The following is a 72,089-nucleotide window of genomic DNA, read 5'->3' as shown; positions in this document are numbered from 1 at the left end:
ATGTCTCACCTCTAGTTGAGAAACAGAAGAACCAGAAAACTGCCTACAGTGTGTTCTAATTAAAGGTCCATTTCTCTGCTGTAGGCCAAAGCGGTACAGAGAGTTTGAGTAAGATAAACAGTGTCTATGAAAATGGAAGTTCTAAAACAAGCTCAGCTGTACTGTTGAAAACAGCCATGCTCCAGCACAGTATTCACTAAAAGTACTGTACTGAATCAGTTCCTATGCTGGCCAGTTACAATAAAAAAATGGCACCACCACAATTTTAAAATGATAGTGCTATGGCAAACCAATCATAATATGCTTGAGTTACTACCATAAGCCATGGATTTAGAGTGTTATGGACATATATGCTTTCTTAAATGCTGTGAATTATACCAAATAATTCTGAGCATCTCTTTTACTACACTAATGAGTCAAAGCTGAGCTTACCTCATTATCTGCAATCACCATGGAAAAATGCATTTAAAATACATAGTTTCTGTATAAATAGTGTATCCCCCCAGCACATTCTTTAATTAAGCAGTGTCTGATTCCATAATAACAATGATGATAAAAAAGCGATGTCCAGCTTTCATAATGCAAAACCTACACAGGGCTATTACAGTACTGAGAAAATGGGGCCAAAGGATGGCTGGAAAGTGTATAGAAGGGTCTGGTGAATTAGAATTGATATTCATCTTGCTGAATTTTCCTTGAATGACCACCCCTTCTGATGGGAAGATTGTGGAGTACTGTGGATTTTGGAGGCCATACTTCCTTTCCAATCCTGTAAATGTCAGGGATCAACAGAGGGTAGTGGGAATGGGAGAGGCAGAAAACGCCCTTCAATGTAAAGAGAGGAGACATCTGGAAGGGATGACTACTACTCCACTGCACGCTCTGCCATTGACCAGAACCTACAGGAGCTACACTTGCAATGGCTGAGAGAGTACCTCTGTAGCCCCTCAGTAGGAGCCTCAGAAGGGGATAATATAGCTTCAAGATGTATTGCCTCCTCAGTGGATTTTGGTGGGGAGGGGCGGGGGAAACAAGCTTTCCAAGTCACAGTGCCACAGGGAGGATCTGCTTTCCCATGTCCATCCACACCTTCTCTACTCCATTTCTCTTACTCCAGCTCCACCCCTGCACTCTGTGGCTCTCCAGCAGAGAGTTTGACGGGTGTGTTACCCATGCTTAATTCAGGTTAAAAGGAAGAAGCAATTAAGCTCTTTTATAGAATAAGATAGCTGAATAATAGATGCCACCACCGTGTCACTGGGCCAATGGGAAGTCCTGAGCAATAACTAACTTGGGGAAAATATGAGGGGTTACCCTGGAAACTGATTGCAAACACAGGGGTTGGGGCACTGATTTATTACAGTTGTGTGTTTGTGTGGGTATCAGAACCAGAAAGTCACCAGCTAGCCAACAGACAGAAGAGAAGCAGTGTTGAGCATGGTCCTGAGTGGAAGCAGTCTGCTCCTTGGGGCACAGGACTTTGGAAAAGCAGGCTTGGATGCTGTGAGAAACTGCCTGATGTTGTTTGTGCCTACAGTGTTCAATGAAACAGGACTTTGTGAACATTCTTTGTACATAAATAGGATTGCACCAGAGAAATATCTGACTCTTATCATCCTGTTTTCCTACTAATGGAAAAACCTGCTAAGGCCCTGAATATTGACTAATTGCTCCGGCCAAAAAGGGGCAACAATCATAAATAATACTTAGCATATATATAAGCAAATATTGGTGCACACACATTCCAAGCACTTAATAAATATTAACTAATCAACCCTTATGACAACCCTATGAGAATGGCAAGAAAGCAAGTAATATTAGCCCCATTTAATAGATGAGCAAACTGGAAGATGGTAAGCAATTTGCTCAGGGTGACATTGGGAGGGTGCCTGTAGCCTGGCATGAAAATAGGATAAGTTTTCACTGATTGGAGCTCAATTATTGTGTATTTTAATTTAATCAGAATGTACTAATACAACAGTTCTCAATCATTTTCGTAGTCTGACCCACATTACAGAGCTAACCAGTTCCATGATGCCTTTTCTCACACCTATGATTTCTTTCCAAAAATTTTCTGAACTGTTCAAATGGGGATGCCTAAAGTTAGGGACTTAGACATATTTAGGCATCTAACAAAAGCCTCAGTTCAACACAGGCTCTTAAATACATGCCTAGCCCTGCTGGAGTCAATGAGTTGGCGCACATGCTTGAAGTGAAGCATGTGCTTAACTACCTTGATGAATTGGGGCCAGGGCCGGCTCCAGGGTTTTTGCCGCCCCAAGCGGCGAAAAAACCAAAAAAGAAAAGCCGCGATCGCGATCGGCAGCAGCTCCACCATGCCACTTTCTTCTTCAGCAGCAATTCGGCGGCGAGTCCTTCCCTCCGAGAGGGACTGAGGGATCAGCCGCCATAGAGCCCGACATGCCGCCCTTTTCCCCTTGGCCGCCCCAAGCACCTGCTTGCTGAGCTGGTGCCTGGAGCCGGCCCTGATTGGGGCTTAAGTCACCTGGTTTCCAGAGATGCTAAACTCCCACAGCTCTGCTGAAACAATAGGCCACTTATTTTAGCTGCCTAAAACTGGATCTGGATGTCTAACTTTAGCCAGTGTAGCTTGAAATGTTTGCCCACCACTACAGAGACTTCATAAACTAGAAATTAATTATTATTCAGATAATAATAATTAATTGTTTTAGATCCAATTACTGAATCCCTGAGTAACTTTTCATTACATTTGCTGTAAGCAGGGGCGGCTCTAGACATTTCGCCGCACCAAGCACGGCAGCATGCCGCGGGGGGCGCTCTGCCGGTGGCCGGTCCCGCGGCTCCGGTGGACCTCCTGCAGGCGTGCCTGTGGAGGGTCCGCTGGTCCCGCGGCTTCGGTGGACCTCCTGCAGGCATGCTTCGGTGCTTCGGTGGAGCCGCGGGACCAGCGGACCCTCCGCAGGCACGCCTGCAGGAGGTCCACCGGAGCCGCGGGACCAGCGGACCCTCCGCAGGCATGCCGCCGAAGGCTGCCTACCGGCCGCCCTCCCAGTGACCGGCAGAGTGCCCCCTGCGGCTTGCCACCCCAAGCACATGCTTGGCGTGCTGGGGCCTGGAGCCGCCCCTGGCTGTAAGACACCCCCCACTCTCTTTTAAATTAATGAAATATTTTAAAAGGAAAATTACAGTAATATATACATCTCTCATGCCCTGGATATAGTTGTATTTATCTTGGATAATTTCCAAGGGCCCTGATCCATCAAGGTGCCTAAAGAGCTGCATAATTTACACACATATTTAATCACTTTCCTGAACCATTGTCAAAGGGAAAAATAAATTAGAGTTCTTTCAAATCTGTAGTTTTTTAGATGCAGCTCTTAAAAGTTCTCCTTTCCTATGTACAACTAAAATGTTAAGTGAGATATTGTAATACTCCCCCATATTAAATGCACCATGACTGAAGATTTGAAGGAGGCTTTAATTTGCACATTAAAAATGTAAGCAGGATTTCAGGTTTGACAGGGTAAGCTTTTGCCTTGTTAATAAGAGCAATTCATACTAAATTGTGAACACATTCCCTAAATACTGACAACTTAGTTTCATAGAAAACATATTTTATTGGCCTATGAAAGAAACATCATGATCCAAGAAAGTTATTAAAAGAAGCTTATATTTATAAAAACAAAAACATGAGAGAGTGAAGCTTCCATATTAGGACAGCCATAACAAAATGAAGAAAATTCTCAAATATATAAATTCATGCGATATTTTTAATTTCATTCATTTTGTATCATTGACACCATATGGGGGCGGGGGGGGGTAAGAATGTGGGGGGAGAAGAGGGCAGGAGTTTGTGAAATTTCCAGAGAATGAAAATAATTGCGCATGTGAAAATTCAAAAAATTATACATTTTGGGTGAAAATTCACAAGGTCTTTTACAAAACATCAAGAGAATGAGGATATGAGAACTCCATGGTATCCAGCCATAATTTTCAGATCATTTCTGACATTATTCTCAATAATGAATTGTACCATCATAGAAGTGTTTCTAAACAGCCACAGAAAGGAGTGGACCAAGCTTTCAAATGAACGTCTCTGTGATCATGTGACTGTTCACATTCTGTCCAAGGAGAACAGCTAGGAAGAAAAGCAAGTGTGGATCTACAAAGTATTCAGACAAGGCCAAAGCCAGGCTTAGCAAGAAAAAGAAAATTATCTGTATTTCTGATCTCAGATAAAAAAAAATTATTCAAAACTTTCCCCCATGTGACAGCCAAAAAAACTCCAGGGTGGAAGAGATGCTGCTGGTATCCAACATTCATTTCAACATATATAAGGGCAGAGAAGTATGCATTTGAGGGCCAGACAAGTTCTCAACTTTTACAACATCAGCAAGTCTTTTCCTCTGGCATAAGAAGTCAGCTAAAGCTTCCTAGTGGTCTAACCAATGAGTGCAAATGGCATGAGGTGCAAAATAGCCTGGGTTGTTATTACAAGACCACTGCTTTTAACTCTCAGTTTGGATATCAAATCTGCAAGTCCTCAGATGGATTCCCAGACATTACTCTTTAAGGAGCTGGGTAGCAGAATACATCAAACAGTAGTCTCGTGTAGTTGAGTCAAGAAGTACTGTATCTCTTGAACTTCACTAGAAATCTCTTCCTGGACACCAGCAACCCTGGCATAAATCTTTTGCCTGTCTATGTCATTGGAGAGAGACATTACTTTGATTTGATTGGCGGTAGCATATCCTACTACAATGCTAAGTAAGCCTGGGACACAATGTGCTATCAATATTTCACCCTATCATGTGTAGCTCTGGCTCTTCAGTTTTCACTCTGCAATGACACCAGATAAAATGCTCCAAGGTTCACAGCACTTCCATTTAATAACAGTCTTCCGATTTTGTCAACCTGTAAGCTTTTGCTGAAAGAAGTCAAGTGGTTTGTTATTGAAAGATATATGTTTGTACTCCAAATAGCATCATCTCATGTATTCCCATGCTAGCACATCACCAGTTTTCTTCTGATCCAGTCTATGTGAAGCAAAGCTGAAGATATTTTTGGTCACATTTTCATTCTCCTTTTCTTCCAGTTTCAGCTATAACAGTTTCAGCTATAACAGTATTATGCTTTACAAACTGAGCCATCCTACATAACCTCCAAATGTTTGTACTAACACCTGAGGAATCAGTCTGGTTTATTTGTTTTGTTTTGTTTTAAATAAAGATGCTATTTGACACTTCAAAGCTTACAAATTTATAAATAGCAAAAGAACATGGAGGGAAGCAATAGAAATGAAGAGTCACTGGTAATTGCATGTTCCTCACAGTATATAGCATCAAACACCTTGTAAGGGACATATTAAAAAAAAAAAAGAACAGAACTGCTGCTCCTCAAAAGCACCTCCTCTATGGTTCTTCAAAGCAGGCACTGCTGGAATCAAGGCAGTGGATTCAGGATACTTCTGTGAGCCAAGAAAATTGTTTGCAGTGAGCTCAACAAACATCCATGGATAGAAGACCACAGCCAGGCCTGGCTGTTGAGGTGGAAGATTCTAGGTGGCTGTGAATCTACAGGTGTCCATCCCACCATCCAACCTTGCCAAATGGCAGCAGCCACAAGGCTCAGAATCAATGCATTCATATGTAGGATATTAAGCAATCATTGCATATCTTGAAATAATTATACAGTATTTCTAGTGTGAGGTCCATGTTATATTGTTACTCTCTGCAGTGCACCATGTATGTCTAAATGCTAAAAAAAAAAAAGTATATTTGCTCAATGTCAATTTGCAAAGTGCAAGCTACAGTGTGCCAATATGGTGTGATAATGTTTTGCAGAGAGAGAGAGAGAGATGCCGTGAAAATTACGGGCTGTGTAAAAGTTTCATTGCAAATAACTGTTTAACATCTCTAAGAAGTTACGTTAAAACTGTTTCAAAGTCTAAAATTAGTTACATTTTAAACTAACTGCATATGCTTTTATTGTCTCTGATCTAAAATATAATCCCAGGAGAATGTGAAAAGGATGCAAATTACAGAAAGCTAATTTTCTCCAACAGCGACACCTCCCATGTAGTTGGGAGGTCTATTAGAACTAGTGTATTCTCCATTATTTGCATATTAATAGCACCTGCTGAAATACTTTGGGATTTACTTTCCCTGCCAGCAGAGGGACAAAACAAAAAATATATACAGAATTCCTGTCATACAGCTATGATGGGTAATAAACTATCTAGGAGGTGCTAAGAATACTGAATTAATAGTGAGAGGCAGTGGATTAGCACTGCAGATGGCATCTGTGGTTTTTAGATAAACTGGACTGCAAGCAAGTTAGGATTTCCCTTGCTTGAAAAAATAATCCCCTTTTTGGAAAGTATTGTGTAATTTGAAATCAGTCACTTGGCTCAAAGCTGAGGAATTGAAAAATATAACTAAAGAGATCCAGACCCTGAAACAAGACAAAACAAACAAGCACAAACCCAGAGTCACCAAAAACAGAACCCCCCAAATGTGGACTCTGAGGCCTGGTCTACACTAAGAATGGGGGTCGAACTAGGGTACGCAAATTCAGCTACGTGAATAGCGTAGCTGAATTCGAACTACCCTAGTTCGAACTACGTACCCGTCCAGACGCCGCGGAACCGAACTCCGCGGCTCCAAGGTTGACTCTGCTAACTCCAGCTGCCGAGGTGGAGTACCGGAGTTCGAACTAGCGCTTCCGGAGTTCGAACTATCGCGGCGAGATCAGACGCGATAGTTCGAACTCCGGAAAGTCGAACTCACCGCGTCGATCCGCGCGGTAAGTGTAGACTAGCCCTGATTTAAAATCTACAAAAATCCAGGCCTCTGATATTAGCCAGGCCGGCAAGGCCCAGTTCCTTTGCACATAAAACAAAAATAAATTAAAAACAGCTTGTGATAAATGAAGGGGTGGAGGCAGGTAGCTCCCTTTTATGGACACCCAGCCAGCCAGTTAGCTATAAAATCCCTCTTAGTAGCTGTTCTCTACTTGCTTTACCTGTAAAGTGTTAAAAAAGCCCATAGGTAAAAGGAAGGGAGTGGGTACCTGACCAAAAGAGCCAATGGGAGGGCTAGAACTTTCTAAAATTGGGACGGGGGGCATCCCTTTGTATGTTTGTTGTTGTTTTCCGGAGAGAGGAGGTGCAGAGCAGGAACAGGGCTGAACTATGCTGTAGGAAGCTTTAAGCCAGGTGTGAAAAACCATCAGATCTTACCTAGAGACTACTTATTTGAAACCCCCAGATATGTAAGTAGATCAAGGAATGTCTAGGAAGACACAGTTAGGTTAATCTCTTTTTTTTTGTTGTTTGTTTTTTTTTCTTGTAACCTTTAAGCTGGACCTCAAGAAGGTTATTCTTGATGTTTAATTTCTGTAAGTGGGTTTTTAAAATCTAGCAAAAGCCTAAATTCCAGATGTATTTTCTTTCTTTTTGTTTTTAACAAAAATTAACTTTTTTAAAAAAACAGGATTGGATTTTTGGTGTCCTAAGAGATCTATGTTGTTTAATTAGCTGGTGGCAACAGATTATTTCCTTTATTTTTCTTTCTCAGTTCTTCCCCGAGGGGTGGGGGTGGCGGGGTGGAAGGGCTTGAGGGTACCCCCCCACAGGGAGGAATTCCTAACTGTGCCTTTCTGGGTCCAGAGGGGTTTTTTGCACTTGGGTGGTGGCAGCATCTACCCATCCAAGGTCAGAGAGAAGCTGTGACCTTGGGAGTGCCTGCAGTGGCCAGTATTAAGTTTTAGAATTCTTGCGGGCCCCCACCTTCTGCACTCAAAGTGCCAGAGTGGGGAATCAGCCTTGACACAACCATAGCCTGAGAGTTAACTTATCAATCCAACTTCCAATCTCTACTTATGAGCAGTGCTCCCCTTCTGCCTCCTTACCTCTTTCATATAAGGGCCCCTCTACATTTTTACAGCTCATCCTCTTTGCAAAAATGTCAATTCCTGCTCCTAAAGGAACATAATCTAGCTATTGATAACCTTTCAAGAGCCATAAGAGTCCTATATTTTCCCATTAATGTTAAAATGGACAAAAGTAATATTAAAAAACAAACACAAAAACATGGCTTTATACAAATTATACACTGATGTTAAACAAGCAATGAGCTGCTGTGGCAGTTAATTACTGCTACCATGCTGAACATGGTAGCATTTTAAATATCTCTGTATTCCAACACAAAACAAATAAGCTACTAACTTTAAGTTGCTAAATTTTCCTCTGCTTTTGAAAAAGATTATGAAATTGATCCACTGAGAGGTGAAGGGCAAATATGCTATCAAATTCACTAAGTGGGTCTCTATAGCCTGTAACTTTAGCATCTGCCCCAAGTAAGGGGCAGTAAGTGGCTGTAGCACCCCAGAGAGTCACAGTTCCTCTCCTACTCCCACCTTGCTCTGTGGGAGGATATGCTACTTCATCCTTCTTCTGTGCCGAGCTAGTGAGTGGGGGACAAGGGCAAAGCCAGAGCTCCTCTCACTCCCCCCATTCCACTTCCCCACTTGTTCACAGGGAGGAACATTAGACAAGTAGCCTTTGTTCTCCTCACCACAGATAAGCACAATGTTTGCAGGGCAAAACTGGGGAATAACAGGTGGTGGGCAGAGAGGGCTACCTTCCTGCACAGCCAAGTAAGGCCTGTGAAAATTTAGCCCCGTGTGAGTTATAATTACTCAATATGGCCCTCAAGACAGTACAGTGATGGAACCCCTGAAATTTCATGGACAGAAATTCCCTGCTAAGGCTACTAATGAACATTAATTCTCATTAATGTACACGTAATTATTAAGCAGAGCACTATGTAATGAGGCTAGTCACCAACTAATAACAGTAGCGTTAGAGGGAGGATGGACTGAGGAATCAGAAAGGAGGACTGGTCGTAAATATAATTCTAAGCCTATAATCATTGCCCAGTGATATTTTTCTTGGCCTTACCCAATGATGCCATGGTCAGGAATCTCCATCTAAAACCCAGAGGAAAGGTGTGCTGTAATATTTCTCAGAAGCACTGAATGACTCAGGGGATTGTTAGCGGGAAAGATATCTCTTCATGTTGAGGGCACTGGTTCAAATCTGGCCAAGGAGTAGGCAGTAACTGAACATTACCACCATCTGACACATGCTCAGTGCCCCATGTAAAATGTTTTTTGGGGGCAGCCTCCCTACGGTTCCTAGTGGGAAAGTGTCCAGCTCACAAAAGCCACCATTGTTAAAGCCACTGTCACTGGCAGTCTGTGTCTCAGAGAAGCCAAGGATTGAAGAAACATTTTGAATGAACTCTTATAGTCAGAAACACTTCGCTCCCTCTAGAATAGGGCTAAGGCCTATTGGCAGGAAGCTAGGGATAGCTTTGCATTGATACTATCTTCTTTGAACTTTTTCAGTGGATAAAAACTTCCTGTCTCCATTGCTGTCAATCCAGCCTCCAATGCATTTTAAAGTATTTTTCCGAACTTGAAGAGCTATGCATTTTTAATGACAATAATAATTAAAAAAACCAACAACACTACCACCCAGGACATTACCCATTATAACAAATTGAATTGGATGTTCCTTACCTGAAATTTCATGAGCAATTAGCAAACAAAAGTATCCACAAAAGCATATATGTCCTATTATCCTTGCAGTGATTACAGCAGTAGCGACGTTACGAGCTGGCAGTTTTCTATCAAGCAGCCCCCAAAAGTGGGTATTTTTTATTTCTTACATGAAGTTCATGGCAGCCAGTATTTTACCACCTGCATTAAAAAAAAAAGCAAGGGGAAAGGAAGAAGGAAACAATATTCACAATGTGTTTATATTCAAGAAGTGCATGTTTCAGAGAGGGAGGCTGTGATGTGTATATTTGCACTGTCTGTGAAAGAATCCTCAGTGGCAATGCAGCTGGAAAAATAATGGATGATCAGAGGACTGTCTTCAGTGGCAAACTTTCATCTGGTAAGTTACAATTATATTGTAGAAAATGATACCTTAGACTACTACTAATTTGTGAATCCCAGGAAAGGCAGATCACTGATTCCTCATCAGGGCTGCAGAACCTGATCTGTAAAAATTTGGGCCCCAGCAGGAGGTTGTATGTGAGAGTGATTTGCATTTCAATTCTTAGTCCACCACAACCTTTAAATCTTACTGCAGCACTATCACAATGGAAATTCCTGTTCTCGGTGTGCTCAAAATCTACATTCTTTAAAAAAAATAAAAAATCCTGGCACAATGAAAGTCACTCATTAATGGGAAAGAATGTGGTATTTATGCTCAAATTGTCTCACAATGCACCATTACATCAGATTCTTTCATAATTTTATGGGGGAGCGTGTCCCCTGACACCACCTTCAGGGATTTCACATGGCGCTTGTCGCTATCATTCCACTTCCACAAGCACCAAAGCCTTTTCAATTTTTATCTGCCCAGAACCTGGACTATGTTACATTATTTAGTTTCTGTAAGAAGCTTTTCTGTATCAGGAATTCACTACAAATGAAGGCTATTTCCTTGAAAAATGAGCCTGTGAGTGACGGATGGTTAAGGGAATTTCAGGCAGGCCCCCTTTACAAGAGGCAGCAGAAGCTCTGTTATTCTCTGCCGTTCTTCCTGCTAATGGATGGCACAGCCCCAACTGGTTCTGGGTAAAGCATCTCCCAGGACTAACATCAGTGATGAGACAGTCAAAGACGCCCCAAAAGATTCGAAGGTCCACACTGTGAACCTTATACTCATATCTTTCTAACTTCAGTGGGGTAACTTGTGTGAGTGCCTGCTCCCCAATATGAATAAAGGGAGATTCACAATCTGTCCCTAGGAAATAAAAGTCACCAAGTATTCATTGTTCATTTTAGAGTCTGAGCTAGACAAAAGCTTTGGATGTGATTTCAATGTTCTGTTATTTTAAACTGGGTTGCCAATGATTATTTATTCTTCTTCTTATCATTTGTATTACAATGGTGCCTAGATGCCCCAGTCAAGGTCGAGGCTCCTGCGTGGTGCAAGGCAATGTACGAATATATAGAAAGAGACAGTTGTTCTCCTGAACATGTTACAATCAAAATGAATTCTGATTCTGGTTATTTTGGTAGTTTATATATAATGCTCAAACTCTGCAGTCCGTTCCACACAAGGGCAAAACGTCAGCTGACTTCCAGGGGAACTCCATGTTTAGCACCTCACGGGATCACAACCTGAGTCATGAGTGCAGGATTTGGCCTACAGAGAACAGAAACTAGCTCTAAAACTTCCTTCAAATTTAAGAGTTGGCTTCTCCCATTGAGCTTGATGGGAGTCTTCCACTGACTTCAACAGGAACAGACTTTCCTAAATGAAGCACATTGTTTCTATGACATAGAGGATTTTCCATTCTCCCTCTCTATGATACTATGTTGGTGTCCAGCAAGTTGTTTTGTTGCTGGTGTTTTCCAGGCTGCAGTACTAACTGAAGTTTTGAGAGACCTGAAGAAGAGCTCTGTCTCTTGTCTCTCTCACCAACAGAAGTTGGTCCAATAAAAGCTATTACCTCACCCACCTCTCTCTAACTTTCCTATAAGTAGCTCTCTTATAAGAAATGGCAAACAAACATCCATGTTGAAGGGGGATTCTTTCCTTCAGGCACATTTACTGAAAATGGGAATGATGCACAAGGTGACCAGGGGAGCCAAAATGTTCAAAGGTTCAAAGGTGACTAGTGATTTTGAGTGCCTGAATTTTGGGTGCTCAACCTGATGCATCTTAAAAGGGGCTTGGTTTACAAAAAGTGCTGAGCACCCACCCTCTGAAAAGCAGGATCTTTAAAGGTGTCTTAAGTAGGACACATAAAATCACTAGTCACTTTTAAAAATCTTGGCTTAAACTCCTTAGTATTTGTTAGGGCTTGTCTACACTGTGTGTTAGTGCACTCCAGATTAAGAGTAAATTCTAGTGCGTGATGCCACGTCACACAGAACTGGCCTGTGTGGACCCCTCTGGTGCACACTAAAAATTTCCAAGTAAGTACTGATGTAATCCTGTTTCAAAGAGTACTATGTCAATGCACCATGTAGACAACCCCTAAAACTCTGCCAGTCCCACACTCATTGCTCAGGAAAAACTGCCATGCAAATCAACTGGGACTTTGGCTGAGTGAGGTGTGCAGGATTTGGACCCAGACTGGTGAAGCCAAAATGGACCCTTTCATATTAATGGCACTTGAAGCACTCAGAGGTATAGATCTTAACAACTGCCCTTCAACTTACAGCTCTGGCATTCAAAACATACACCTCTCTGTTTGTACTACATTTCCCTAACAGCTTACATAGCGGCCATGCAGCCAGCAGTTTGCAAAGGTCTCCTAAAATAAGCTTATTTAAAAGAACAAGGTCAGTGCCCAACATATGTCAGATTTTATGAGTCGAAATCAAAGAGCTAGTAACAAGTGGAGTATGTCAGAACTCTGTGGGTTTTCCTTGCCAGGTTCTTTCATCAAGCTTGGATTTTAGATGCCAAAAGCAGTAATAACCACATCCTATTGACTTCATTTCTGTATAAGGGTCTATACATCGGCTAGTTAGCCCAATAAATAAGGCTAACACATAGATAAATGTGTTTGTCTGGACATGCTATTTAGTGTCTATATAAGTGTATTTTTCTTTTAATGGGACACATGCTGATTCCCTGCTTCAGCCTTAGGCTCTAGTAAAATCAGATTAAAAGCATTAGTAATGTAGTTAATTCCATGCCCACCAAGAAGAAGAAAACATTACAAGGGGGAAAATGGGGACTTAAGGATTTTTTTAATGTAACGCGCCAGTTAGATCTTTGTTAAAAAGGGTACCTTTTTAAAAGCAAAACTTTTTTTTCTCAGTTAAGATAAAGCAACTCTGTACAGCATGTTAACCATCTCTTGCAGAGTGATATTTGTGATTTCAATTAAAATATGCTATTGTCACTTTAGCCTCCCTCCTTATATTTTAAATTGATCCTAATGGCTTTGCTTTAAGTGATTTGCGTCCCATAGTGAGTCCCTGTCAGTTACAGTACCTCCCACAATTGCCCTGCTGAATAATCACTATCACATAATCACTTCTTCCTCCTTCTCCCAACATTATTACCCACTCCCCCCCGATTCTGCATGCTGGTATAGTCTGCAAAGTATTCACTCTTTAACATCTGGCTTGTTGCTCTGGCATGCAGTCAGGAACTCAAAAAGAAGGGATAAATGTCGCAGGAAGGAGGCCAAACCAATGGCTCTAAAGGTAGACTTCTATTTCACCATGTCTATTTACCTGACTGCAAACTGGAGAAGGGGAAGAGAGAGAGCGAGATTTTATTGCTACTTGCCATTTCATTTCCAATAAAACAGCTTTAACAGTGAAATTTTACTTTGGCAAATACGGTTTCCTGCCCCACTGTTTTAGTTCTGTTTACATTTTTGTAAAGGGGCATAAGGAATTATGCCTTTCCATCTTCTTCATTAATGCACTGAGGGCAATTGTTCTCCACCAGCTAATATGGGGAGGGGTTTAATGCTGATGTTCTGCAGCAGACATGGAAGATGTGCCATAGCCTTTCACTGCACTCTTCAGCTTTGGTGCACACCTTTCACATGGTCACTGGTGTTAACAGTATCTACACCAGGGATGGATAGCACAATTTCATTTTCTTTTGTTCTCAAATGAGGATGACCCTGAGCATGAGGAATATTTATACCCATTGGGATTGATTCACCCCTACTGTTACAGGGGTGCGTGAGCTGCACAACCTCAGGCCTACAGAGGGGAAGGCAGATTTCAGTCTCATGTAGGGCTCACTGGAAGCCCTGCAGACAGAGGCTGCCTGTCCAAGCACTGAATGAGTGCTGTCTGGTGTGCCCTCCTGCTGCAGTCCTCACACCTGCCTCATGCATGTGGCTTTGCCAAGGGTCAGCTGAAGCAATGATTGCAGATGACTTGTGCTGCTCCAGCCTCTGTCCCCACAAGCAGAGCCTTTCCCCTCGTGCTCCCTAAACCAAGCAGTTAGAGTGACCAGATGCCCTGATTTTATAGGGACAGTCCTGATATTTGGGGCTTTTTCTTATATAGGCACCTATTACCTCCCACTCCCTGTCCCGATTTTTCACACTTGCTATCTGGTTACCCTACAAGCAGTGAATCTAGTTTTTTTTATGTTAAAAACTACTTTAGCTATTGAAAGTAAACAGTTGCATTATGAAGTTAAATTTCAGTGATATTCAGTGTAACAAAATGGACACAGTATAATAGGCCTGGAATGGTATCAACCATCCCCTCCCTCATCCAACAAACACCACCATATTTCAGAAGGAGGAAGATTTGAATTAACATCCCCAGATACAAGCTCACAATTTTGGTGTTGATAGATGACTGCAAAATCAAAAGCTATCTTCAGCCCTTGTTTCTGCTGGTTTCTAACACACCTATACAAGGCACAGGTCTCTGTGGCAAGTCTGCTCAGTAATGCATGGTGTCCATAATTCCAACTCCTTTGTGAGACCACAGCTGGCCAACAGCCCCAGAAATGGGGCTAAGCTGGTCTATGTCTTCTACCAACAGAGCTTCTGTGGAGAGTTGGCAGGAAACGGAACCTTCTCTCTCTGGAAAAAACCCAAAGAGTGGGCAATGGTGTAAACGCTGCCTGCAGCAATACTGTCCACACTGGAGCAGTTAGGGACATGTTTCATCCTCCTCCTGGGTAAATTCAGCCCCTGGTTCAGCTGCAGTTGTAAAAGAAAGAACTTATAGCCAATAGCTGATCTCATGACTTTTTTGTCACTTTGTGACAATATCTTACAAGAAAAGCCTGAGAGACTTTGGTGCTACCAAACCCAACGATAGCTCAAGTTTGGGCTTGAACTTGTAGCCTAATAAACACTGTCTGGTTTCTCTGGCCGACTCCGTTCACAGTGATATGCACAGACATTATTATAAGCATGTATATTCTATACACAACCAAAAACTATTAAAGTGCAGTACTATAGCACACATATAACTTTCGTGTACATTTCGATTCAACACATTTATGCGTAAGAATGTATTTATACATGCAATCTGCACATACAGACATACACAGTAAATCATAAAGCTTTCTGTTCTGCGCTCTTTTGTCTTTTGCCTTTGATGGATCTCATTATTAATTAAAGACTAATTTAGCTTCCATAATTGTTTTCTGCCATACATAATTCCAACCTTTCAATGTCTCTTCAAGTTGGCTTATTAGCCTAAATGCACTCTTTTGTTTTTGTAACTCCATCGATCAAAGCTTGTAAGTGGACAGACTCAGCAGTGTGATGAGTAAGGAGAAAAAAAAGAAAAAAAGAAGTGTCTCTTTATGTACATTTATGAAATCTACCACCCAGTGACCCCATTCTAAAATTTCCATGTTTAAAACAAATGCTACTTTCCCTGCATTCTGTTTATCGGGAACATTTTTTCTCCTTAAGATTTATTGCTCCTTTTAGTAAGAATTACTGACTGGCTGTTAAATAGATAGCCTCCTTTACCTTAAGAGATGAACTTTTTTCGAACAGCGCACAGAGATGTATTATCAAGACTCAGGGATTCAGACGAGACTGATCTGTCCTTGTCTAATCAGACTTGATTAATTCAAATCAAACTGTAAACCCCAGTTATACTTGGCTTTAAAATCTCTAGATCAACAATAAATCAGTAATATGAGATGCCATGGGATCAGTTCATACTTAAGCCATCAGATACTTTCATGGAGAAATAGATTTCATGAAGCATTTTGTAGCATTTATTAATATTTTATAGATAGTGGGAGAGGACTATATAAGGGGACACTCTTTGAATGGGGCTTTATATCTGACAATGAGAGATCCATACCAACTATGGAATTAAGTTTCTTCCAAACTTAAAAATTGCTATCCAATAGGATTGTGAGGATGTGGGAGTGGTTGAAAGTAATACACAGCTGTACTAACAAAGGAGCAGGTCTCAAACTATGCAGTAATCTAGACACTTGGCACAGGACACAACAATAAAATTTTGGTTGATAAAATTAGTGGTTGATAAAATGCCTTTCATCTCAAAGGCTCCCAAAGTACTTTACTGATTTATTGATGCATTCGATACCCAATGGTGTGGCATTCTCTCCCTCAGCCTATACTGTGTTTATTCAGATATGCTGTCACTCCCAACTAGTGTAGAAATCCTACTGTCACCAGATCAGGATGATACAGGTCAGCAGGCTCAATATGTAGCAGGGCATTTTACACAGCTGTTTTCCTTAGGACCAGAACATTTGTCACTAATGGTGGCATCATACACTTGCTGTGGATGGCAGCATATGTGCTTGCCATGTTTGGGACCAATCACATCCTTTCACCCTGAAGCCAGTGTCCTTGTGTTCATTCTATTAACTGTGTGTCCATATATGCTTCCATGCTTTTGTTCCATATTTAGATGCCAACTCTTTGCCCATGCTACATGCAGTACAAATTGGACATATATTTTGCAATCTTTACTATCTTCCCCTGTTACAGAACTACATAGGAGAAGGCAGAATTTAATTCTTTATTTTAAAAAATCACATAAACCATCTCTGAAATATAGCTACCACTGAGTTGTAACAGAGCAGCCATATTTCTATAATATTTTCATATACAGAAAGAGTATCACCACAATTAAGAACAAAATAATGAAGACTACTTTATCCATCTAAACTAGCAGGGGAAATATATCAAGTATAATGTTTAACTGAACTGGAATTTAGCTACAACAGCAGAGTAAACAAAGGGATAAAAATTACTTTGTGTGATATTTAAGGCCAAATTTTGAAACAAAGGGGAAACACAAAAATATGTGCACATTTGAGCATTTGTTTCTGGAAACACAACTACCGCAACTGCACATACAAATTCGCATATGACTATATCCTGATTTGCAGATAAAAAGAGTGACTTATTGCATGTATAGAGGTGGTATTTCAATGTCTAGATTTCATTTTCATATGCAGCTGGTGCATTTAAACTGAGAAACATGCTGCCACAGTTTCTCTGCTCCAGGACCTGAGACTAAAGCTAATTCAGGTAAGTCTACTCCAGCTGCAACCATAGGCCATGGTTTCAGTATAGACATACCCTAAGACCTAAGTGCTTCTTATTGCACTGACCCAGCCAAGTACTGACCCAATCCAAGTGCTGAATGATTTCAGGATCCCAATACTAAATGAGGCAGCAAAGAATCCTGTGGCACCTTATAGACTAACAGACGTTTTGCAGCATGAGCTTTCGTGGGTGAATACCCACTTCTTCGGATGCAAGCAGTGGACTATGATGGACTATGAATACTAAATGGTGCAGCAGCAAAGAAATAAACAAACTTCAAAACCCAAACAGAATCCTACCGTTTTGTTTTGTTTTTTAAAGAGACTCTTCTTATACATTTTTGTCTGATTCAAGTTTTCATAAACTGACACTAATAGACAGGTTACCAGTCACTCAGATGGGGGGGAGGGGGCAGAAAGAAAAAGATGAATTTGAGCTCTGCCTGAACCAGATGTGAAGTTTGGGTCCAGGTTCGGATTCTGATTTCCTCTCTAAAAATTTGGTCATGTTCAGAACCAGGGTAGCCGAATTTTCACCTGTCTGTTCTATTCCTAGGCTTGCTGTTGCTGCATTACGGAAAGAAAGTGTTTAGGGGCAATGATGTTACTGCAATGGTCTACCTCAGCTGTCATCTCAAGAAGGGGCTGCCAGGTGTGAGATCAAGTGACAGTCACCTTCTTCAACGGTAGGTCCGATAAGCAAAATATCTTACTTACGTTCAGGTGTCCTAGCACCTGTGATGCAGTTCAGCTCCTCTTTAGCTTTGTGGCAAGCCCTCATTATGCTTTTATGGTTTAACTACTGGCTAAGTATTTAAGATTGTTGTATCTATAACTTCAGTCCACATGAATCAGGGCACTGGATCAGTATCCTGAACAGAATTAAATGAAAGATGATTGTTGGCAGCCTAATCTTTTCATAAATCATGATCTTTTGGAAGCTCCCCACCACCACCACTCTGAAATGTGTGATGTCCTGTCATCATGCCTAAAATGCAGGACTGTTGACATTTTTCAAAGATAAGCACCTGAGTAATGCCCTCAGGTGCATGGGAAGATAGAGTTCATGTGGAATTTTCAGGGATCAACAAAACAAGTTTTTCATCTATATCTGTTTTACATGAGAGAGAGAATATCTTACAATTGTACCCTCAGAAAGAAGTGACCTGATAGTAGTCAGAGCACAAAAGGTGATGAGATGGAAAACAGTTCACCTTCTTAATGCAAGTGCCCTGCAATGTACACATATGTTGCCTATCTCCTTACTGTTCCCTAACTTAGGTACAGCATTGTTAAGCAACACTAAGCACTGCATTGTTCCAGGTTTAAAGTACTGCATGTGTGGCATGGCACCAAAGCTTTGTGCTGTATCCCAGGCCAAGGTTTTATCAGCCTTCAGGATCATAAAGAAAAAATACTAGTAATATGTGAATGGACAACTCAACTTCTTGGAGAAAGGAGTTATTTCAGGCTGCCAATATTGGTTCTTACATAGATAATAAACTAGACTGGCCTTTATCCTGACATCACACTTCAATCAAAACTTTTTCACAAAATGTCACTTTCAAAGTTACAGCTTTAAAAAAAAGTGTTTATAAAAAATTCATGGCCACAATGATCTGATAATGCAGCGTTCTGATACTAGCAGATGTTTTGTCTAACATGTTCCCTGAAGCTGTACTCTGTGCCTTCATATCTTTCATTTCCAGTTGCTATCTGCTGACTGTGGGATGTCATGTACGTACCCTATAGCTATGCGCAGCAATTCGCATCTAACACCGCCGCGCGTAATGAGCTTCACAAGATGCTTGTCGCAATAACTCCGCACTTCCCTAACCATATGGAACACAACACTCTAAAGCCCACAGACACTTTTTTTTTTATTACAGTTCAGATCCTTAAAACATAATCTGTGTGATGTCTAGTGAATGTACGTGAAGAGCTGCTGAAAACAAAGTTAACACTTGTTCACATCATCTGTTACAAATGTCCAATTTGGGACAATAAATTTCCTTGGAACCTGTTCTTTTGCTGACTCGTTGCTTTATCTTTTTTTGCTTTCTCTCACGTCGTTTTTTTTATGAACTATGCATATGTATTAAATGGGATTTGTTGTCCCTAGATACCAATTTGCATAAAGTGCAAGCCATCATTGGTTGGAGAGAAGCAAATTACTTCTCCGGCAAGATCACACTTCTTTTTTTCTTTCTTTTTTTTTTTTTTTTTAATTTTAACAAACCGCAGGCAGAGGCTGTTAACAGCACTTAGCCAAATATGCAAAGAATCACTTCTCTCAAAAGCAGCTTGATCAATGAGGGAAAAAGAAAAAAAGAAAGGTATTATTCAATTAGGTACGACATAGAAATGACCTGAGACTGAAACCTCTGACCCAACCATTCTCCTGTGCGTAAACTGATCTTTCTGATTCCCAGTAAAATACAATCCCAGTGTTTGGCACTCAGATCACAAAACAAAACACCACAACTGACCAGTGGGTGAAAGAACCTAGCTACCCATTTCTTAAGGTTCCCAATCCAGCTCCATACTTCCAATGACTTCTCAGCACTTTTACTCAGTTGAGCCGCCCTCACAGTCCTTCTCTTCCTAATTCACATCCCTTCCCTTCAGCCCTTTGTTCACATTCCCACTTTGATCATGTTTCGAAGAAATGTGTAACCACTTGTTTAACATATCTTCAAAACTGCAAGCAACATCCCCTAGCCCAGCTTAATTATACCGGCTCACAGCTGCACGGGAGCACTGTTAGGTGAAAGCATGTTGGACTCAGAGCTGTCATCAGAGCCTTGAACAATCACAATCTCTCTTTCCTTTTGCACTCTTGTGGTGCACACCTGTGATATGCTGGCAAGGGTCTTGGTTATAACAATATGAGAGATTTCCAGGTTCAAATCCAGACATGCAAAACCCATTGTGTGCGTGGGTGCGCGTGTGCACAATTAACAAAGAAGAAGAAGAAAATATCTAGATATGCACTGAGGTGAAGTGAGAACTCAGTGTCACACTGGAAATATTTGCAAACCGCGAACCAGCCAATATTGAAATGCTTCTGATTAAATAATTTAGGATGAACTTGATGAAATGCCATAAAATTAACAAGACAGAGCTGTGAAGTTTGAATCTACATCTGAACTTCTCAATCATTCAGTATTATTTGGGAGTCTCCTATGCTATCTCCAAGTGCAATGGCATTTTATTTTAGGGAGTCAACTCTAAATATAAATATAGTGTGCTGTAGGTTAACTGCAAGATCTGTCTGCCATTAAAACATTCATTTGAAGCCTGATTCAAAGTCCATCAATGTCAATGGGAATCTTTCCACTGACTTTAGTGGGCACTGGAGTAGTCATTTAAAAATGTTTATTGAGGTCACAGACAACATATGTGGTTGATTGTAGATGTAGTTCAGCTGTGGCATCGTCTATGCGCACACCATGAATTATGGACCTCCAAAAGAACTAGATTGGACCCAGAGTTTGAACCCTCATAAGAAAGTTGGTTCTAATTCCCTTAGTTTCTTTAGGTTCAGTCCTATTAGACATACAGGGGCTAGGCCTCATATAGTTTTTGTGCTGGGTGAGCATTTGAAGGTACAACCAGTGGTGAGCTGGAGCCGGTTCCCACAGGTTCCCAAGGACCGGTTGCTAAAATTAGACCTCCGTGGAGAACCGGTTGTTAAAGGGCCAGGGAGTGGGCAAAGAACTCCGGTCCATGGGCTGGACCATCCTGTTGCTCCCAGGATTCCCAGCTGGGGAGGCTGAGGCTGCCCCGGCCCTTCCCCCGCTTCCCCCCAGCTGCAGCGGGGCTGGCCGCCGGCACCAGCTGGGCAGCGCAGCTGAGCTCCTGAGTCGTCCTGTTGCTTTGAGCTGCCGGCAAGGTAAGAGGGGAGGGGGCTGCAAGCTCTAGGGTTGCCAGGGGGGCAAGTGGGGCAATTTGCCCCAGGCCCTGCAGGGGCCCCCGGCCCCACGGGTATGTCTCCCCCCGGCCCCTCCCCCGCTCCCCCCCTTAAATCAGAACATTTTATAGGGAACCGGTTGTTAAGATTTTGGCAGCTCATCACTGGGTACAACCCCCACCCCCACCCCAGAGATTTCCATCTGAAGAATTGTTGGCCTCTTTCTGCAAATTGACAATATGACTTATTGCTGCTTTTGCTAGAAAGGCAAAAAATGCATTCACACACATCTGTCTTATTAATGTATGCTTCTTTGATTTTGTATTTATAGTTGGTACGTTTCAACAAAGAAACAAAATAGATTTTAAAGAAGCTCCTCATTCCCAAATGACTACTAGAGCACAAACATGTCATGCAAAAATTATAAGGAAAAACTCACAAGAGGGAATTTAGGGATGGCTTTGAAAAATGGGAGTCTTCTATGCTATATTCAAGTGCCAACCAATGAATTGCCAGTGCCAATCAATGAATTCACTGTATGACCAGCTGAAAATGTGATTGTGAGGCTTGCCCTTATGTGGATAGAAATAAGTGAACTATGACTTTCTAAAGTTTGTTCTTTTAAGAGATAAAAAGGATAAACAGCTTTATCTATCAGTTGCTCTCAATACAGTAACTCTTGGAGACCCTTGCACTCTCGTCTGGTAGTTTAGAAACACACTCAGTAGTTTATTTGTCCTATGATTTATATAGTGACAGAACTATTCAAAGCAATATATTACAAAATCAAGGTTTGCTAGAACCTTGTGAGGCTGAGGTGTACACTGAGCATTACATAAGAATGGCTATTCTGGATCGGACCAAGGGTCCATCTGGTCCAGTATCCTGTCTCTGACAATGGATAGAACGGCACAATTTTGAGTGATCCATCCTCTGTCGTCTAGTCCCAGCTTCCGGCAGTTGGAAGTTTAGGGACATCCAGAGCGTGGCTTTGTGTCCCTGGCCATCTAACTAGCCACTGATGGACCTAGCCCTCATTAACTTATCTCATTCTTTTTTGTACCCCGTTATACTTTTGGCCTTCACAACATCCCCTGGCAACAAATTGCACATGTTGACTGTGTATTGTGTGAACAGAAGAACTTCTTTTTGTTTGTTTAAACCTGCTGTCTATTAATTTCATCAGGTGGCCCCTAGTTCTTGTGTTAAGTGATGGGGTAAATAACACTTCCTTATTCACTTTCTCCATACCAATCATGGTATGGTAGAGCTCTACCATATCTTCTCTTATCTGCTCCCTTTTCTACTAAGTTCCCTGTGTGGCAGCCGCCCAGCAGGCTATCAATTGCCAGCAATTCAGCTGTCCCTCCCCCCCACTGCCATGTACTGCTCCTGCCCTCTGCCTTGGAGCTGCTTCCTGGAGCCTCCTGCTTGCTGTGCAGGGAGGGAGAAAGAGGGTGTCCCCCTCCCCCTACTCCTGCACCCCCCTTACCCATCTTCCATAGAGCGGAGGTGGGGGGGGGTGACAAGACAGGGCTCAGGATGGAGGGAGCTTCCTGGCAGCAGCTGCTGTCTCAACTTGCTGATCTATTTAAAAAGGCAGTGTACTTAGAGTGGAGTCAGTGTACTTAAAGGGGCAATGCTTGTCTCTCTCACACACACGGTGTGTATCTCTGTCTTCCATGCTGTCTCTCCTCCCTCCATTCATGCTGCCTCGGAGAGTGTGAGGCTACATTAACAACAATGAGTTAACCCTTGAGGGCTCAGCCAATTGCTATTTCATCATTTAGCAGTAAGGCATTCCCTGGGAAATATCGCACCCTCTGACTTCACCACCTCAACCAAGCTTCACAATCATCATTGCTGCATACAGTATTAAATTGTTGGTTTAAAACTTATACTGTGTGCGTGTGTGTATATATATATATATACACATATAATATAGTCTTTTGTCTGGTGAAAAAAATTTCCCTGGAACCTAACCTCCCCTATTTACATTAATTCTTATGGGGAAATTGGATTCGCTTAACATCATTTCGCTTAAAGTCGCATTTTTCAGGAACATAACTACAACATTAAGCAAGGAGTTACTGTAATTTTGTTCTTTACTGTAGTTTCAACCAATTTTCCTGCAACTGAAGTTAGGCGTAATGGCCTGTAATTAACAAGATCACCTCTGGAGCCTAGGTATTACATTAGCTACCCTCCAGTCATCTGGTATAGAGGCCAATTTAAGCAATAGGTTATATACTGAAGTTTGTAGTTCCACAATTTCATACCTGAGTTCCTGCAGAACTCTTGGGTGAATCCCATCCAGTCCTGGTGATTTATTGCTGTTTATTTTGTCAATTTGTTCCAATATCTCTTGTATTAATGCCTCAGCTGGGATAGTTCCTCAGATCTGCCACCAAACCAAAAGGCTTGGGTGTGGGGACCTCCCCCATATCCTCTGCAGTGAAGATTGATACAAAGAATTCATTTAACTTCTCTGTGACATCCTTGTCTTCCTTGAGTGCTCCTTTAGCACCTCAATCATCCAGTGGCCCCGCTATCTGTTTGTTAAGCTTCCTGATTTTGATGTACTTACCTTTTTTCTTTCTTTTTTTTAATGATTGTTTTGGTGTCTTTAGCTAGTTGCTTTTCAAATTCTTTCTTGGGCTGCCTTACCATACTTTTACATTGACTTACCAGAGTTTATGCTCCTTTCCATTTTCCTTACTAGGATTTGACTTCCACTTTTTTAAAGCATGCCCCCCCCCCATTTTTTTTTGCCTCTAACTACCTCTTTTACTCTGCTGTTTAGTCATAGCCTTTTTAGGTTTTTTTATTTTATTTTTTTATTTTTATTTTTTTTAAATTTGAGCTATACATTGAGTTTGAGTCTCTATCATGGTACAGTCTTTGCATCCTGTTGCAGCAAAGGCTATATAAACCTAGGCCTTTAAAAGATCACTAATTTAAAAAAAAATTTAATTGTTTTAAATTTAATTGTTTAAATTGTTTTCCTTGTACCTTTCTCTATTTTTATATAAGTCTGGGTATCAGCTCAGCTGGTTATGTCACTTATTTATCTGGAACCTGTTATTATGAAAGATTCCTCACATGGTCTTACATTTGAACAATATTATACAATATTTTATTCCACTAGTTAAAGGATTAATTATCCCACATTTTATCCACATAGACAATGTTACAGTCCATGTAGGTTGCTGTGCACCTATCAGCTAGATGACCTGGGAAACAGACAACAATGATACATTGTTGCAATTGGTGTTATAGTTAGCACCTGTTTTTAATTGATTCAGCAGGACAGTTTGAGAATTACTGGAAAGAGATATGTGTTAGATTCTAAACCGGTATTCTTTTCTATTTGATCTGGACTATTTGTCATCCTGCAAGGTATAGTCTTCTTGGGTCTCTCTCATTCTTCCCCCACACCCCGGCCCCGGCCTTTGGTACTTGTGTAAAGTGCTAAATTGAAAGAAGTCCTCCATATGCATATGATTCTCCTCTAACTTCAAATGGTGTAAATCAGGTGTGAAGCTTTTATGGTCAATAGAGTTACACCCAAAACCCTATATACCATGGAAGATAGCCCTACATTCTGTAGCATGGTTCATATATTGTGCAGTGTATTGAACTCCAGCCTGAAAATTCTGTGACAGGTACATTTCAGTTTTTAAAAAATGAGAGTTTTAATTAATTAAATAAGGAAATCAATAATAAAAATAGTACAGTTGCCCTTCTGTTATTTATGCTGATAGAAAATTCAATTAATTTTACTCTGTCCCCACATTTTCATTTTACAAAATGCTTTATTAGCCACTGCCATTATGGATATATATCAGTGGTGTGGCCTCACTGGAATATTGTGTTCAATATTGGTCCCTGTACCTCACAAAGGATACTGCACAATTAGAAGGGGTTTAGAAAAGGGTGACAAGAATGATTAGGGATATGAAAAAAAACTCTCATACAAAGTGGGATTTTAAAAATGACCTTAGAAAGGAGAAAAATAAGAGGGGACATGATAAAAGTATATCAAATGATGAATGGTCGAGAGAAGGTAGACTGGGAGCTTCTGTACTCCTTATCTCAGAACTCAAGACCAAGGAGACATTAATTGAAATTAAAAGGTGGCAAATTCAAAATTGATAAAAGGAAAGCCTTTTTTACACAACACGTAATTAGACAGTGGAACTCATTGCCACGGTAAGTTTTTGAGATCAAGAACTTAGCAAGATTAAAAAATAAATTGAACATTAATACAGCTAGGAAGAATATCCAGAATAAAATCATAATTAACACTCAGAAAATTTTTGAAAGGATATTAAACATCATGCTTCAGAGCTTAAAGCAGTCTGTAACAATTAGAGATCAGGATGAGACCTAATGTAGGGGCAGAGTATCCCATTGTCGGGGTTTTACACCTTCCTATGAAATATCTGCAGCTGGCTACTGTCACAGACAGGACACTGGACTCCAGTTTCTGTCTGTCAATGCTTGTATTCAGGACTTTGTGGGGACATTATAGAAATAATCTGCGAAGTTGGAGGTTTTGACATTTGGGGTTTTAGCTGTTCTCTTTATGTTTCAGATTTAAATGTACACTAAGCTGATTCTGGCAGTTCATACCTCTCAGCACAATTATCTTAGGCTGTTTGCAGACTCGGGAAGAGAAAGTTGTGGATGTTATTCATGTTTTAAAGCTCATCAACACAACCACAAAAGCTAGAAACATCATTTTAAGAATGAAAAGTTAGTTAGATTCTAGAACAAAATTCTGCAGCTCAGGGTGAGTTCCGTGGTCATAGAACACATCAATCCCTGGTACACCCAAGGTGAGAAGAGAACCAGGCCTAACAAGCACAGCATCAGTGTTCTGCCAGGGGGCCTCAAATCTAACCTGAGGCAACTGCCTTTAAGAGTTAAGCCGCCATGTTCAGTCATGTATTCAACACTCTGAATCCCAACAGAGGTTGCCAACAAATGTGCTTATGTGCTAAATGTGTTTTTGTGAGGTAGACACCTATCTACTGTGAACTGAGAACTCTTCATATGGCTCCGATGACTGTCCAGTGGTCTAGTTTTCTAGGCATCTATATGGACCCACCACATCTGATTCATCTGATGTAGACAATTATAATTATCCCCATTTTACAGATGAGGAAGTGACTTGTCCAAGGTCACACAGGAAGTCTGTGGCAGAGCCAGAAAATAAATCCAGTCCAGTCCAGTGCCTTAACCATAAGGTTGTTGTTCCTTCCCTGGTGTTAACAACACCATCAGTGTTATCATCAGCCTGAGTTAGGTGTGAACATAGCAGGGGCTTGCTAGACCACTGCCAAGCCTCTGAGCCATCCACTCCTCTTCCAGACTTTATTAACTTCAAAAAAGGTATTTGGGCTACAGCTTGGTGTGGTTGGACTGTCTTACCATGGTGGCCCAAATGCCAATCTAGGTGTTATTTAAGAGGGAGAGTGGGGTTCTCTGGGGAGTTCACTGCTATCTTTAAAGATAATGAAGCAGGTAAATACAGATATTCTGGAAAAATTCCTGAACCCAAGGAAGATACAGCAAGGGAAGAGAACAATCTAATAAGGGTGACCTGGAGAAGCCCTGCATAAGTACGCTCTGAGAGCTTTGTTCAGAAGGAGGAATAGCAACACAGAGAAATTCTGCAGGGTTAGCACATCTACCTTGCTGTCTTTCACCCCTTCATTTTCCCTTTTCCCATGATGGCAGGTAATAAAATGCCTGCTGGTACCCCCATGACTGAGGTACCTGCAGTGGTTCAGCCCATTGTTACTGCTGTGCCAATCATTTAACAATTCCCACAGCTGCCTTTGTGAGAAGCCTCTCTCTTAAGCCTCTGGTTTAAGAATTTAGAGTAATCATGTAAAAATGATACCCCTGTGCTCTATGATCCGCTGAATCTCACTAATGCCGGATCCCAAAAGAGGGCTTATTAATGAAAAGATGCAATGCCTCTCTCTCTGCTCATGTTTCACACGAATCTCTCTCATGGATTCAGCAGTAAACCTTACTGCTGATAAAGTAAGTATAATGAACCTCCGTGCTCCATGAGAATGCAATCTTGGACTGATGAAGTAGTTACCTGCTCTACTTTCCAGCACTATAGCAGGCTTGAGAGGTACAAGGAGATGTATTTGGCAGCTATGGAAAATAAAGATGCAATGCTGCAAACTCCTAAATCTTGGGCTATCCTCAGCAGTGACACCCAGGGCTACCAGATAAGGGCAATATTTTGGAATGGAGAAGCTCTTGGAAGAAGAAAAATTATATTTCTATTTGAAAGAGTTGAACTGATGAAGGAAATGGGGTTTTTAAAGAGACAGTGTCACCCAAAAGCTCTCCCCGCTTTGTGTCACTCCAGCACTGCAAAGCTGCTAGACACCCAGCTTAATCTAGATAGTTAAGCTGGGTTTGTGACTGATTTGCCAACCGGAGTAGCACAAAGTACCGTATATGGAGTATACTGGTGTATCTGGCCCTTGAAATCTAGTTTTTATATTAAAATGAGTTCAAAACTATTTCAGGTGCTACACCTGTCTTGAGTCCTCCAGCCAATTTCGATGGTTTTGCAATCAAGATTTTCTATTCTTTAAAATGTTTTTTTCTTCTCTATTGCTGTGTGAATGGGCAACACAAACAACAGGGGAAACTGACTATGCAGGAGAAACCAGGAAACTGACTATGCTGGGATTTGCACAAAGTACAGAAACTCAAAAAAAAAAAAAAGCAGAGGAAAATATTTTGTTTGCTCCAGTCTCTTTCAGTTACAATACTCTTACTTGCTGCTTGTGTCAAATCAAGGAAAACTTTTCAGGCAGAAGTTAATTATAAGGGTGTCCCTACAAATTTATCTGAGGGCTGCTCTAACTCAGTGGTTCTCAACCTGCGGTACATGTACCTCTGGCGGTACGCAGAGGTCTTCCATCAACTCATCTAGATATTTGCCTAGTTTTACAACAGGCAACATAAAAAACACCAATGAAATCTGTACAAATTAAAATTTCATACACTGCCTTGTTTATACTGCTCTATATACTGTACACTGAAATGTAAGTACAATATTTATAGTCCAATTGATTTATTTTAAAATTATATGGTAAAAATAAGAAAGTATGCAATTTTCCAATAACAGTGTGCTGGGTGGGACACTTTTTGTGTTTTTATGTCTGATTTTGTAAGCAAGTAGTTTTTAAGTGAGGTGAAACTTGTGGGTACGCAAGAAAAATCAGCCTCCTGAAAGGGTCACAGTAGTCTGGAAAGATTGAGAACCAGTGCTCTAACTTATGCCTGTGAGCTGTAAAGTCCCCCTCCCATTGCCCATATCTCATACCCTGGCATACTGTGCACCATGGGGCTGAGAAAGGAGGTGTAGGGCTCTATGCAAAGGACACCCACAGATGTATTATTTGTATTACCCTAAGAGCGAATCAACACCCTTGAACTTTGTGGAAGTTTAGACCAGGATCTGGATTTGAACTTAGCAGTTCAGGCCCATCTCTTATTATTACCATCCCCTAAATGTCTCATATGTTGTCTTTTGCAAGGAAGCTCGTCACTACCTTTACATTTGTGCTCTTACCTTTACTTTTACATTTCTTCAACACACACCCAAAATGTACTTAACTCACTGCTTATTGAATGAAGGATTAGTATTATTATTTTTCCTCCAGTGAACTTTGTTTCACTTCATCCTGCATATATTGTGCTACTCTGTGTTTCTCTGCCAAGATACCACTGTTCAGCAAACTACTGTACTTAATGCTAGCCAGCTAATACACTGATACCTTTTTACTTGCAAGGATTGCTTCTCTAATCTCAGCGGTAGCCAGGGCTATGAATGACAGCTTACACCAACTAGAATTAAAATCACTTCCAAAAGCTTCACATGGCTGGGACAAAATTACACCAGTCCAGAATTACCAAAGCAGTTGAAATGGCCAGGGCAGGGCATATTCTGAAATGTGCCCATGCATACATAGCCATGTGAACATTAAAGCTCCTTAGCAAATAATTGTGAAGGGGGTTATCCCAATCCTTCCTCCCCTTTCCTCTCCCTACTTTACTGGCATACCCTTCATTACATCACGTCAGATTAGACTGTGAGCTCCTTGGGGCAATCGTGCTGTAAAAGTGAATGCCAATAATGGTAGGTAAGAAATGTTTAATGACTGCACGTGAGGTTTACCTTATTTTTTAAAGACTAGTTACATTGCCTTTAGGAGGGGAGCCCGAAAAGGACATCTTTTCAACTTGCTACATCCTGGAAACCAGCTAGGATCAAAATGTACTTGTGCACATCACTGCAACAACACAGTTGTTTTCAGGTGGAAGCATTTTCCTTTTCTAGTGGAATTACACCTCAAGTCCTGCTAGATAGTTACTGTCTTTGTTCCCAAGCTTGTTGCAGGATCACACTATGCCACGCTATAACCTCACACTAAAAAGAAGGAGATTACAAAGGGGTCAAAATACCCTAGAGGGTTCCCCTTTATCAGAACCTTCCCTGCCAGTTTGCCTTCTCATTTCCTGAAGTCTCGTCTGATTATTAGTGTACTGACAGAATAAAAATAACCTCATATTCCTACATGAATCATAAATAAAACCCTTTTATTTCATCAAAGGGGTTGGCAGGTTTATAGTCCTTTGCAATGCATGCACGATGTGAATGACATACCTTTAATTTTGCTGACAAGCTTGTCGGGGTTCTAATGAAAAAGAGTGAAAAGTGGGTGACTTCTCTAAAGGTTTAGCAGTTGCTTTTTGGTGAGGATATATATTTCACCTTGCCATTGTAATCAGGCAGCCAACTGATCTTGGTAATGAACTCTTCAATTACAGACCACTTCTGATTCCTCAAGAATGGCTAAGCAACAATACCATGGTGATTATTGCTGATATCACAGACTGAAGCAATCTGGAAAAAAAATTGAATGGTTTTCTCACTAGCGCTTCAAATCTGAAGGCACTATAGTGACTGCAAACCAAAAGTAAAGAACAATCCTTAGGATTTTAGTGAGCTCAACTTTACCTCTGTGCTTTAAATTGGACAATAAAAATACCCCCCTACCCTGCCTCACTTTCTGCTGTTACAGGCTGCCATGGTTTGTACATCTAGTGTATTTGTCTTCAAGAGTGTATGATATTGCTTTACAAGCAAGAAATCACTAATGTAAAGTATCTGACTCACAGTCATTACTGTGTCCAGTAAAATCTAGTTTCCAGATACAGGTTGTGTGGAGAACTAATAATAATAACAATCCATAATAATTAATAAAAACTAAAAGACACAGAAAATAGATGCATTAGGGACAACTTTTTTTTTAAAAAGTTGCTTTTTGCTTACATTCTTAAAAGAGTAATGTGATTACAAAGAGGTATGAAGGTGCTCACATCTTGCAGATCAGAGGCTAAGGAATTTTCAGAGGGTTAAAGAAGAGCGTGCCTTGGAACTGCTGCTCCCCTCCTTCTGCATCTTTCATCCCATTTCTGCTGCTTTGGGTTCCCCTTCCATTCATGTGAAATCCATAAAGAATATTGGCCATAGAAACAATGGCAGATCATGATGTGCCCTGGAAGCTAAATTTGTGATCATACACAAATTATCAATAGCCACAATATCCCTTACAAAAAATTGCCCAGTTATTTTGTTTGTAATACACAGAGAAGCTAAGGAGAGGAAAAAGATATGCTCACTACCTCGGAAATTACCCTGTATTTTCATGGTGCTCTTTCTGCCATCAAAGACAACTCACCAGAGGAAGTTTGGCAGTCAGCTAATAAACTTTTAATGGAACTTTTTTTTTAAAAAAAGAATACATCTTAGACTTAAGCCACCTGGGTAGAGGGAGGGGTGTGTGTGTGTGTGTGTGTGTGTGAGAGAGAGAGAGAGAGAGATGAGGCAAAAAACATGAAAAATCCAAGCTAGTGAATTCCAGATTGCGATCTTTTCCAGATTTTACAATATTTCTGTGCTGCACTTTTAATTTTCATTATTTTCCATTTTCCTTCACTAGGCTCAGAAGCAGTTTCTAATTTTACTAGGAGCTTTTCATCAAAATTGGATTTCTTAGTTCCCCTAGGGATTCCCTAGCTACGAAAACATCAGCCTCTGTGAAACATTAGCTAATCCCGGTTACACTTACTTGAACCAGTCAATTTAAGAAATAAATATTACTCTTTGTTTGCAGTTCTGGTGTTTATACTCAAGACTTGAAATTCCTGGTTGCCAAAGTTTTCACACAAATATTGTTTTTCTTGATGTTAGGAAAATTCCCTCAAAACCTGGACCATGACACACTTTCAATTTAAACTGTACTGAAGTTTCTCAAGCCTCCCTAAAAGCCCTGTAGCCCAGGGAGCTAAAAGTAGGAACATACTGGCAACTGCCAGTTGTGTACCTTACACCTTACTCATTCTTCTTGTCCCAGACCTCCCACCACGTAGCAAGTCAGAGAGGGAAAGAGGGCTAAGAATCAAAGCATTTCTTCCTATTCAAATCAAACAATGGATACCTCAGCAAAAGGCTCAAAGTTTGAGTGAAAAAAATACAGTGTATTGCCACTTTGAGATTCTAATAGCAGCTACATTCTGGAACCCGGATTATTAGCCAACCAAACTATGATGGCACCTGTAAACCATTACAAGAGTGCAGAAGACAACAGACCCACCCTGTAGAGTGTCTGTGTTAAGGAGCAGTCAAGAAGGAACCTGGAATTACAGTAAATACATAGTCATGCTCTTGGCAGGTGGAGAGCAAAATACAAGCTATAGCCACAAGCCTCCAAACCCAAAGAACCTGAATCTTTCCAAATCAGTTTAGCTCAACTCTAATACATTTAACAGACAGAATTACCTCAGGCATATTAGCTCAGTACACCGTGTCGTTCCATATTTTAAAACATACCAGAACATATTTTGAATGTGCAATTGAATAGATTTTGTATTTATGTTGTGCCTTTTCCCAAATGCTTTGGAAAACAAAAAACTAGACACTAATGGTTCATCCAGGATTACCTGTTTGACTGTTTGACATAGAAAAATTTTGCTAGAAAAGAAGGTTACAAAATAATTTGCATTCTCTAAAATTAAAGTTATTATTATTATTAATAAGTAGTGGTTACGTATCACTTTTCAACTTCAAAAGAACTGTATAAACATTAATTAATCCTCACAAACTGCCTACGAGTCACATAAATTTTATTGTCCCAGCAAAACTGAGCCAGAATGGTTAATTGCTTTGCCCAAGTCCACCCGGGAAGGGAGAGGGATGGTGTGTGACAGGATGCAAACTGAGGAGTTGTACTCAAACTATAAGATGGCACAACTATCTCTCTCTTACATAACTTGGTGAGAGAGGTAGAAATGTGGTTCATTTGGTAGGACAGTATTTTCTTGCAGCACTAGCATGAACTGATGGCAGCAGCTTGAGCTCCTTGAACTAGATTGCACCAACCTTCCTACCAAGGTATCTAATCCCTGACTGGCAATATGTGTACCAAAATGAATGGACAAATCTCCTCTGGAGATTGGCCTCAGGCCACAAAGTTCAATGTACCTGTGAAGATAGATTCGAGTTCAGGGCTGAAAAAGCCACTGCCAGGAATTATGTTACTGCCTCGCTCCATTTTGCTATTTTAACTGGGATTTCTCTTTCAATAGCTTGGTCTTTGAAAAGCGTATTCATAAGCTTATATACTCAAATGTCAATCTGAACACAGTTGGTTCCAACACTTCAGAGAATATCTATGAACTCTGAGGACCAAGCTTATAAAGGGATCTCTACCTAGATTCTACAATTGCGTCCCGTTTTTTACATCCAAGTTTTAGTGGGCACACATCTCCATTTTGAACGGCCTGTATATGCACAAACTTGGGCATGATGGCCAAGGTTTAAAGGTGAAGCGGACTTTTGAAATGATTTAATAGGTGGTAGTAATTTGAAACAGGACTACAGTGAAATGCTCCATTAAAAGAAACCTGCACAGTGGACAGGGCTGATTAGCCTATTTTTTGTTTATTCCAAATGGCTTGCCATAGTTTAAATTGTAATGAAGGATTTACAAGGAGATGGGGGACAAACTTCTGATGGGGCTTTATTTGTCCATGCTTCCTGGAGTTGGCAAATCATACTGCTTTGCTTTATTGAGTGTCCCATTAGGAGTATATTGGAAAAAAAATTCTATCTGTCACAATTAATGCATAGCCCAGTGTGTCATGCAGTAGAACCCAGGAGTCTAAATTCAGAATTCTTCAGGAATTCTGTGGTACCCCACTGGATGCCAGAAAGGATAGTAGCTGTGGCATGTGATGTAGAAGCTTATAAATGACAGCTATAATGCAGCACAAAAAGGCTAATGAGTTGTCTTCACCACCACACAATTTGCCTGAAATGAATGCAACGATGATCTCACCAACTACTTATATTTTTTTGTCCAGTGAGACTCTTACCTATGTTTTAGCTCTACTGTCTATTTACAGTGCTATAGAAACACAATCTAAGTTAACACAAACACATTTCTACCCTTCTCAACTACAACATTGCCTCCAAAGTCAGAGTATTAAACCAGCAGCCATCAACTAATAATATTTCAATTTTCTGAGTTTTTACATCATTACGAATAGACCCCATTACGAGTACTCTTAATGGAAGAGCAGAGTACTGCTGAGCGACACGGCTGCCTTTGGGGAACTGGGCCTTCTTGCACTGGACCAGAGAGAGAAGAAATAGAATTGTTAATGTATGTAAAATGTAGAGAGATTTCTATTGTGCTATTTCACTGCTGAGGCAGAAAGTAGCAGAGCCAATCATGTAAAGCATAGAGGTGTGAAGGCATGAAGATGGAGAGTTTATTAAAAGCACCATGGGGAACTTGGGAGAAAAAGCAATGGCACTGGTGGAATTATGCCTGGGCTGACCCCAACAGTCTAAGATGTCCTAGTCATTTGGGGCTAGAGATTAAATGTGGCTAGGACCAGAACCCAGCTCTTGTGCAGCGCCTCAGAAGTCTGAGATATGTTGATTGATGGGACAAGTTAAGCTTTTAAACTGGGTGAGTTCTCTTGAGGGAAGATCAGGTTTAATGTAGGTGCCCTCTCTCCCTGCAAGAGCTGACAGCTGAATTCTAACTGATCAGAAGTTGGGGTAGATGAGCAGCAGTGTCCAGAGAGACATCTAGTGTGAAAAGAAGGCTTGTGGGAATTTGAGGAGACAGAGCTGAGTATATTGTCTGGGGGAGGGGAGAGAGAAGGAAGAAAAGGTAAAAAATGAGAGAGGGGGGGCCCTTAGGGGCTAAGCAAGTTGAGAGAAAGCAGCTGGCAGGAAGGCAGAAAAACTGAGAGAGACAGGCCCATAGAGGCAGTGGAGCACTAAGAGATAGTGGCTTTGAGTGGCCATGTGGGGCTGAGAGATGGGTACCTGCTGGAAGAGCAAATGGGAACTAAGGGAATGTAGATCAGAGCAGTCTGGGAAGGAGCTGAGAGATAGGCCTGGAGCAGCCTGGAGGGAGGTGAGAGAAAGGGTTGGAGCAGCCAGCAAAGCTCAAAACAGGATTTTCTGCAGCTAGAACAGAAGTGTCTCATAACTGCAAGAACTAGTGATCTCCTGCTACCGTGGGACCATACAACACATTATGCACATTAGTATCAAAAGCACAATAGAAGCTGGTTTAATAACAAAGGCTCAATGAAAACTCTTGTACAGATACAGTTTAGCTCTCTTCTCATTTTAGTCTCATATTTAGGGCCAGCTGCTGAAATGGGTCCATTTGGTATGATGAAGCATCTCTCTCTCTCCCTTTATAATGCCTCCATCACTATAGTGCCTGGGCACCAGAACTGAAGAGGGCCACATAAACCGGTTGTGACCTGGGCTGACTGATCCTGGGGATAGTTGTCCCAGTGAGTAAGGGGTAACAGAGACTGCAGTGAGGAGGAGAGGCAGTAGGATTGATAGGTCTTAGTGCATGCAAATACACAGTGTACATGGCAGAGGTGAAAGGCTACGGGGTTCCCTATTCTTCTTCCCCAGAGTGCCATTGGTGGACCCCCTGTCTCATATGCATGGCAAATCTCCATTCCAGAGCCATTACCCAGCGACTAATCTCTCCTGGCCACGCAATTCTGTCAGTCTGTCTACAACTCAAGAATAACGTCCCACCATTGAAGTGAGGCTGTCAGGAAGCAGGGCTTCAGGAGAGCCAGTCTGGAAGCAGGGCTTGGCAGCAGCCTGCCTCATTGGCTACCCTGCCTGACTGGTTGGAAAAGTCAGCAGACCAGCTCTAAACCCAGCACCAGTTCTGCAGCTGCTCAAAGCGTTTGACCACAACTGTGATACCTCCTGTGCCAGCCTTGTTCCCAGTCCTGCTGCTGCCTTGGACACAACCCTGCGCCTCCATTGCCTTATTCCAGGTTACCCGGTCCTGAGCCTTTGTTCTGATTTCTGACTTCAGCTCTGACTGTGGCCTCTTACTCTGGTTCTGACCCTGAGCGCTGACTCCTGACTTCTGATGCCAGCCTGACCACCAGGCCTGATTCTAGCTCTGACCACTGGGCACAACTGCCCACGTCCCAGTCACTGACACACTTGTGCCTGTTCCTCATATGTCAGTCCTCAATGCTCATGGCCATATGTGGCATTGGATTGGATGGAGCCAGTGACTCCACCCTTGGCATGGGAATGGTTTGGGCCATGTGAATTAGCCTATGTGGTTATATAATCCACATGAGCCATTTATTCATGTTCAGCTTACATTGGGCTACTGTGGGGTTTCTTGCACCTTCCTCTGAAGCATTTGGTGCTGGCTATCATTAGAAACAGGCTTTTGGACTAGCTGGAGCACAGATCTAATCAAGTGTGGTGCTCCTATGTCTGAATAACCTCTGTTGAAAATTCAGCTCTTTTTTTTTTTTTACTACTTGCAAAGAACCTGTGAGCCATTCCTGACTTCTGCTAAAGAACTTGTTATTTGTAAGTATGCATTACATGTTTTGTCTAATACTTTTCAGGCCATGGGTTGTGTGAAAACTCTTTGCTATGATGTGCTATTAATTATTTGTAGTGTATGGCTGGACAACCAAATCACAAGGCGTTGTTCCTGCTTTTTGATTCGCTATTTAAAATTTCTAAAGAGGAGAAAAATGAATTAGATACTATAGCAATGAGAAATGAATACCTCTGACAGACAGAATAATGTGGCACCGGGATGCATTTCTGGATGAATTTTGTGAAAATTTGGAGACTTTTTAATATCTTCTTGAATACCCAGTGGTTTCCGATTATTGGCAAATAATGAATTTCATACGGTCCCACTCAGAGGAAATGATATTCTTAAATCACTCTCACTGCACTCATAGATCTCAAGGTCAAGCAGGGACCACTCTGACCATCTAACCTGGGAGAAGCCTCCTGTTGCTCATCCAGCATTCAGGCCATTATGGGGTGAAGGCGAAGAGAACCAAATTTAGTTACGCTGAGGCCCTGTCACCAAAAATAAATAAATAAATAAAAGAATTCCCCAAAGAAAAAAAAGTCATGATTCAGAAAACACTGAAATTCATTTAAAGTTTCCCTTTTTAATTAAAATGGCTTAAATTCAGGCAAACTGTCTGCTAAATACAGGAGAGTGGTATTTAGCATGTTTTATTTATAATTTCTGCTGTGGATAAGGGCAAGGTAACAAAATGATGAGCCAGACGTGGTGCACAGGAGAACTTGATGCTGCAGAAACGAAGGTGCACTTGTCTGACCTCCATTTTACTCTTGCCTAGCAGCAGGAATAAGACCTAAAGGGAAAGTGAGTAACTAAGTGCACTGTTCACATGCTTGAACATGTTCCCTCAGAAACCCGCATTCTCTAGCCACTCCTCTGTGCTCTTTGACATAGAGAGGAGGGAACAGATGGGATTAGAGATTTACTTCTGCTCAGTGCAGAGGACAAAGCCTGGTGGTTAACTTTATGTATTCCAAAGCATAGCCTCCATTTACTCTTGCCCTGGAGCACAGCAATCTTGCTTTCCCTACTGAGAACAGTGCAAAGATCTGCAGGACCAAAGCCACAGTAGGATTTATTTAATTAGATGAGATCTGTACATAAACTATTAATTTTCTCCAGCAGCTTGGGGAAATAATCTGAAATATTTAAGTGTATATTTTCAAAAGATGGGGATTATTTGCATGATCCCATTGACTTTAAAATAGAGTCACTCTGCTGAAATCCTACGCACTGAAAACCTTTGAAAACCTACTTAGGGTCTGACAAAGTGAAAACCACGCTGCACTTTTGCTCAAAGCTTGAACTGAAATCAAAGCGAAGACATTCAGAATGGTCACTTAATCTATGCACTATGCCCAGCAGCTAGAGCACTGGGACTCAGAAGACCTGACGTCTATTCCCAGTTATGCCACTGGCCTGGTGGGTAACCTTGGGCAAGTCACTTCCCCACTCTGTGCCTCAGTTTCCCCATCTGTAAAATTGAGATAACAATACTGATCACCTTCTAAAGCACTTTGAGACCAATAAAAAGTGCCATATAAGAGCTAGGTATTATTATTATCTAGACTAGGATTTGAAGGTGTGATGTTAACATATGCTAACTAGCATGTTTTAAATGTCTAGGGTAGACAAGGACACCACTTTATGCTACACTAATCAGGTTAAAGTTTAGGGTGAGTCTAGGCTTTAACTCAACTTGCTAGCAAATACTGGCGTATATATTGCCTTGTCTATACTAAACTTTTAAGATGCATTATTTAGCATGGGTTGGCTGACATTCATGCTAACAGCATACCTTTTATCCTAGTCTAGACAAGACCACTGTGTCAGTTCTGCATTTTTAAAATGGGTGTAATAATACTTCATACCTTTTGTCTTACTTATCAATTTAGACTGTAAATTCTCTGAGGCACAGACCATCTCTCACTAGGTTTGTACAAAGCCTAGCACAAGAGGCCTTGCTCTCAGTTGAGCCTCTAGGTGCTACTCTAACCCTATATTGCGCTTATCACAGTGGTATGTGAGCACCTCATTTTTGCAGTCGTAGGCGTGTTGAGCAGTTTGAATGAGCACCTTGACTTTTAGCTGTACATCCAAGCCAAATCCTTTGAGATTCACCCATCACTTAAAACCCTCATTATTATTTATTTTAAAAATATTTGAATGCAACAAAAAAGGGAACAAACATTTTCAGTCCAAACCATCCTAAGATTAGCAGGTTAGCTCCGACCTCAACGCTCACTTGACGTGAGAAGCTAATCTTTGACAGGATGAAGTTTTCTTTAAAAAAATGATGCAGTAATCCTATTTCTAGCCAATACTGAATGACCTTCCACATCTTTCACCCAGTACAGAAGATACTTGAAATTCCATTGTTTTTGTGTGTGTAACGATTTTACAAGAAAGCAATCAGAAGATAGCGTGCGAGCCACTCTCAAACTGCACTGACAAGTAGTGAAGGAGTTAATGTTCTGCTTCTTTTCACTAACTCTGTTGTACAGTTCGGTTGTGCATATTAAATGTTTAAGTTAACAGATTCAAAGAAAAACTTGATCTCAATTTGGCTGCATATTAAAAGTGCCATTCCCTGTTGTCCTACCTAGCACTGTTAATTGCATACGTTTAGCCCTCTATTGGAGAATAATTTAGCTTCAGATTGAAAAGAAACAGCCCTGGCCTTGGTTATTTTGGCATACAAGTCTCCAATATGACTCTGTTTTCTAAGCAGACATTAATGATTCTAAAACTAATATTCATTGTTTGAAGAGGCATAGCGGCCTTGGCATTTACTTAACCTTTTGTCTCATGTATGAGACTGAGTCAGCCTAAATCCTTTTCTTAATTAATATCTTTTCTTTCTTTTTTCCCCTCACCAACATTTATTAAATTTTATAAATTTATTTATTAAACAATTTGCATGCAACAATTAAAGCTGTTTGGCAAAACCCACCATGTGAGCAAGCTCGCTTCGCACAACAACAAAAAAAGGGCTCAGCCAGCTTACACAAGCTTTGGGAATACTCAAGACAATAACGGGGAATAAATAGGGCCAGCAAAAAAATGATCCCCACCATTCACCTGTTAGATCCAACATTACATAATTCCCTTACTAAAAACTGACTCCAGAGGGGAGAACACTACAATCAAAGTGTAACAAACCAGGATCCGTTCTCTTGATGCACCTGCCCAACACCTCTCATGAATGTTGACGGGCTGAGTATGAAGATCAGTCCCTGAACTATTTTGCTTATCTCTCTGCTATGGAGAGAGAAGTCTATTTTCTGTACAAAACTGAAGTACCAGTGCTACATGCAGCTGATAGTTTTTTAAGCACATAATTTAAAACACCCCTAACTTTCTAACTTGCTTGTCTCTTGTAAACTTCTTGCATGTTTTTTTAAATAGTTGTCCCTCAACTATCCATCCAGAAATTATTTTGCATGAGCTATTGAGGTGCTTCAATGTGTCACCATGGACTCCAGGAAAGATGAAGTGCGGTAAGAAAACCTCACACACTTTCTCCAATGTTACAATAAAAAATGCCAAGGTTGCATTATAAATTACATGACATTCATTTAGGGCCTGGTTGTGGCTGGCTCCTGAATAAGTGCCTGAGGGAGAAAAGGACTTAATCAGCTTTCCCCACACCCTGGTGCTTCCACACCCCTATATGTCAGTTACAGCAACAGACCTTTTGCTGGCTGGAGTGCACGACCACTCTTCACAAGGGGGGTGGGTTCACCCTCCCTCTCACTGCACACTCAGTAAGGGCTAGCTGCAATCTGGACCTGAATGATGAAGATGAAGGTTCTCTAGATTTCAAGGTTGCTGTCATGGAGAGATAACATAACCCGTGTTTCTGATTTTCTCAGATCCTTACTACAAGGGTAGACTTAAGGTAAGCTGCCTCCTGAACCTCTCACTCGTGCTCATCTCCTGAGGTCCTTGGGAAGGGAGTCAATCTCCTGCAGCCCTTAGAATAGTCACAGGAGCATAATGAAATGCTAAACAGTATTAGACCATGCAGCCACTAGGTGGCTATGTGTGTAAAATACCTTATTTAAAGCTAACCATAGCCCTATCTGGCAGAGCGTTAAAGGATCTTATGATAACACACCTGGTGTGTATAAGCAAGCCCAGTGGCCAGTCCTTATCTGGTTCAGAAGTACAGGATAAATGCATCAATTCCCTGCAAAATCTAATGAGACTAGTCAAGGTCTAACCAATCTCTACAAGCTTGAGGTTTACTGGGTTCTCTCAACCCACCCACCCGCAACAGGCATTAGGAAACGTGGCGGATCCCACATGAATCTCATGACCCAAATCCCTCACACAAGCCTGAAGGGGCTCATTGCTGGGCCCTTTGAGGATCTGGACCTAGCTTGCTTGCAGGTGATGAAGACGTGAAGTACTGACAAACTGGGGCCATGAGTCATCTGCCCTGCCATATATCTTCCAGACAATCATGGAAATAGTGCTTCCAAAAGTAAAACTCGGCACTGGGCAGCAGTATTGTTAGTGTTAAAAAGGCCATTTCCTGAAGAACTACCTTGCCAAGTATCAGAGGGGTAGCCGTGTTAGTCTGGATCTGTAAAAGCAGCAAAGAGACTTGTGGCACCTTATAGACTAACAGACGTTTTGGAGCATGAGCTTTCGTGGGTCAATACCCACTTCGTGGGATATATGCATTCACCCACGAAAGCTCATGCTCCAAAATGTCTGTTAGTCTATAAGGTGCCACAAGACTCCTTGCTGCTTTTACCTTGCCAAGGTGAAGCTACTTTAAATATTATTTCAGTGAAGTAGGTCAGCAGGTCATTTTGGTGCACAAACATGAGCAGCGGGTATTTAAATCTAAATGCTCATCTATAAACTTCACATATTAATAACTTAACAGTTTTCAATAAGAGATCAACATTTGCATTCATCATCCTACTTGTTATGTTCAGTACTCCATTTTTTAATGTTTCTTGGACAGGAGCCAGGGAGTCTGGGTCCCTAGTTAGTTCATCTATTACTTTCTCACCACAATAGATCTGGGTTTCAGCCAAGTAATGGACTAATATTGCATACAAAAACACAGAAAGCCTGTTCTTGTCTTCTGATAGTCCCCACTTCCCTTGCAAGGGGGAAAAACAGCCTTTTGTTTCTAAATCCAGCATTTACTGTAGAAGAGGTAGTTTGTAACCCTTTTATATGATCACTAACACTATGAGTAAGCAAAAGATTTCCCTATGCATTTGTACCATCTTATTCTCCCAGTGGGCTAAATCATGGCTTGGACTATTTGACTGAGCAAAGGAGTAAGAATTCTCCCACTCCACCCGTGTATGAGCTACCTAGTCCTAGAGTAGGTGGGTGACGAGTGGGGTGAGAAGGTACAGGGAATGGGTCGGGGCGGCTCTAGGCATTTTGCCACCCCAAGCACGGCAGGCAGGCTGCGCCTGCGGGAGGTTCACCGAAGCCGCGGGACCAGCGGACCTTCCACAGGCAAGCCACCGAAGGCAGCCTGCCTGCTGCCCTCGCGGCGACCGGCAGAGCGCCCCCAGTGGCTTGCCACTCCAGGCACGTGCTTGGCGTGCAGGTGCCTGAAGCCGCCCCTGAATGGGTGGAGCCTTGGTTCTAAAGCCACCTCCCCCTATTCACTAGCCAGTGCAGCTAAGAGGGTAACTGGGGGGTTGTTATTTACTGCTGATACAGGCCAGCAAACTACTACCCCCTTGGAGGAAATGGGAGAGGAAATTATGGTTCAGAAGATAGGTTTCAGAGTGGTAGCTGTGTTAGTCTGTAGCCGCAAAAAGAACGAGGAGTCCCTGTGGCACCTTAGAGACTAACAAACCCACGGGTTTTAGCCCACGAAAGCTTATGCCCAAATAAATTTGTTAGTCTCTAATAGAGTGACCAGATGTCCCAATTTTATAGGGACAGTCCCGATTTGGGGGGCTTTTTCTTATATAGTCACTGATTACCCCCACCCCCATCCTGATTTTTTACACTTGCTATTTGGTCACCCTAGTCTCTAAGGTGCCACAAGGACTCCTCGTTTGTTTGTTTTTGATGGTTCAGAACAGTGTCTGTAAATCACAATACCTCCTAGGGCTATTCCTAGGGTGGTGCAGCTAATGTACCAGCCCTCATTCAAGGCTATGCCTAAAGTCACAAATTAGCCCAAGAGGAATATTTCTGAGTGGGTGGTGAGAGGGCGGCTTGTAATGAAAGACACTTACAAGTTAATAGAAAGCATGAATGCTGCACCCTCCATTTGCCCCATATGTGTACTTTTCTGCTTGATTTGGACAAAAAGAGTGTCAATGCCTTAATTTCAGTTATTTCAGAAATTAGATACTCTTCAAGAAGGAAAGGGCACCGTGTTTGAGAGGGGTGGCTTTTTTTAAACTGTAGACATGTAATTAATGAAAGCCATTAAAGACACTTGTAAAAATGATTCCGATTATATATATGATGACTGACTAACCTATTATTGCTCTTCTTTGTCAGAGATTAATGGGAATTTCTTAAAGGATAAATAATTATTTAACAAGCTACAGGATATGTATGAGCTCGGAATACAGTGCATGATAGTAAAAAAAAGAGGGTTGTTGACTTCCTTGACTAATGAACCAAAGCTAAATTCAGTGGTAGCAAGGTGTCAAAACTAAGTAACCAGAAAAGTGGATTGTTTTAACAGGCTCCCATAGACAGACAGACAGACAGATAGACAGACAGACAGATGTCCATAAGTTCAGTCCTCACATGGCTCTGCACTACCATTGACCAACTATTCCCTTCTGCACCCAGCCAGCTTTGGAGGGCCACAGACAGGATCAATTCCATTGTCCTTCATCCTCCCTGCCACCTTCTGCAAAGGCTACAGGCAGCAGTAGAACTAGTGGTGTAGAGTTCTTGCTCTCCTACTGTGTCTGGCCCCTTCACTGAGAGACTCCTTGCACCTCACATCCCACTTTGTACACCCCAGCGCAGTCTGGCTCAAAGGGCGATTGTGCACCCCCTCCCAAAAGCACTGTCCAACAGGGCCGGCTCCAGGTTTTCTGCCGCCCCAAGCGGCAAAAAAACAAAACAAAAACAAAGAAACCACCGTGATCGTGCCTCTCCACTCCACTCCACGCTTCGGTGGCAATTCGGTGACGGGTCCTTCGTTCCAACAGGGACTGAGGGACCCGCCGCCGAATTGCCGCGGAAGACCCGGACGTGCCGCCCCTTGATATTGGCCGCCCCAAGAACCTGCTTCCTTAGCTGGTGCCTGGAGCCGGCCCTGTTGTCCAAATAAGTCTAGGCCAGGGCTTCTCAAACTGGGGGTCGAGACCCCTCAGGGGGTCACAAGGTTATTACATGGGGGGATCGCGAGCTGTCAACCTCCACCCCAAACCCTGCTTTGCCTCCAGCATTTATAATGGTGTTAAAAATATCAAAAAGTGTTTTTAATTTGTATGGGGGGGGTCGCACTCAGAGGCTTGCTGTGTGAAAGGGGTCACCAGTAAAAAAGTTTGAGAGCCACTGGTCTAGGTTCCCCCAGCTACATGTGTCAACTACACTTCTCAATCTAGCTAAAAGGGAAAGTGTGAATACAGTGGGGCAAATGTTCAGCCTGGCTGGTTAGCAGCAGCCAGCACAGCTCCTGTTAATTTATCATAAAGTGAGACAGGTAGAACAGGCACCAATAATAGCCCCTCTTGCACTGGCCCACAGAGTGGGGTCAGAGTGCCAAAGGACCATTCTCTGCCAGCTTAATGGCTGCTTTGGGAGTGGTGCGGCTCTGCAATGCACATCGCACATGGCATCTTGCTAAATATCCCAATCAGGCTACTGTTACCCCTGTACCAAGTGAAAGTAGATACTAAGTTTAGCAAGTTGGACGAGAAATCTGTGACATAAAGCCAGGGTACATTCTTAGTCATTGTCACTTGTTTATTTTACACTCTAACCTTCAAAGACAGCTCACAGACAAATGCCTCTTTTTGGAAATCTCAGCCCAAACAACAAAGCTTAGTTATCTTAATGTTTGCAACAGCTCCCCCTAAAGAAATTACATCACAAAAATAGCAATGCAACATTTCTTCAGAGACTGAACAGCACTCACACACTAAGAATTTGTAAGACTATGTGTAAGAGCGCCATTTGGTGACAGCTCCATAACAATAGAGTCAGTTTGGATTCTTCCAGTGTTTTCAGTTAATAATATCTCTGCTCATGAGACAACAGGGATTTATGAATGGGACAGTACATCTAGGGTATTTCAACTCCACCATGTTTAAGGGTAGTAATGCATTAGCCAGTGGAGCATTTCCAGGTTGGGATCAGAAGGAAGGGAGAGAAAGGGTGGCAAACTTCCAGCCCTCAACACATTTCAGTAGAAAGAGACACAGGCCTATAAGCCAGCTTGACTGAAAGAAGTCCTGGAGAGGAATGGAGCAGCGTCCCTAAAAAGACAAGAGGAGTAGGTTAACCATCAACTTCCTGAAGATAACACAGATGAACAACCACCAGGCCACCTAGAAGACAGTGTAAATGAAATGGAGACAGTGCAGGGAGAGAAAATAGGTGTGTGTATGTTTGTGTGTGTGTGTGTGTGCGCACGTGCACATGTGCACATGTGTAGGTGGGGCATGGTCTTCACTGGAAAATTAGGTTGGTTTAACCATGTCAGTCAAAGGTGTGAAAAATCAACCCCCCCAGTGGTGTAATTAAGTCACTAAATCGACTTAGTTGCTGACCTATCTACCACTCCTGGGGAGATGGATTAACTATGCTGAGGGAAGAAACCTTCCTATCCTTGTAGGTAATATTTACAGCTATGCTGTTGTAGCGTTTTAAGTGAAGACAAGCCATGTGTTTTGTGTATGTGTGTGTGTGAGAGAGAGAGGAGGTGTGGGGAGTTAACAGGAAGGGTATAACCTCCCTTCTTTCATTCTGGGAATGAGGTCTGGAAATGGGTGATGGTCCAAATAGGGTGGTTATTTTAATCAGAACCAGTTCACTCATGCTCACTGTGTACACTTTATCGCTCTGTCACTGTGAACCTTCTTTTGGCATCACACATGACAATGTGAAACTCACTAACACCAACATACACACTGAAATATTTCCCTGTCTCCAGCTGGAACAATCCTCCCTATTTCCAAACTTATCCTCTCCCAAAATTGCTACAAATGAAGTTAGTGTGTGGTGATTAGAAACTTGTGAACAATTTGCTACCAAATTATTTAAACACACGTTAATTTGCCCTTCTTCTTTCTTTTTTTAAAAAATATTTTCAAGGAACACAAAGAAGTTAATATCTTATTTGCCATGTACTTGCCTGGAGCCACAGGAATATCCTCTCAATTGACTTCTCTGATGTAAAGGACCTGAAGTGCACAACAACATGGCAGTACAGTCAGGAGACTCACTGGGGAATGGAGTAAGAAGATTTATTTTATTTTTAAAATTTGAAAGATTTCAAAAAAGCATTCAACTGGATTTCTCACTAAGAGGATGAGTGAAGAGGATCCTTTGTAAGTAAGCTGGGAGGCCAAAGTCTTTTATCCATTGTTACACAGGTTTTCCCCAGGGCAGAGTCAGCAAGGCCTGAAAGCCCTGGAAGTTTAACAAGGCTAGTCACTGGGTGGGCTTTTCTGCCAGTTGCCTAAGCCTGATGTAGAAGCAGTGAGACTGGAGTTTGCCCAGTGCTGGATCCCAACCACTGAAAATAATTAGTTTGGGTGACTAACAGCCATAATCTGAACTGGTGAATTACACACACACACACTCCAGAGCCACCCTTACATCTGTTTCCTTAACAACAGAAAATATAAAACTGCATGATTTTTGGGACAAAAGTCCCTCCCTAGTACCTACAGGAGAAGCAGCAGGTGGCAGGTCAAAGGTCAGTGTGAATCTCTGTGCTTGCACAACCCTTGCTTCAGATTTGTGAATCTTGGCTGTGTTTCACATTCATAACAAAACAATGCAGGTATGAGGCAATTACAATGCAGCTGTATTCTTATCATGTACCATGTGATTACCCTTCAAGGGAAACCAAAACTGCCACCAGTGAACCAAATCTATTGGATCCCAATGATTGTGGACCTGGACAAGGAAATGCCACAAATGTTGGCTCTTCTCTCGGGGAACTACAGCTGAATGTCAACAGCCCATCAACCACAGAGCCTGTGTTCTCAAAAACATTGCCTCCTGACTCAACATTACCGTCATCTGCCTTCAGGAAACTCACACAAAGTCCCTTCTTGCCTGTCAGTTCATAATCTCTGGTTTCAACCTCATAGACTACAGTTTGCATGAAAAATATGCCTGGGTCACTTATGTAAGATCAAATTGAGCAGATGTGCAGTGTTTACCATCTACATCTGACTACGGCGACATCATGAGGATCAGTCAGTTTGAAGTAGCTAATGTCTATGGGCCCCCTAACCAAGGATGGCCTGTTCCTGCTCTACCATCACCCCAGCATCCTGCCATCTATGCTAGAGACTTTAATAGCCACCATACCATCTGGACTAAAAAGAAACTGATCAAAGTGGGATAGCCCTAGCAGGTTGGGCTGCCTTCAATGAATTACACCTTCTTCATGACTCTAAGCAAACAGCTAGTTTTCACTCTGCTCACTGGAACTAGGGGTAGTCCCCTGGCCTCAGCTGGGTTATTTCTGTTGGACACCTCCTCACAGCAGTCATCTGCAGGGTCCTTGGAAATTTTCTCCACAACCAGCATTACCCCATCCAAATAGGGGCTACCATACCTATCATGACTTCTAGCCCAAGGCTACATTGGAACTACAGAAAGGCAAGTGGAACAATTACACTAAGCCCATTGGCCAATATACAGTCTGTACTCCATATAACATCTCAATAGATTAAGCATATTCAAGGTTTACACAAAGCAATCTTTAGGGCCACCTATAAGTCCATCTGATATGGCTGCCAAAAAGCCTTTGTACCATGTCTGGGTGAGGAATCTGCAGACCTCTTTAAATAGTACAAAAACCCACCGAGATCCAGAAATAGCCAACCACCTTCTAGAGAGCCTGAATGTAGCCCAAATAGAAGGCTGGGAGAAAAGCAATTTCAGAAATGGACATGTCAATATCTAGCAGGAAAACATGTACACTCATTAGATGCAGCACAAAATCCACCAGATACATGGCAACAGAAAGTCCCTCCAGTTTTGCGGCACAGCTGACCAACATTGCTAAAGCAGAAAAAAATAAAATTTTTCAAGATTCAATCAAAAATAAATGGCAACAATGCATCTCTAGTGTTTGACCAATATGAAAACTTCCTACCATCCTCTAAGAAACAGAAAAGGTGCTGACATCAGTGAAAACATGAAAAGCCTGTGGCCATGACAATTTATTGCCGGAACTATTACAACATCTTGTGAAGAACCTGCCCAGTTGCTCCTAGAGGAGAGGTCCCTTCAGGTCTGAGTTGAAGGGTAGTGTAGGGAGCTGACACGGTCTCTGCACACCTCGTGCTGTGGCTGTTCTACAGATCGGGCCATCTGTGTCTAGTGTTATTACAGTGACACCTTTGTGACCATAGGTCACTTACAATAATAATTAAAAGAGAAACCCTAAAATTTTGGGGAAAGGATAGCTCAGTGGTTTCAGCATTGGCCTGTTAAACTCAGGGTTATGAATTCAATCCTTGAAGGACCAGTTAGGTATCTAGGGCAAAAATCTATCTGGAGATAAATCTTTTGAAAGCCACGGTCCCTTCAGCCAAGCAAATATTATCATCAAACATGGACTGCCTGGAGATGGTGTTTGGTGGGTTATTGGTAACTAAATTAAATAAAGTTGGTACCAGCACCATGCTTTGCCAGAGTCTGTTTTTGTGGAATTTCCAAGTGCTGTTTTTGTCGCCCAGAGATACCTGAAAATATCTACCCATTAGCATCAGCTCAGTTACCATGGCAGCTCATCAAGGAAGCACTCTTGACATCTTGTACAGCAGACCAGCGTGCCGGATGGTGTCATAAGCTGCTGCAAGGTCAAAAAAGCTAGCTCCAGTTTTCTTCTTCTTTTGAAATCCATTCTCAATGTACATAGTAGGTGCTAACATTTGGTTGCAGGTGCTTTGATTTGGTCAGAAACCTTCCTGATCACCCCTCAAAAGTTGTTCTGTCATGGGCATAAGTCCTCTGGAAGATCATCCACTCCAGGAGTTTGTAGCTATAACTCAGGAGTGATATTGGAGTATAGCTGATTGCTAAAAAGTTATCTTTACCTGGCATTAATGAAGCTATTACCTTAGCTCTTCACCCTTTCTTATATATCATATTCTCCTATATAATATGGGAGATGAAGATAGGCAACTAGCATTGGCTTTTCTTCATAGAATATCAGGGTTAGAAGAGACCTTAGGAAGGCATGTAGTCCAACCCTCTGCTCAAAGCAGGACTAATCTCCAGACAGATTTTTGCCCTAGATCCCTAACTGGCCTTTTCAAGGTGCTGTGAAAGATGCTGCACTTTACATGCTGGATGCTGCACTTTACATGCTGGATGCTGCACTTTACATGCTGGATGCTTGCTCTTTTCATTTGGGGCTCCATGAAGGTCTTCTGAAGCTGAACTCCACTGATTTATAGGTCATTTAGTGTTGTTTGTTTGTTTTACACCTTGCCTTGTTTGTCTTGCCCATTCACAGTTCATCGATATATAACAAAACCACGAGCCATGTAAAACCTCCATTATGAAATCTTTGTCTGACTTTGTTTCACGGCACTTTTTTAATTCAATAGTTTAGTTCTTTCAGTATGGTCACATAGAAAGTTAAACCACTTGAAGTGGGAAGAAAGCTGTAATCATAAGGAGCAATAAAGGCGATAAAAGCACTTTAATAACCATTTACTTTGTAAGGGCTCCTTAGTTTTGTAAAATGATAAACTTCAGAATATTTATTCAAACACAACCGAACAAGTGTAATTAAGTAATTAAGAACACCGTTCCCCACTCCCCACAAAACCTGCAGAATCCTAAGGTGGCATAAATATTATATATAAAGGCCCATTCCTGCAACTTTTTCTTAGTTCCATTGACTTGCAGGATCTAAGACCTGCATTTAAAAGAATATTTGAATCAGTCTTTCTGGTAATTGGTGCATGGAACATCTTTTTCATTGGATGTATGTAGAGTGCCTACCACAATGGGTGCCAACTCGGAGCCTGTAAATCACAACTGCAATACAAATAAATACACAGTGTTGTCATTTGCTTACTTACCACAACCTAATGTCTGAGTTCTGTGTATTCACTATGACATACAGCCATAAAATGCCATAGCGTAGGGACCAGAAAGTATCTCTTCTTTGTGTGTTAACTATATAATGGCAGCAGCCACTTCCTAAACAAGGCTGCTGATGAGTTTCTGTTATAAGCTTGATTCTCCCCGCCCACTTCCACAAAAAAGTCACATTAGCCTAAAAACTGGTAGGTTGATCTGAGGCCAAGGAAGAGCTTTTTCTAACAAAAAAATATCAAACAAGATTTTTTGAATGATGAAACCCTAAAAATACAACTGGTTAACACAGTTTGTGCCCTGACTTACATCCACACACAATCTCATTGAAGTCAACAGTAATGCATAGCTATAAATTAGGACAGTAAATCACCCTATAAACACTCTCTCATACATGTCCTTCTCCGCACAAGCCATTCCCCACTGATTCTAGCCTTGCCCTCTCTTGTGGTGTAGGTGGAAAATCTGAGAGAAAGGAATCAAAGCACTTAGGAAAATCATATTTTAATGTTTATGCTATAGCTGTTGTATAATAGAAATAATCTCTATTGCTTTGTAGTATACTTACAAACAAATAGCTTTTGAGATTGCTAAAACACTTTAGTTTCACTTTGGCTCTTAATCTAACTCAGCAGCTGTTTATTGCAATTACACTATAAAGCAATAGACATTATCCTTTAACTAACTGTCTTATTAATATAGGTAGTTACACAGCTATTTTGTAGTTAGTCTTAAATAACTGCTTTTAATTATTTTATTAACATAAATAACCATCTCAATACATTTCAATTAAATGCATATGTGAGAAACTTAATTTAAAGCATTACACAAAATTGCATCTGTTTACTAATGTTTAAATTAATGTAATTGCATAATTCAATTAAAATGCAACCTTAAATGATTTCTTTTGTTTTCTTTTTGGTCACCAGGGGACACCTAAGACTTTGAAATTATTTGAGTACAATTTTTCATGTCTGCCTTCTGTAGTTTAGGTTGAAAATTCTGTTTTTGTAGGAATATTACATGGGGGGAGGGAATTTTTTAAAAATTGTAAGATTCCCAATGAAATATTCCCATTTGTGCTTCTGCATATTCATAATCACAAAAACTGATGACACTGGGCCACCTTATTTCCTTTAGCTCTGCCCACCATGTGAAAAGAGAGCTCAGGTGTCTTTGCAGTTCTGTCTCCCTTACATGTTATGTAGCTCTCTCTGATGGACCAGTCCATGCAGGCAAGGGTCAGGGGAAGGGAGAGGCAGAAGTTACCCAGAATATTCATATAGTATTAGCTTTCCCAGGGGCCGTTGGGGGCAAGGGGAAGTCATTGGTAGAATGGCTTCAGTACCAAAGAGGATACGGGAAATATACTACATAGCCGTCTTGTGCATGGGCCTGGCCTCTCATGGATCCCCAGCCTCTGTCAGATTTGTTGGTAGCTTTTCTGCAGCTGGTGGGGGCTGACAGAACCACTCAGGGCAAGGCCCATGTGGGTTCCATGTGGAGCCATCCCCTCCAATGGCTTTTCACCCAGTGCTGGACAATCTGCCCCCATGACTCACCATTATGTTTGTTCAAAATATAGTCATTTGAATAAGAGGAGTTTTCCCCACCAAATGTTTTCAGACTGAAAAGCAGGCCAGGTACGTTTCCTTTTGAATTTTTCAGCATTGCCAGCCCCAAAAGTCATTAGTCAACCCCCACCCCCCATGAGAGTGGCCCCCAAACAGATAGATAGATAGATAGATAGATAGATAGACTTATCTTCTGATTGTTTAACTCCCCCAGCCGCCCCCGATATGTGTGTTAGAATTAGTTTTGACAACCTTCCTGCTTCCTCCCAAACCCCCAAATTCTAATTAATTCTGTCCCCCTCCAGAAATTTCCCAACTCTCAGCCCAGGAACTAATTATGCATCCTCTGGACCCCACATTAGCTTTGTCCCACAGCCACACATTTCTCCTGTGCTCCGGATCTCACCTCTGATCCTCCCGCAGCTCCAAGGTTCTTCAACCCGCACCTCCATGCCTGGGAGCCTCCTCTTTCCCGTCTCAGGCCTGGAACCGCATGGCTGCAGAGGGGAGGGGGCAGAAGCAGAGAAGGGCCAACCCATTTTTAACTGGAAGGGAGGGGAGGAGCCCCAAGCTGTTGGACTCTTTCTGCTCCCTTTACCCAAAACTCCTCTTTGCTCCTGATGGGAGGGGGAGGGCTCTGTCTGCCTCCTGCAGCAGCCATGTTCACAGAGCTTCCCCCTCCAGGAGGCTCTTCTCACCAGAGAAAGGCTGAATTGTCATCACAAGCGGGGTCTAGAACTAGGCTACTCTTGATTAGATTCATTGGCTAGAGTTGACAACACTGTATATTTGTGTCTGCATATGGCTGAAAGGATGCTGTTGGGAGAGAGGGAACCAGCAGTATAGCTGTTCTGGCTTGGCCAGAAGTTTCCCAAGGGAACAGCACTGCCCCTGCACTACCCAGTTGCGGCCCAGTTACTGGCCCAGAGGCCTGGGTCACCCCAGGCATGCACCATTGCAGATTAGCTGCACAGCAGCAGTCATGGCCTTTCTCCCATTCTGCGGCTCGTGAATGGGATTTTAAAAAGTGACCATTGCACAGATTGGTGTTATCCAGCTCCCTCTCTGTAGGAAGATCTGACCACCATGTCCGGCACTTTCACATCCTCTCCCCTGGAGACCTAACTATGGGAGAGGACGTGAAGCAAAATCCACCATCTTGTGCCATCTCAGCTTTGCCACCCTGGGAGAGTAAGGAATGAGAACACTTGATGGTATCTTGCCATCCAACAGGGGTTTTGGGAGAAGGAAAGAGATTCCCTGCATTACTTGTTTGTCATGGACAGGAGAAGAGAGAGGGTAGGTTCTAGTGTTACAAAGCAAGGGAGGAAGATGTCAGGGGGAAGGAATTGGAGTGGGAGTCATGACTCAGGGTGTAGGAGAAGATGGGAAAGATGTGTGGAAAGACGCTTAAAGCACACTACTGCAAGCCAGTTTTGTCTGCACCCTCCACTGTTTTACTGAACTCCCTATAACCCAGGCAGGGTCCTAGTTCTATAGCTTGTACTGGTCTAGCAAATATTAGCTGCTTCTCTCTTGAAGATATAATAATGACAAATTGGGACACACAGGAAAATATTTTGGCCTGGATTCAGTAAAATATATGGCCAGATTCCCCTGAGGGCAGGGCCGGCTCCAGACCCCAGCGCGGTAAGCACGCGCGTGGGGCGGCCCTTTCCCGGGGGGGCGGCAGGCTGGGCCGGCAGACCTGCCGCAGTCATGCCTGTGGGAGGTCCACTGGAGCCCCGGGACGACCAGACCTGCCGCAGGCATGACTGCGGAGGGGGCGCTCGTCCTGCGGCTCCAGTGGACCTCCCGCAGGCATGACTGCGGACGGTTCGCTGGTCCCGCGGCTCCGCTGGACCTCCCGCAGGCATGCCTGCGGCAGCTCAAACAGAGCCGCTGGACCTGCGAACCATCCGCAGCTGCGGGAGGTCCAGCCAAGCCGCGCGACCAGCGGACCCTCTGCAGTCATGCCCGCGGGAGGTCCGCTGCTCCCGCGGCTCCGGGGCACCTCCCGCGCATGACTGCTTGGGGCGGCCAAAAAGGTAGAGCCGCCCCTGCCTGAGGGCCCTGGTGTGAGTCAGAGTGGCAGTAATGTTCCAGAAGTACAGAAAGTGGGTACTCTCAGAAGGTAGCTGAAAGTCCAAGAAGTTGCAAGGATGTAACTAAAGGCAGAATTTGGCTCACTGATTCCAGCCACCAGATGTTGAATTGTGCTAAGTGGTTAAGGGGTTCTATAGTTAGAAGACACAATATCCCCAAATATAAACCTCTCCCAATGCATTAAGGGAATTCCCTTTCATCATACATGCACTCTGCATACAGCTAGAGATCTCTGAAGATAAAGTATGCAAGGGTGGCAGTAGGACAAAAGATGAAAATCATGATTTATTTACTTCACTACCCTAACCCAAATGTAACAGGTGACACCAAGTTCACTGGGATAACAAAGAGAAAATTGTCCAGAGAAAATTGTCCAGAGTTCACAAAGTCTGCAGGACAAAGACTTTGGGAATCCAGCACATTGAGTTTTTTCAGAAAACTTTATAAACTGAAATCACATTTTGAGTGGAAAACACATTCAACCTTCAGCTAACAGAGAGTTATCAGTGTTTGAATAATTGAAGTTCCTCTGTATATTTGCCTACATTGTAGCCTACCTTTGAACCTTACCCATGCATCTTTATGTTTTTTGACATTTATGCAGCCTGAAATCCTGAAAGCCCTGCATTTAGACAACTAAATTATTGCTTGTCAATTTAGCCTTGAATGAAAGACAGGTGTTTTGTTTAAGAGTCACACTCCTTTCAAATTCCTCTCTGCCCAGACTCAAATTCTTCAGCTGAAGAATTAAGGAATTATTGAAAATGAAATAATTTGCCAGCCTGCAAAGTCATTTAAATGCTTTGAACTTATATTGGTAAAATGGAAACTAATCATACAGGATCTTCACAGTTGAATATTAGCTCTTTGGTGTGAGACTGGTGGAACTCCCCTTACTCTTAATATTCTTTAGGGCATGGTAGTGAAATAGACCATTAACCAGACTTCTGTTGGTTGTTGCACATCAAACTCTGCTCAGTGTAAATGCACCTCTCTGAATGTTCCAGTCTGTTCCTTCAGGTGACAGGATGGCAACACATCCTGGAAGCCAACTCAGGATCCAAACTGAAAACCTCAAAAAATGTCACTTCCAGACTCTGAGGGATGATTGGGGGGGGACGACGACGTTGTGAGTCTGTACTGCACCCAGTGACTACAAAGCTGCCAGCAGCATTAACACCAAGCTTCACAGAGGGATTTTCCTCCTTGTTTATATTTTTACGCTTAATTTGAAGTGAGCAGTCGTGATTGACAAGGATCAGTGAGTGGGCATCTAATCACTGAGGGATACATCCTATCATAGGTGCTGGAACTAGGGGTGCTGCAGTGGTTTCCATTATATACAGAGTTTACAGTTTGGTTCAATGGCTCTCAGCATCCCCATTATACAAATTGTTCCAGCACCCCTGCATCCTATTGGTGCCAATGCATGAGGGTAAGGAAAGAAACGAGAGCAACGAGGGCAAAGTGAACATTCAAACAGCAGTGTGCACTAGCTGGGGTCCAGCGTAAGATATGCACTGTTAAAGCAATGGGAAGTGAACCGTAGATCTGGGAACATGAGCCGAGGGGAATGGTTGGCCTAAAATCCAGCAAGTCCTTATGACAATACCCTTTGCAAGCATACAATGACTTTGTCAGTATTGGACACATCATTCAAGAAGACAGCAGCAACAAGCAGCACCTTCAGCACACTGATCTGACCCAGTGGGTGGCTCTTCTGCCCAGTGACTCAGGATTTCTGTTTCACTGGACATGTCTAGCTGTGTATCTGGGTACACCTTGCTGCCTGCTGTGTCTGGCTTTCCGGCACTCTGCCAGGACCTGGACCTTAATTCCTCTGCTTATACCATTAAGCAAGTGTATGCAAGCCAACAAATACAAGCTTCATCACGGTGACCTGCCAGTGACCTCAGCTCCAACCTGGAGAGATCACCTTTCCTAGATGAGGTTAAGGGACTCATTTAATTTATAACCTTAAGCTGGATTTGAAATGCCTTTTCAGAGGAGAAAAGCCAGTGTTTTTTTTATCCACTAAGCCACATGGCTCCCGTTTCATGACTGGTACTTATGACATCACAGAATTGGCAAACCTCTGAAATATTAACTGTGTGCTGTATTTTCTGCCCTAAATTAGGGACAGCAAGTCTGATGATTTTTTTTGAGGGATTTGAATGAAAAGGGGGCTATACATATCTCTCTCTGTTTGAACTGTAGGACTTCAATATTTCCACCTCTAGTGTGGAACTGGAGCAGCTTGTCAGTTACCTGAGTAGGTATTAAGCATGTTGAAAATGAAGAAGAGAGCAAGTGTGAAGGGGAGGAATAATTAGACAACACCTGCAGTGAGCGGTACATATTTCCCTCAATCCAAAATGGAACAGGTTTGTCAGTGCACAAGAAAGAGCAAGCCCTGGTGTATTATTCATGGTTTGCAAAATGCCAACAGCATTCTCAGAGTTGTACAAGGCATAGAGAAAGACACAGACCCTGTCCCCTGGAGGTTACAATCTACATAGGACTAAAGACAATGGTTAAATGATCAAACTGAATGTTTAAGGATTCAAATGACAACATAGAGCCCTGATCCTGCAATGAGCACTGAGCTACAGTAAAAGCAATGGGGCTCAGGCAGCAGCAGGGGTCTGCTCTTATGGAGCCCATGGCAGGACTGGGACCTAAACCTATATGTTTATTTTATTTCTTTGAGTGTTCAGAAAAAAAACCACTTCTCTTAGGCGCTAGGTGTTTGTATACCTCTTAAAATACACAAAAGAAATCTAAATATAACCAACCCAGCTGACCCCAAGCAGCCCCAATATAAACCAATCCAAAGGACAAGAAGAACCCCTCCAACTACTCAGCATCCTTCAGCCCAGCATGTCACCAAAAAAACCAAGAAAACAGATGAGTCTTACAATGTGTCCCTGTGACCCTCAGAATCCCTAAATGCCCACAGCCGAAAGGTTCACTGTTCTGTAACAGCAACTCGTTTTAGGCCTAACAAACTCACTACACATAACAAACTGCTTTCATAGTATCTACCTAAAGAGTGTTGTGTGAGGTGTCCAATGGAAACGTACATCATGATGATCCTCTAAATCGTAGTGTGATGTATGTATGGGTGATATTTAAGAAGTTGTACGTATGTACTGATAATATGTTTAGAACCTGTGTCTCCCATGCAGGCTTGACAACAGGCTTTGCCAGACAAAGGGATGTGTAATTACCTATCTGTCTAGGTTTATGATTGGACCTATTACTATTGGTGAGAAAGAGAAGCTTTTGAGCTACTCAGAGGACTCAGAGTACCTTTCCCAGACCTGAAGAAGAGCTCTGTGCTTGTCTCTCTCACCAGCAGAAGTTGGTCCATTAAAAGATATTATCTCACCCACTTTGTCTCTCTAATATCCTGGGACCGACACGATTACAACAACATTGCATAGGTCACTAATGTAAATTAAGTATTGTAAAGCCAAACACAAAGGAAGTTCCCATTTAAATTTGAAAGTCAACCCCCCAAAAAGTTGGATAAGGGGTAGAGGGCAGGAAGTGAAACAAACAAGAGTACTGGAAACATCTTGGAACCCGCACCCCAGAAAGGAAAACACGCGGAGTCATCCTGATTGTGGGGACAAAAACAAATCGACTGTGAGGTTTAAGAGGAAGTCACCAGGACCTTCTTTTATCCTGCACTTGAGGGGGTAATCTGACAAAGCGGTTAAGCTCATGGAAACAGGATCTCAATTAACTTTGGTTGAAATGCTGCTAGGAAGGACTTAGGTGAGAAATTGCTTTAGACAAGGTTAGCTTGTAGGAATCAAGTTTTAGTCTAGTAGAACCATGTTATACTGTTTGTGCAGCCTGTGTTATTAGTTTGGAGCTGATGCTCAGTTGAATCAAACAAGCTAGTGCGTGTATATTATTCCCTTGGGAGTAGCGAACCTGGTAATTACTGAGAGGGTCCATGACAGTGGCTGGACACTACAGAGGGTTGTTTCTGAGGGGTTCAGGGGCTGGGTGCACTAAGTATTAACTTGCAAGGCAAAGTAAGGACTGGCAGAGCCCTAGCCCCTGCGGAGTTTGTCTGGATGGCTAACTGATGGTGAGTGTCAGGGAGCTGACACACAGATTAGCACTAACAAGTCTCTCTTTCACTGAGGTGGGGGGTAACACTGTGACCCACAGTCCTGGACATCCTGAGAATGTGTCACAGCCCCAATGTTCAGCAGTTGTGGGTTCTCTCAGACCAAAGGTGGATGGACTCTCAGGAGACAGGGAAAACGCCCTGCCACTGAGCAGCTCCACAGTTCACAGTTGTGCTGGCATCCTACAGAGAGAAAGACAGTCATTCTTCCAGCCAGGTACCAAACCATTTAGGTGTTTGTAAATCATAGCCAACAGAAATGAACAGGCCGTCAGTGCCTGGGACAGAGCACTAGTATGACATGCTCCCAAGGTTTTCTTAACCAGAAGTCAGCACATTCTGCATTATCTTACCTTTCAGAATAGTCATAAGGCACAGCCCCATGTAGAACACTTGGATACTGTCCAATCTTGAAGTAATAAAGTTGGGGTGATTGGAATGAGGGCTGAATCCAAAGGGAAAAAATAATCTCACCTTCCTCATCTTGTGTTGACGATAAAGCAGACTTGGCCACAGCAAATACCTGCACATTTTCTTCCCTGACACTTCATCTGTAGTAAGTCAGCTGTAAACCTCCTGTGAAGCAGGAAAAAGGACATTTAGGGATGTTTGTGTTGTTGATAGAGGAAAAATGGTCTTAATAAAGTCTTACCAAAGTGGCTACATCCTCAGCTGCAGCTGAGATACCCTTAGCATAACTGAGGTTTATATGTGTGTGGGGGGGGGAGCAGGGACTTTGTCACATTTGTGAATCCTTCACATAGGGGCCAGGTCTAATGTTCAAAATAACTTAGAGCATCTTAAGGGCGGTTCCAAGTTACATCCAGCTGCCTGCTGCCCAGTGGGGTCATTCTTGCAGTAAGGAATTGCTGGGATGCAGGGATGTTTTTGCCCTGTCCTCAACATGAGCAGCTGGATGGCAGGGGTGATGTAGGAGCTGTTGCAGCAGCTTTATTCCACCCAGGATGTTCTTCCACATCAGAGGAATCCTCAGGTAGCCAGATCCTCCAGGTTTATGATCTCTCTGCATTGGAGCAAAGAGGCTACAGTGTGGCAAACAATCTGTCCCACAGATGTCTTTAGTTAAAGAAAACACTCTGAATTGGGGGGGAGGCACTGAGACAGGTCCACCGCCCAGCCTGAAACTGAAGGAGGTAAAGATTGGACTGCGACATCCTACAGACACAGGAAGCAAGAGATACATGGTGGGGGTGGGGTGTGGTATGAAGGTTGTAGCAGCATACGCTTGGAATGGCCACATTACTCACAGGTCACCATGGTTTACAGCTGACTTGTAGCAGATGACATGATAAGGAAGACAACTGCCTCTGGATTTCCAGGTAGCAGCTGTGGCCAAGTCTGCTTTTTTATCTATACTTTTGGCTTGGAATATGAATATTGTCACTCAAAAATGGGCTAATTTTCACTGGGAAAAGAAACCATTTACATGTAAAAACCTCAGAAAAACACAGTAGCATTTTTAGTTAAGTTTTGAGTTGTAAGGAACGAAAAAGCCCACACAGGCTATGTAGCTATATGTTTTGTTAGCAATATTCTGTATACCTCTGATATGTGTTAATATACTGTGCAGCAGAAAGTCCTTTGTGGTACTCCTCATTAGTACTCAGTCTAGACTGTAGTAAGGTAAAAGGAATAGAACAATCCTGTTGTGTATCTTATTCATGGCCATCATGCTAGAACATCGTCACAGTTCTCCAAATTTCCAGATATTAGGAACACTTGTTTCTGATCTTGTCACATATCTTGGATTCACTATTATTATTATTTATTATGTGTATTGCAGTAGTGCCTGGGACCTGCAGTCATGGACTAGGACCCTGTCGTGTTAGGTGCTGAACAAACTCAGAACAAAAAAGATGGGCCCTGGCCCAATCACTTCCAATCTAATGCTTCTATCTTGACAATCAAATCAGATGTCAATACAGAATTCCAAATGGCTGACTGGTGTGTAATGCTGAATGTTTACAATTATTATTAAAGTTGTAAACTTTGCATGACTTCAATTATCAGGGTTTGGAGAACCATTCTCTTTACAGCACAAAGGAAAGCCTTTCTCCTCCTACCTGCTTAATATTTTCATGTTGCCCCATTTTGCTTGTTACCATCCTTTAGAGATCATCCCACTTGTGCTTGAACTCTCTGGGCCACCTTTTCAATGGGTACGGTCTGATGGAGATGCCCCCATCCTTCTGATGGAAAGACGAAGGAGCATTCCTGCACTCAGGCAGTGCCAATTAGTTGCACCTGCAGATCATGCGCCACCTGGAGAAGTGGAGGTTAAAAGGGTGGAACTGGACACAAAGGGAGAGTTTTCTCAGGAACAGGGAAGCTGCTAGAGACTGGTAGTGAGCACCAGTAACAGGAGGATCTTAGCCTGTAGCAGTTGCTAACCTTTTCCTTCAAACTCCCCTGTCCGAGGCTTGGTATGAACAAAGGTCCTGGAGGGTTAGAGACAAGTTAACTGTAAATCTGTAAAAGGGGCACTAGAAAGACCCGGGGAATGAGCTGAACTCCTGCTGGGAACAGTAAGATTGCCTGGGAGTGGGAGCTCCTGTAGGGGACCAAGGGCAAGAGAGTCAGAGATACTATGGTTTGAATCCAAGCTGAGTGTTGGCCAACTATGTAGGGTCCCACTTGTACGCACAGAATTTCATGTGTATTTGCCTGCCTATATTTGCAGGTGCATTTTCAGCAATGCTGTGGACCATTTCCATGACTCCATGCCCAGATTGGTAATTAGATATTTAAACACCCATTTTCCTCCATAATGTCACCATGCTCTCTTACATAGGTGTGCAAATGCACATATTTTTATGTGAGATGCTCAGGCCAGCTGATTTAACTTTTGGGATCTGATTCTAAGTTAGCATAACTAGGAGTGAAAGAAGAAAAAAAGCCCATAAACCTAAGTGATAGAGCCAGTTGTTGTGTAATTCTGTCAAAAGTTTGCTGTTACTATTTGTTCCATGACAAATGCCTCAGTACAATGTCTGGCAGCTGAAATGCATGAAGGCAGCAAAGCATTACACCAGCAGAAAGTCTAGCAAACAACAAATAGGCTTCTCCATGCCAGACAATGCTGCTGTGCTCCATGGACATTCCCTGTCTGGTGTACAGGATAAAGATTGGCAGGATGTGGGAAGATAGGGTAGAAGAATGTTAGTTCAACAACACCAGGGATGAAAACTCCACCAGAGCTGCCTTCGGGTGACTATTGCACAGGCCAGTTTTGGCTGAGGGACTCAAATCAGTGTTCTGGATAATGATACCCTTTTGTCACTGGGGAGCCAAAGCAGAGGAATGATCCAATCAATGGTTCCTCCTGGGTCCCCAAGAGTTCTAAAATCGCCCAAGTGTCTTCTTTTTATTAAGGTGATGTCCTGAGAGTGTAGTCAGGTATACACACGCTTCATGTTTGTGTGGGTGGAGAGGCATGACTAGCAGAAGTACTGGTGCTACACTAGAGGATGCAGGATTTGAGGGGCCACATGTAGCACAGGGATCAAATCCAGCAGAGGGTTCTCTGTATAGCAGCGCTCAGGGAATATAAGAGGGTGGGGCCAGGTGAGAGTTAAACATAGAAAATTCACTGATATCTATGTCCTCCAGAGCCTTTCAGCTCCAGAGGAGGGTGCCAGGATTGCAAAGACTACTCCACTCATTCAGAGGAGAAGAGTTCCAGTCCTGGGCTTCAGGCAAAGGCAACTTTGGGGTGAAATTTCACATTTGTGGTGAAAAAAGGAAACATTTGAGACAGGGTTGATATAAAAAAATATAGGTGGCTCTTTGAATTTGTTAACAGGTTTGAGAAGGTTAAAATTAGCCCTGGCAAAGATGAATTAGTGGGCAAGTGATGAGATCAGAAGTGCAAAACAAATGCTGTTTATCATGTGGTTGTAGAAATAAAGAAATCTATTCCTTAAGGGTTATAATATGGCAAAATAATTTATATGGGCCAAATTTTGTTCTCATTGACACCAGTGTGAATCTGGAATAACTTCACTGAAAGCAGTGGAATTATTTATTATTGTTATTATTAATTGATTATGTATTTATTTATTTATTTATATTTCAGTAGTGCTTAGAGGTCCTACTCAGTGATCAGGGCCCCATTCTAATAGGGATTAATTCAGACACTGACACTGACACTGACACTGACACTGAGAGCTGAATTTGGTACTATACTTTTATTTAGTATCAGAGGGGTAGCTGTGTTAGTTTATATCCACAGACACAAAAAAAGAAGAGTCTGGTGTCACCTTAAAGACTAACAGATTTATTTAGCCATAAGCTTTTGGGGGTAACCCCCCCCACTTCTTCAGATGCATGGAGTGAAAATTACAGATACAGGCATAAATATACTGACACATGAAGAGAAGGGAGTTACCTTACAAGTGGAGAACCAGTGTTGACAGGGCTAATTCAATCAGGGTGGATGTGGTCCACTCCTAATAATTGATAAGGAGGTGTCAATTCCAAGAGAGGGAAAATTGCTTTTGTAGTGACCAGCCATTCCTAGTCCCTATTCAAGCCCAAATTAATGGTGTTAAATTTGCAAATGAATTGTATCTGTGCAGTTTCTCTTTGACGTCTGTTTTTGAAGGTTTTTTTGTTGAAGGATGGCTACTTGTAAATCTGTTATAGAATGTCCAGGGAGACTGAGATGTTCGCCTACTGGCTTTTGTATTTTACCATTCCTGATGTCTGATTTGTGTCCATTTATTCTTTTGCATAGAGACTGTCCGGTTTGGACAATGTACATGGCAGAGGGGCATTGCTGGCACATGATGGCATATATCACATTGGTAGATGTGCAGGTGAATGAGCCCCTGATGGTGTGGCTCATGTGGTTGGGTCCTCTGATAGAGTCACCAGAGTACATATGGAGACAGAGTAGGCAATGTGGTTTGTTACAGGGATTGGTTCCTGGCTTAGTGTTTCTGTGGTGTGCTGTGTAGTTGCTGGTGAGTATTTGCTTCAGGTTGGGGGGCTGTCTGTAAGCAAGGACTGGCCTGCCTGCCAAGGTCTGTGAGAGTGAGGGATCATTTTCCAGGATAGATTGTAGATCGTTGATGATGTGCTGGAGTAGTTTTAGCTGGGGGCTATAAGTGATTGCCAGTAGTGTTCTGTTATTTTCCTTGTTGGGCCTGTCCTGTAGTAGGTGACTATTGGGTACCCATCTCGCTCTGTCAGTCTGTTTCCTCACTTCCCTAGGTGGGTATTGTAGTTTTAAGAATGCTTGATAAAGACCTTGTAGGTGTTTGTCTCTGTCTGAGGGATTGGAGCAAATTTGGTTGTATCTTAGGGTTTGGCTGTAGACAATGGATCGTGTGATGTGTCCTGGATGGAAGCTGGAGGCATGTAGGTAAGTATAGCAGTTGGTAGGTTTCTGGTATAGGGTGGTGTTTATGTGACCATCACTTATTTGTACTGTAGTGTCCAGGAAGTGGATCTCTTGTGTGAACTGGTCCAGATTGAGGTTGATGGTGGGGTGGAAATTGTTGAAAACCAGGTGGAATTCTTCCCATGGGTCCATATGATGAAGATGTCATCAATGTAGTGCAAGTAGAGGAGGGGTGCTAGGGGACAAGAGTGGAAGAAGCGTTGTTCTAAGTCAGCCATAAAAATGTTGGCATACTGAGAGGCCATGTGGGTACCCATAGCAGTGCTGCTGACTTAAAGGTGTAAGTTGTCCCCAAATCAGAAATGGTTGTGGATGAGGACAAAGCCACAAAGTTCAGCCACCAGTTGTGCCATGTCCTCATCACTGTTCCTGACAGCTTGTAGTCCATCCTCATGTAGAATATTGGTATAAAGAGCTTCTACATCCATGGTGGCCAGGATGGTGTTTTCAGGAAGATCACCAATACATTGTAGTTTCCTCAGGAAGTCAGTGGTGTCTCGAAGATAGCTAGGAGTGCTATTAGCATAGGGTCTGAGGAGAGTGTCCAAATAGCAGGATAATCCTGCTGTGAGCGTGCCAATGCCTGAGATGATGGGCTTCCAGGGTTTCCAGGTTTAGGGATCTTGGGTAGCAGATAGAATATCCCTGGTCAGGGCTCTAGGAGTGTATCTGTGAAGATTTGTTCCTGTGCTATAGCAGGGAGTTTCCTGAGCAGATGGTGTAGTTTGTTTGATACTCCTCAGTGGGATCGGAGGACAGTGGCCTGTAGAATGTGGTGTTGGAGAGTTGCCTGGCAGACTCCTGTTCATAATCCAACTGTTCATTTTGACACAGCACCTCCTTTGTCAGCCCCTTTGATTAAACGGTTTCTGAGGCTGTGGATGGCGTTGTGTTCTGTACGACTAAGGTTATGGGGCAAGTGATGCTGTTTGTTCACAATTGCAGCCTGTGCACATCTGCGGAAGCATTCTATGTAGAAGTCCAGTCTGTCATTTCAACCATGAGGAGGCATCCATGCAGAGACGTGCACAGTCTTTAAGATGCCACCGGGCTCCTTGTTACCTTTATTTACTGAGGGTATGTCTACACTTGCAGAGTTTCTGCGTTGAAAGTTTCACCGGTGATAGGGAGCTTGTCAAAGTAAAGCTCTGGTTTGAGTACTCACTTAATTCCTCAGGCATCAGAGAGTGTTTACATTAGCAGCACTTCCATCAGGGATGAGAGCAGCAGTCTAGGGCAGCTATCCCACAATGCAGCTCTCTTCAGTTTGACAACGGGTCCTGTGGGGAGTGGGGGGAAGGGGTGATCACAGGGCATCCTGGGTCCCTGCACAGTCTCCTCTCCCCAAACGCTGATACACTCCAGTAGTTCAGCATTGCTCCAAGCTGGGGATCATTTGCTCCATGGAGCAGGCACTGTCACCTGGCCAGATAAGTGAGCACTTGCCAAGAAAACAGGAAGGGACGTTTCAAAGTTCCCGGGCTTTACAAAGGGAGGGGTGGACGTTTGTTTACCTGGCAACAGAGCAGCAGAGCTGCTAGTGGTCACCTAGGCACTGTGGGATATCCTCAGGAGGTAAAAGCTGTGTAAACAGGAAGAACGTGTCTTCACTTGCACATCACCGCAAAAGCATCACCAGTAAGAGCTTTATGCCTCTCGTGGAGGTGGTTTTCTTTTTGCGGTGAAACTTCTGAGTTTCACCGCAAAAAGTCATTGGCAAGTATAGACGCTCCCATGGGTTTTGCACAAAAAAAAAAGGTACTTTCTCTGCTTTAAATGGCAAGTGTAGACATGCCCAAAGAGAGAGCTGAATTCAGTTTTCAGTTATATCAGTGCAACCCAATTAATTTCACTGAAGTTTTAAGTGAGGAGAGAGTCTGGCCCAAAGCCTTAAGTTTTGCAAACTACCACATTGTACTGACACAAAGATCAGACTGCTTGAAAGGCTAAATAACTATTCGCCAGATCCTGCTGTCCTTACTCAGGCTGCATGCCCACTGACTTCAATGGGAGTTTCACCTGAATAAGGACTAGCGTACGGGGTACCAAATAAGATTGCTGACAAAAATATCTTTTTTGTCAAAATAAACACATTTTTTCTCTTCTTTCTTAAAATAAATGTTCCTCTTTTTTAAATGGACTGTTCATAAGAAAACCCACAGTGAGTTAAAACATCAGTTCCATCCCTTGTTTTAAGGTTAGCTCTTCCTCTGTAGATTGACTGCACCTTCTTTAGGGCTGCACATTATCTGTATTGGATTATTTCTATTTCTAAGTATGTAGTTGTACAGTAAATGGAACACAAAGAGGCAGGTTTATAACTGAGCGCATTACAGCTTTGGTCCACAGCCCTGAGACTCTGAGATGCTGTAGTCTTTTGTTTCAGACACATGTAGATAAACTACAACATTTTCCATGACTGCTATAATGCAGAATATGAGAAACTCTTGGGATGGTTTAAGCTGCAGGGTATTCTCCCAGAGTTCTGTCCAAGAATAATCTAGTAAAAATGTGGACAGAGAACCATCGACCTCTGCTTTCCCCTGAACATATGCAGCTCTGATCAGTCTGGTATTTCAAGAAAAACAAGGTCCTGAACCCTAATCCTCAGACACATAACAAAGCGTACTTCACAGCTGTGATGCACAGCAACTATCAGCTCCGAGGCCTGAGTGGGTCCCAAGACAATGCCTCCTTTATCACCCAGAGGACAAATATCTAGACAGCAATATTTTCTGCTTGAATGCTTCAAGCATCTCGCGCAACTCCTGACTGGAAGAGAAAACTGAGCTGAGAGTGTTTGCTGAGTGATTATTTTAATTTACTACTTGATGTAAATCTAAATGAACTGACACCCAGCTTGAGACGGACAGAAAACAATAATAGGGAAAAAAAGAAAGAAGGCTAATATTACAATATCATTTGAGAAGCACAGGTTTAGGCATCTTTAGCAATGGCAATCTAAGAGATAGGGAGAAAGGGTCTGTATTCTGTTTTCTTCACTCAATTACCATAATAAGTTCTGTAATTTTGGGGCTGTTTATTTATCAGGCTACGATAACAAAGGAACTCAGAAAGTGTTGTCTGGACGGAAGATGACAAAGCACCAGAGAGAAAGCACTCACATGCAGGGCGATTGCTGGTTCTCATGCACCTGATTATTCTTTTCTGCATTCGGAAGCAAAAATAATCATTTTTTGGAAATAACCAAAATGAAACTCATTTGGGGAAGATAGAAATGCAGGAAAATTTCCATGTAAGGTTTTGGAATTCTTTTAAAAAAATGTCATATTCCTGTCAAGTCGCTGTGCCGAGCTTCCTCATACAAACAATGTGTCTGGAACCTGGCCTAACTGCTGGTCTGAGATCTGGGCTTCTAAATTCTGGTGGCTGCACAGCACTACAGAGTAGCTGGAGAGTAGTCACTATGGCTGAGTGCATGGTAGAGACCAAAATGAGACAGATTTGGGTTGTACACACCGAGCCAGGTTTAGCCTGGCCCTTACATGCCTATGCATTGTGGGGAAGTGAGCCTCCCCTATTTGCGCAGCCAGTGGCATTTCTGCTCCCTGTGCTCAGGGGTGTGTGGGTTCTTCTGTCTCCTTTACTGCTTCAAGGGTCTGCATGACCCTAAATGGAGCAGGGCAAAGAAGCAGGACCACAGCTCCGTTTCCACAAAGATCAGCCCCAGAATGGAGAGGTAGTAAGCTTTACCGTTTAAATGGGTGCAGTAGTGGATACATAACCTCTCAGAATTCTGGGAGGCATTCTCACGAGGGAGACTGCTTGCTGGTGCTCCTCCTGGGATGGGGCAGTTTGGCAGTGCCCCACCCATGAGCCAGTATCTCTAAGGCATCACTGAACCCAAAGTCTGATGGCTCTCTTTCACCACATCAAAGAGCTACATCACACTACCACTGTTTGCTGCATCTATCTGCAAAGTTTTCTGATTCCACCATGGTCTGTCCAGAGGTACATTGTGGTGTTGGGGTAGTTACTGGTTGGAAACAATGCATGTGCATAATTCCCCACAGATCACTTTGAAAATGTACACCTATATATTTTTTAAAGTAAACAAACCATAAAGTTCCACTTTGCATCTGCAAATAGAAAATGGAAAATCCTATAGAATTTAACAGGGAAGCAAGCAATAGGGTTCCACAAAAATGTTAGACGAGAACAATATACCTTTGTAAAAGTGTTTTGAATCACTATCCTATAGAACACTATAGCAGGGTATGACAAAGTTCCTTCTCTACCTTGGTGGGTCCTGCGCTTATTGGCAGATTTGCTCACCTCAGTGATCTTCTCCACAGTCTGGGTCAACTTCTCCTGTGTCTGATCAGGAGTTGGCAGGTTTGGGGGGAACCCAGTCCCACCCTGTACTCCGGGTTCCAGCCCTGGGCCCTGTGGATTGCAGCTGTCTATAGTGCCTCCTGTAACAGCTGCATGACAGCCTCAACTCCCTGGGCTACTTCCCTATGGCCTCCTCCAAACACCTTCTTTATCCTCACCACAGGACCTTCCTCCTGGTGTCTGATAACGCTTGTACTCCTTAGTCCTCCAGCAGCACACCCTCTCACTCTCAGCTCCTTGTGCCTCTTGCTCCCAGCTCCTCACACGCACTTCCTCTCCTCTGGCTCCCCCATCCCAGACTGGAGTGAGCTCCTTTTTAAACCCAGGTGCCCTGATTAGCCTGCCTTGATTGGCTGCAGGTGTTCTAATCAGCCTGTCTGCCTTAATTGGTTCTAGCAATTTCCTGATTACTCTAGTGCAGCCCCTGCTCTGGTCACTCAGGGAACAGAAAACTACTCACCCAGTGACCAGTATATTTGCCCTCTACCAGACTCCTGTACCCCACTGGCCTGGGTCTGTCACAAGGGCTATAATTCTCTATTAAATTCTACAGGATGGTTCAAATAACCTACCGAAATACTATAATCTTGTATTCAATTCTAAGTGACTTCTATGGAAACATTAGCATGTTTCCCATCTCATGGTCATATTCAATTCAAACTGCCTGGGCATATATGTGCATATTTCTATACAGTGTAAATGTATAATGGGCATGCCACATGCTGCACACATTAACATATATGTACATGCAGAGTTCCATATGTATGCTATGTAATTGTAGTGTCAACACCAGTTATCACTTATATTCATAAAAATGACTCTTGTGATTTATTACACAACAATACAAGATCACTAGAATTACAACCTAATTATTTTTTTAAAAAATCAATTGCATCAGCGTGACAGAAAAGCACAGTTTATACTGTGTGACATTGCTCCCTGGTTGTGAACTGAAAGCTTGAGACAAAATTAACCAAATTAACACAGTGGCTTGGAACAATTTCACCAGGTGGCAATTTACACTGTGCACTGTGGACATTTTTGCCAAGCACTTAGCAGAGAGAGAGAGATGATCACTACTTCAGATGAAGAGAAAGGACTGGATTGAAAAAGGGTAATTTGTCACTAAGACCAACCTGAACATTACCAAGTAAGCATCTGAACAGACTTTTAAAACATTTCTGCCATAATAGTTGATCATACAGTACTGTCTAGGTTAGTTTAGTCCCATAACAAACTCTCATAAGTATATTTTTCTAATTATTCAACAAAGTTTACTGAAAAGGGAATTTAAAATAAATGTACATATGTTACACATTAGAGCATACACCAGAGTTATAAATAAATGACAGAAAATTGTATAGAGTCATGCCATCTTTACAATTACATGTTTAGAACAATCTTTTTTTTTTTTGTAATTGTATTGCACCAATTGACTAACAATAAGAAAGAGAAAATATAAACCAATACATTCAGAACTTATTGAGCTAATAGATGATTTTTCTAGAGATGAAATTCTCCAGGGAGAATGTAGCAAATGTAATTTATATTTTTAATGCTATCATGCAGCTACTATAGATACTGTTCTCTTTGCATTAATAAAGTGTCCAGTGAACATATTAGAATTTGAAAATTAAAGGCTGGATCCTGCAACACTTATATGAGTCATGCTTTATCACATGAGTAGATCCCAACATGAGTAAATGTTGCAGGATAAGGCCCTTCTGAAATAAGCAAAACTTCATTAGACTCTTCAAGTGTCTTTAGGGCTGTGTTCTAAGAGAGTCCAAGGCTTCAAGTACATGTAAACTCACTTCACTCACATGAGTGGTCCCATTGATGTCAATGGGATTTTAGATTGCGTGAGTACGATCAGATTGGTACATGAGATATGTAACATACTGGAAGGTGATAATATTAAAAATATTTTCATATCTTCATTTTCTCAAAACTATTTGATGATGTACAACAAATTCTAAACACTAATGCAATGATACGGACCTAGATTCTGCCAGCCTGACCCATGCTTAGTAGCTCCTGCTGCTTATTCCTCAACAGAAGCCCGCTGCTCATGATGTCACAATTAGCCATTGCAGCGATGACTGTGATGTCATAAAAGGAGGATGAACTCAACTGGAGAATAAGCAGCTTGAAGAGCAGGTGAATTCCTAAGCAACACACAGCTGAATTTCATACAAACAACCCTTGTAATAGAAAGTGAGGGAAGAATCCTCCACTTCTAGAAAATACATGCTACATTATCAAAGTTGTTTATAAAGTAATTTCATCAGGTGTCATCAATACTTTAAACCCACCAAAACAATGCATATTTAAATTAATATTATTAATAATATCCTCCCCAATAGACTTTAAAAACAAGAACACTAAAAACACTCAGATCCTCTGAATTCTTTCTCATGTCACAGAATTTTAGCACAATTTATCTAGGTAAGTTTTAATTACTGCGTCCCCAGAAAGGCAGTACTCTGTGCAAATAAAAGAAATATAATTGTTAAATGTAGTGAGATGATACTGGGTTGTTTAAATAGACCATTACGCTCAAATGTCTGAAGTTAAATTATACTGTATTCTCTTTCACCTATGGCTTTTGTAAGCACAACTGGCATGTGTAGTCTTGTCCATGTTAATTTTTACTGCCATGGTCAAAAAGCAGTGTAAGTCTGAAGCTTGTGAGGAATTTTCTATCTTTATTTGACGTCATCACAGTAGCTGAGCTAGCTCCATTGGTGAAGAGAGTGAAAGAAGGCAAATTAAGGGAAATAAGGAATTTTCAAAGGAAAGAAAAAGTTTGAGGGAAACATATGGTTTAAATGCTCTAGTCTATTTCAGATCAAGCTGAGAGAGTTGAGATCTGTTGGTTCAGAGATCCAGTTCACTGCACATTCCTACTGTGCCTGCCTACTAATTGCATCTCATATTTGTCAATCAAATATTTGCAATTAACAAAAATATTCCCTTAAGAGACATATAACAGAGGCTGCTAAGGATCCATTGCTTTGCTATTAGAGTCAGTGCAAAAAAAAAAAAGTCTTTAAAAATATTCTGCTGCTGATGACACTGCCAGACACTTCCAGTCAAAACATTAACAAGCAGAATAGGTGGCATGGGGGCTTTCAAAGGGATTTTTTTCAAAGAAGAGAAACTTTGATCTTAGTGTTTCTGACCCATCCTCCACCTCTGATTCTTCAATCTACAAGTACATATAGTGATTTAATTTCAGTCAGTGCATAACTTGCCTAAGGATAAAAGTTGATCTGGATTTTTTTTTATTTAACTCCAATTTAACTAATGCTCTAGAGCTGCTCTTCCCTCCCCGCCCACCACGTAACACACATACACAAATTCCAAATAGAGACTGAAGAAACCACACTAGAATAATAAGAACTGCACATGGTTCAGAGGAAGTACTAATTAGTAAATAGGTAGAAATGCCAGTAATTTGTTGGGAATTCTGTATGCAACAATGAAGCTTAGCAGGTATGCACTGATGTTTTATAAATCTGTGTTACATCTGAAGGTGGTGTTTGAATGCTTGTATCATTGTGGTTTGAGTCAAACAAACTTCTGTGATTAAACAAAACAAACAAAATCCCTTCCCTGTCTTTTCGGATAAGGTCCAAACATAAGTCCACGAGAGAGATAGCATTCAAATCAACTACTTGTCGTAATTGCATAAACCCCTCAGTCACAGAAACATGATAGAATTTGTGATGAACTATTATACCCAAAGAAATGTGTGGTATAAATGGAGAGCTTTTGCAAAATGTTACTACTGGACAGATTATATGACCGAAGTGGTGAACTTTATACCTCATCCATGACAAAATGGACTGGTCTGAGCACAGGACAAAGAGTTAATGACTCCAGAATTCCAATTCCACTGCTCACATCCCGTTGTGTTCTTGTGCAAGCCATTTAATCTACCTGAAAATAGTGCTAAGAGGGTTAGGTTTGGTCTACACTAGAAAAGGTTTGCTGGTACAGCTATACCAATATACCTATACCGTAAACCCTTCTAGTGCAGACGCAGCTTATACAAGCAAAATACTGCTTTTGCAGGTACAGCTTATTCCAGTTGCCACAATCAAATAAGCTGTACAGCTAAAGCACTTTTTTTTTTTGCATAACTGCATCTACTTTTTGGCTTCTGTATGTATAGAAATATAATTAAAAATCACACCTGTGTGTGACTTTTCTATATGGCAAAAGTTTCTAGTTTAGATTTGGCCTTACTTAACTAACGTTTGCAAAGTGGTTAGAAAATGCAAAGTGCTATGGTGATTCTAAGTGTTATTGCTCCGGTTTATTTTTAAATAAATTAGCCACCTAGGTTGTGGGTGATTGTAAAGCTAAATATTTGCAATAGGTATAGCTGCAGAAAATGGGTGGAGGCAATGGGATACAAGGTTCTCATGTAGCCCCATGTGTGTAAGGCTGAAAATGAAAGGGAGCTGTGGCTGTAGTCTCTAAAAAAATCTCCTTTAAGATATATGCTGGCCAATTTTACCTTACTGTGTAGTACAATTGCTGGCTCTAATTTGAAAGAATGGAACACTGGACATTCTGAGTCAAGTGGCAACTTGGCTTTCATATAGCGTATAATTCCATAGCAAAGAAACATAAACCAAGAGCCCTGCCCTTGGGTGTTCTGAAAAATTTAGTAATGTCCCTTATTGTCTGACTTATTATGAAAGGAAACAAATTCATCACTTCGCCTGCAAGGAACTGGAGAACAGAGAAACAAGGCAGCTGAACAACAGACGTATCCCACACCAGGCTTGTAGCAGATAATCAGCCTAGTGACCATCCACAGACTTTGAAGCCACTGCTGAATAAACAGAATCTAAAGCTTGGCATTTGTATCCCACATCTGCCTATGTACCCCTCTGTGTGGCCACTGGTGTTGGCTTCAAAAGTGGAGCAGATAAAGGAGGACAGCAAAGCTGGGCAACACAGATAGCAACAAAAAGAAGGCAGTGCCTAACTAGCATTGAAATGGCTCATGTCAATGAGATTTACAATTGCATAGTTGCCTAGAAAAGCATCATTTGTGCATGTATGTATTCAGCTATCAAGTTGCAGTGGGTTGTCAGATTACAGAATTTTATCCTCGAGACTGGGGTGGGGGAAAGGGTGAGCAAAGGTAGGATGACTAGGTGTCCCGATTTTATAGGGACAGTCCAGATATTTGGGGCTTTGTCTTCTATA

At 42.1% G+C, this 72,089-nt stretch overlaps 1 long non-coding RNA gene across 1 annotated transcript; it reads right to left on the bottom strand.

Moving 5' to 3' along the window:
* Positions 1 to 51,287: 51,287 nt before the first annotated feature.
* Positions 51,288 to 68,925, bottom strand: LOC123365877. Its single transcript, XR_006577807.1, has 3 exons — positions 68,862 to 68,925; positions 57,554 to 57,655; positions 51,288 to 51,323 (listed from the first exon to the last, which is right to left on the bottom strand). It is a non-coding gene; the product is annotated as an uncharacterized LOC123365877 (long non-coding RNA).
* Between the last annotated feature and the right edge of the window lie 3,164 nt (positions 68,926 to 72,089).

The sequence above is a fragment of the Mauremys mutica genome, chromosome 3 (assembly GCF_020497125.1).
Source record: "Mauremys mutica isolate MM-2020 ecotype Southern chromosome 3, ASM2049712v1, whole genome shotgun sequence".
NCBI classification, from domain to species: Eukaryota; Metazoa; Chordata; order Testudines; family Geoemydidae; genus Mauremys; species Mauremys mutica.
The sequence above is the reverse complement of the archived record's forward strand: the minus strand, read 5'-3'. Positions and strand labels throughout refer to the sequence as shown.